This window comes from Rhinopithecus roxellana, chromosome 2 (genome assembly GCF_007565055.1).
Source record: "Rhinopithecus roxellana isolate Shanxi Qingling chromosome 2, ASM756505v1, whole genome shotgun sequence".
In the NCBI taxonomy this organism is placed as follows: Eukaryota; Metazoa; Chordata; class Mammalia; order Primates; family Cercopithecidae; genus Rhinopithecus; species Rhinopithecus roxellana.
The window spans coordinates 149356016-149427837 of NC_044550.1; the positions used below are offsets into that span (position 1 = coordinate 149356016).

General features: G+C 44.3%; 1 protein-coding gene across 4 annotated transcripts; it reads right to left on the reverse strand.

Annotated features, from left to right (window-relative positions):
• Positions 1-821: 821 nt before the first annotated feature.
• Positions 822-49433, reverse strand: REST (RE1 silencing transcription factor). Of its 4 annotated transcripts, XM_030922056.1 has the most exons (5): positions 49098-49402; positions 45777-46683; positions 38139-38222; positions 25438-27784; positions 822-1353 (listed from the first exon to the last, which is right to left on the reverse strand). In XM_030922056.1, the coding sequence occupies exons 2-4, from the start codon at positions 46672-46674 to the stop codon at positions 25476-25478; spliced, it is 3291 nt and encodes a 1096-aa protein (XP_030777916.1). In that variant the 5' UTR covers positions 46675-46683; positions 49098-49402; the 3' UTR covers positions 822-1353; positions 25438-25475. The 4 variants fall into 4 exon arrangements, with proteins under 4 accessions (XP_030777916.1, XP_030777925.1, XP_010387738.1 ...); XM_030922065.1 differs by lacking the exon at positions 822-1353 and having other exon boundaries at positions 21810-27784; positions 49098-49433; XM_010389436.2 differs by lacking the exons at positions 822-1353; positions 49098-49402 and adding an exon at positions 48271-48413 and having other exon boundaries at positions 21810-27784.
• Between the last annotated feature and the right edge of the window lie 22389 nt (positions 49434-71822).

Below are 71822 nucleotides of genomic sequence, written 5' to 3' on the forward strand. Positions count from 1 at the left end.
GACTTCTATTGGGATCTGGTATTAATTTGTTCCATATTATACCCCCAGTCCAATGCAGCCTAGGATCACTGCTAGGCTCAAGTGCGTCCTAGTAGATTTTGCTTTAAGAAAGTTCCATTACTATATTAGTCTCTGAGCCCTACTCTTTACATACACAGTAGTGCATTGCTTAGCAATAGGGATGTGTTCTAAGAAATGCATCGTTAGGCGATTTCGTCTTTGTGCAAACATCATAAAGTGTTATTTACACAAACCTAGATGGTATAGCCTACTCCACACCTAGGCTGTATGGTATAGCCTGTGGCTCGTAGGCTAGAAACCTGTACAACGTGTTGCTGTACTGAATTCTGTAGGCAGCTGTAACATAAATCATTAGGCAATAGGTATTTTCCGACTCCGTTATAATTTTACCAGACTACAGCTGTATATGTGGCCCATTGCTGACCAAGAAGTCATTATGTGATACATGACTATACTTCTTTATCCATTAATCTGAATATAAAGACATCTCTTGAATCAGCAGTCACTTACACTATGACAGGGTACAAGAATTAGTAGGCTCTTCTGGCCAGAATGGGAGGAGAAATTAATGGCAAAGTACCAACTCCTTACTTCCACAGATCAAAGAGGTGGTTAGGGGTTGCTAGAAAACAATGAAGCAAGTTTATTCTAGATTGTTTACCTGGCTCTGCAGCCTTGTAGTGTTGACCATGTCTTTTGTATTCATGACACCCAAAAGAAGTAAAATAAATTCCATCAAAGTACTTTTTGACTTTTATGTGATATTAGGTTCAAAGTTTTATTTTAAAAAGTTACACGTAATCTCTCTGCTTTTCCCCCCTCTAATTAAACTAAAATAACAGCATCTTCTTCAAAGTTACTAAGACAAAATGAAGTTGTAATATGTTTGTATCTTTAATCACCATAAATGCCAAGCTGTGCCGATCACTAAGTCTTTACTGTATAGGTCCCCAGAGTCTAGTTTATTTAACTTGAGACACTCACTTCCCATAACAACCAAGGAGAAGTGGAGTAGAGACACAGTCTTGTATGCCTGTGTCTCTAGTGTTCAGACCCTTCTTGCACAATGGACATAGGCTGGTTTCCTGCAGCTGACTAACGTGGAGGAGCTCCAGCTGTGTCAGCCATGACAGAGTTGTTATTGCTTCACTGAGTAAGCACCCAGCGCGCAAGCTGAGGCGGGCTGTTTCGTAGATGGGCTCGGATCATTTACCCTGGCTTCCCTCCCACTTGGCTGTGTGTCGTGGAGCATTAGAATCATTTCCATTCTTTCTCAGCTGTTCCATTTTCTCTTGGCCGCTTTCCTCCTCCCGGGGGATTGTTTTCTCTCAACTGTCAAAGAGTAATGCTTAAACATTAAAAACAAGATTTCAGACTCATGTGAATCAACTAGATGACACCTCTGCCTGCTCTGAATGTCTCTCTGTCATATTATCTGCCCCCATGAAGACCTTGTAGTGAGAGGGGGATGGTTCAAGATTGCTTTTCTTTTTTTTTTTTTTTTTTTTTTTTTGGTTTGAGAGGGTCTCTGTCACCCAGGCTGGAGTGTAGTGGTTTAATCACAGCTCAATGCAGCCTCGACCTCCTGGGCTCAAGCAATACTCCCGCCTCAGTCACCCGAGTAGCTGGAACTATAGGCAAGTGCCACCACACCCAGCTAATTTTTTTTATTTTTGTAGAGACAGGGTCTCACTTTGTTGCCCAGGCTGGTCTCAAACTCCTAGTTTCACCAGTCCTCCCACCTCAGCCTCCCAAAGTGCTGGGATTACAAGTGTGAGCCACCACACCAGGCCAAGATTACTATTTTAACATCATATTGCAATGATGCCTCACCTTTTCCCTTCATGTCATGGAGTTTCAGGATCTGAATACTCCTAAGTGTATCTGCATCATCCTCAAAATACCCACTGCTTGGATTCCTAGGTTCCTGTTTTCAAAAGCTTCTTTTTGCTTCGCAAATAATTCTCAGAATTTACCTCCTGTGTAATCAATCTAGTGGGAGAATTCATTTGGTCTTAATACTCTCATTGGTAGATGCTGTAATAGGTATGATGCTTAATCACAGACACCATCAGTATCTCTACCCGGCAGCTGTGGTAAATCGGAAAAAACTGAGGTCACACATACCAAAAAAAGCAGACGCATTAGAGAATACATCATCACGTGTCAGGTGATACTGGAAGTGAAATATATGGAAGTGAAAGACTGCCAGGATCCTTTCTAACCTTTCAGTAAGCCCTAGAAAATAGCAGGCATAGCTGGGGATGGTGGCTCACCCCTGCAATTCCAGCACTTTGGGCGGGTGGATCATGAGATCAGGAGTTTGAGACCAGCCTGGCCAACATCGTGAAACCCCGTCTCAACTAAAAATACAAAGGTGGCACATGCCTGTAATCCTAGCTACTCAGGAGGCTGAGGCAGGAAAATCGCTTGAACCTGGGAGGCGGAGGTTGCAGCAAGCCGAGATCGTGCCACTGCACTCCAACCCCAGGCGACAGTGTGAGACTCCGTCTAAAAAAAAAGAACAAAAGAAAAGAAAAGAGCAGACATTCAACACATGAATCAATAGAGTGAAAGGATTTTTTTGTTTGGTTGATTTTTGCCTTCCCTGGAAAATAGGGAAAGAGCAAACTTAAATTTGCTTAGTAGCATTTTCACTAACCTCTTATAGAGTTTCTTCCTTTCCTGCATAAAGCCAGTACCTCATGGTAGTTGTATTTCAGACTTCAGATTACTCATAGTTACTATAATCATATGATAGCCCATATATCTTTTTACTCCTTTATACTCATATAATAATAATAGTAGCTATCACTTATATAGTACATAAAATGAGCCAGGCACTCTTTCAAGTGCTTTACATATATTAACTGAATCCTTACAGCAACCCCATGCAGAAGATACTATTATTACCCACATTTACAAATGAGGAAACTGAGGCACAAATAACTTACCCAGGATCCAAATAATAAGTGATGAAGCTGTGATTCAAATAAACCCAGGCACTCTATCTCCACAACTCATGTGGGGCTTTGTTGTTTTCTTTTATTTGAAAAAGTTTCTCACTGTGTCACCCAGGCTGGAGTGCAGTGACACAGTCGCAGCTCACTGTGGCCCCCACCTCCCAGGCTTAAGCAATCCTCCCATTCAGCCTCCCGAGTAACTGAGACTACAGGCACGCGCCACCACACTCAACTAATTTTTTAATTTTTTTGTAGAAACAAGTTCTCACTATATTTCCCAGGCTGGTCTCAAACCCCTGTCCTCAAGCAATCTTCCTGCTTCAGTCTCCCAAAGTGCTAGGATTGCAGGTATGAGCCACCATGCGCCCAGCCTGGCTTTTTTTTATTATAAACAGACTTTGTTTTCATGTACAGTTCTATGGATTTTATCACACGTATATGTTTGTTTAATGATCACCATAATCACAATATAGAACAGTTCTGGCCAGGCACGGTGGCCTGAAATCCCAGCACTTTGGGAGGCCGAGGCAGGTAGATCACTAGGTCAGGAGTTCAAGACCAGCCTGGCCAAGATGGTGAAACCACATCTCTACTAAATATACAAAAATTAACCAGGCATAGTGGCGGGCGCCTGTAAGCCCAGCTACTCGTGGGGCTGAGGCAGGGAGAATCCCTTGAACCCAGGAGGTGGAGGTTGCAGTGAGCTGAGATCACCACACTGCACTCCAGCCTGGGCAACAGAGTAAGACTCTGTCTCAAAAAAAAAAAGAAAAAAGAAAAAGAAAAATTGAGCCAGGCACAGTGGCTTACGCCTGTAATCCCAGCACTTTGGGAGGCCAAGGCAGGCGGATCACTTGAGGTCAGCAGTTTGAGACCAGCCTGACCAACATGGTGAAACCCCATCTCTACTAAAAATACAAAAATATTAGCTGGGCGTGGTGGTGGGGGCCTGTAATCCCAGCGACTTGGGGGGCTGAGGCAGGAGAATCGCTTGAAACTGGAAGGCAGAGGTTGCAGTGAGCCGAGATTGTGCCACTGCACTCTAGTCTAGGCAATAAGAGCAAAACTCCATCTCAAAAAAAAAAAAAAAAAACAGTTCCGTCAGTATCCATGTCTTCATGTCTTCAACCACTGCACAATAATTCCTCTATATACTAAAACCCATCAGTAAATCTGAAGGTGAGAATTTTTCAACCTTAGGAAGGAAACCTACTTTGAAGACCTTCATAGATAATAGCACAGTTCTCTTGGGAATTCTGGACAACTACCACTTAATCTCCTTCTGGCTTCCCTTGAATTCCACCATATACAATTTCTCCCTGAGCTTATGTCTCAGAGCGGGGTGTGTGTGTGTGCGTGTGTGTGTGTGTGTGTGTAATGTGCTGTGCCCCTGCTGTCTTACTTCAGCACTGCTGCCCAAACCAAAACAGGTATGCCAGTGTGATTTCCATGCTCTCTCACCACCTCGGATGGCTTTAAATGGACTGTGCTTCCCTGGCTGGCTGGGAATCTTTCACATTGCTGGTGAGCTTGCCAAGTACCACGGACAGATCACAGCATGCATGGAGATCCTTACCCACAATTCTGATTAACAAAATAGTAAATTAGATATACAGGAAATTTGGAAAGCAAACATCCAAAAATTACACTAAACTATCATAGAAAAGAGACTGTAATTTTTCATCCTAGTCCTACTCATGAGATTAGAACCGGTGATCCCTGTTTACTTGCAAAACAAAAAGTCTCAAAAACCAATTTGTTAATTTGACCCTGAACTTGTTTAAATGCCCCCTGCTTTTCCTACTTGTGTAGCACTCAATCCGGTTGCCTGTTTCTTGCTACATCTTACTGACTTTCCCTAAACAGGAGTTACTGGGTTGTCCAATTAAAAGCTTTCTATTATTGCAAGTTTTTCTTGGCATTTAGCATTTGACCTAAATAGATTTATCTTTTTTTTCTCTGTCTTTGACTTTAAACTCTATGGTGAGGCTGCGCACGGCGGCTCACACCTGTAATCCCAGCACTTTGGGAGGCTGAGGCAGACAGATCACCTGAGGTTGGGAGTTTGAGACCAGCCTTACCAACATGGTAAAACCCCATCTCTACTAAAAATACAAAATTAGTCGGGCATGGTGGCGGGCACCTGTAACCCCAGCTTACTCAGGAGGCTGAGGCAGGAGAATCACTTGAACCCAGGAGGCAGAGGTTGCAGTGAGCCAAGATCGTGCCATTGCACTCCAGCCTGGGCAACAGGAGCAAATCTCTGTCTTAAAAAAAACAAAACAACAAAAAAGACTATGATGAAATACTCAACAGGAAGGCAAATTGGAGAAATGGGGCTGCTTTCCTTTAAAATACCAGATAAAAGATGTATTTTACTGAAACACTAGCTTTTTCATTAGATAAATAAAGCTTTATGTAAAGCTAATTCTGAGAAATGTGTTAAAATTTTTCAGCATGGGAACTTGGACAAGAGACTGTTCAACAAAGGAGAACAATGTGTAACTGTCCCATGTACCCACTAACTCCCCCGTTGGGCATGGAGTAAGTCACTTCTAGGTACAGTTGCTCACTTGTTCGTTGAAAATGCTTCTTTTTTATTAACTAGGTTTGAGGACATGATTAGGTTGGTATCCACATCTATTGCTGAATAACAAACCACCCTGAAACTTGGTGACTTGAACCAAGTGATTATTTGCTCCCATTCTTTAGTTTGCCAACTTAATCTAGGCTCTGCTCAGTGGTACTTCTGCTCTGTGGCAACATGCATTTGCACACAGCACACAGCCAGGCTGACCTCACGCACAGGAGTTTCAGCTGAGATGGTTGTAACAGCTGAGCAAGTGAGACATTTTCCATTGATCACTCTCTCTTCCAAGGGTCTCATCCTCAAGTAGGCTAGTTCAAGCTTGTTCACAAGGTGACAGCGTTCACAAAACGCCTGAGAGTAGAGCCTGCAAAGCCTCTGGAGGCCGAAGCTCAAAGTCACACAGTGCCACTTCTGGTGCATTTATTGATCAAAGCAAGTCACAATGGCAGCACAGATTCAAACATGTACTGGAATTTGTGGCCATTTTAATCCATCATTAGCTTTTGGTGTTGATCACCCTGAAGAAAATACAAATATAATATGCTATCTAATTGACCTATAGAAAGTGAATCCAGGCTGGGCACAGTGGCTCATGCCTTTAATCCCAGCACTTTGGGAGGCCAAGGTGGGCGGATCACGAGGTCAGGAGTCCGAGACCAGCCTGGCCAATATGGTGAAACCCCGTCTCTACTAAAAATACAAAAATTAGCTGGGTGTGGTGTCACATGCCTGTAGTCCCAGCTACTCAGGAGGCTGAGGCAGAAGAATCGCTTGAACCTGGGAGGTGGAGGTTGCAGGAGGAGCCGGGATCGCACCACTGCACCACAGCCTGGGCGACAGAGTAAGACTCCGTCTCAAAAAAAAAAAAAAAGTGAATCCAATATAAATCTATCAAGTAAGAAATACTGAGGCCAGGCATGGTGGCTCACACCTGTAATCCCAGCACTTCGGGAGGCAGAGGCAGGTGGATCACCTAAGGTCAGGAGTTCGAGACCAGCCTGGCCAACATGGTGAAATCCCATCTCTACTAAAAATATAAAAATTAGCTGGGCATGGTAGTGCATGCCTGTAATCCCAGCTACTCAGGAGGATGAGGCAGGACAATCGCTTGAACCCAGGAGGTGGAGGTTGCAGTGAGGTAAGATTATGCCATTGCACTCCAGCCTGGGCAACAAGACTGAAACTCCGTCTTAAAGAAAAAAAAAAAAAGAAAAGAAAAAAAAGAAATATTATCCTAATTTAGATTTACCTCAGAAGTCTGATACATAGAGCTGCTATATGACTGAGGAAAGAAGAGGGGAGAGATTTTGGGCTTTTGATTTCATCATAAATTCTTCAGGAATATTTTGCTTTTACTTATGTGTACATATTACTTTGGTAAATTTCAATGAAAAAAAAAAATCCATGCAGACTCGATTCTGGGCTCTCTCTCCCTCTAGCTCCAGTACTTATACTAGAAGAAAGCTATCCTAGGAAGTCCTCTACCTGGGAAGTCTCTGTAATGGGGAAGGTAATGAGAACACAGAAATAAAGGGCCTTCATGTCTCAAAATAGTATCCTACTGCTCTCCAAGAAAGAAAAATGGACAAGGGTTTGAGGCAGAGTCCAAGCTGAGGGTCCTGAGGCCATACAAGCTCCTTTCTTTTCCTGGCTCCACGACCAGGGAGAGAGGTGGGGAGGACATGTGGCTGGAAGTAATTTCAGAACCCCTTTTAGCACTGGCCATGTGCCAGCATTTCTGCATCTCTATCCCTCCCCTCCCCACACTCGCCTGTCCTGCCAGAGCACACTGGACCCATACTGAGACAGAAGGGGAGGCAGGGAGCAGGGAGAACCATAGAGGAAGTCCCTTTGTTCCTAAATCCATCTTTGACTCCATGTTTTACTAGAATCTTATATTGGGGTATCTAGAGATGTGATAGTGTTGTAACCCAAAAAGAAACTCCTTGAACTGTCCCCACCAGTTAGTGTAAAAACTATCGGCCGGGCGCGGTGGCTCAAGCCTGTAATCCCAGCACTTTGGGAGGCCGAGACGGGCGGATCATGAGGTCAGGAGATCGAGACCATCCTGGCTAACACGGTGAAACCCCGTCTCTACTAAAAAATACAAAAAACTGGCCGGGCGAGGTGGCGGGCGCCTATAGTCCCAGCTGCTCGGGAGGCTGAGGCAGGAGAATGGCGTGAACCCGGGAGGCGGAGCTTGCAGTGAGCTGAGATCCGGCCATTGCACTCCAGCCTGGGCGACAGAGCGAGACTCCGTCTCAAAAAAAAAAAAAAAACTATCAAGATGAAAAAACCATTGGGCAAAAAGGTGTAAAGTCAATTTTTTTTTTTTTTTTTTAATATGGAGTCTTAGACTCTGTCGCCCAGGCTAGAGTGCAGTGGCGCAATCTCAGCTCACTGCGACCTCCACCTCATTCAAGCAATTTTTCTGCCTCAGCCTCCCGAGTAACTGGGTTTACAGGCATGTACCACCATGCCCGGCTAATTTTTGTATTTTTAGTAGAGATGGGGTTTCAGTATGTTGGCCAGGCTTGTCTCTAACTTCTGACCTCAAGTGATCTGCCTACCTGGGACTCCCAGAGTGCTAGGATTACAGGCATAAGCCACCATGCCTGGCCCAAAGGTGATTTTTAAATGCTTTATGAATTAATTTCATCATATATTTACAAGGTTATTAAGTTTGAAGAGGCCACTTACTCTAATGAAAGTGATCAAGTATTCTGGCAGGACTTGAAATCTGGGGATCTGCATAGGTCTCAGGGAATATCTTGAGGTTTTCCAGGTTCTGCTATAAGGCACATTTCCCACATATGTATGAGTGTCAGAGGCGTGTGAACCACAGCAACTCCATCTTAAATAGGAGCTGGGTAAAATGAGGCTGCAACCTACAGTGCTGCATTCCCAGATGGTTAAGACATTTTAAGTCACGGGATGAGACAGGAGGTCAGCACAAACTACAGGTCATACAGACCTTGCTGATAAAACAGCTTGCAGTAAAGGAGCCGGCCAAAATCAACCAAAACCAAAATGGTGACAAGAGTAACCTCTGGTCGTCCTCACTGCTACACTCCCACCAGTGCCATGACAGTTTACAAATGCCACAACAACATCAGGAAGTTACCCTATATGGTCCAAAAAGGGGAGGGATAAATAATCCACCCCTTGTTTAGCATAGAAATAACCATAAAAATGGGGAACCAGCAGCTCTCGGGGCTGCTCTATGGAGTAGCCATTCTTTTATTCCTTTACTTTTTTTTTTTTTTTTTTTGAGATGGAGTCTTGCTTTGTCACCCAGGCTGGAGTGCAGTGGCACGATCTCAGCTCACTGCAACCTCCACCTCCTGAGTTCATGCAATTCTCCTGCCTCAACCTCCTGAGTAGATGGGATTACAGGCATGCACCACCATGCCAGGCTAATTTTTGTATTTTTAGTAGAGGCAGGATTTCACCATGTTGGCCAGGCTGGTCTCGAACTCCTGACCTCAAGTGATCCACCCATCTCAGCCTCCCAAAGTGCTGGGATTACAGGCATGAGCCACCATGCCCAGCTCCTTTACTTTCTTAATAAATTTGCTTTCACTTTGTATTGTGGACTCGCCCTGAATTATTTCTTGCATGAGATCCAAGAACCCTCTCTTGGGGCCTGGATCGGGACCCCCTTTCCTGAAACATATTTCTGGTGACCACAGAAGAGACTATAGTGGAGAAACCCTGACCCAACAGCTACCTTTGGGTGAGTGCTGGGGTCCGGTAACATCTTTCTGGTGACCAGGGAAGTGACTATACTGCAGAAACTCCCAACCCAAAGGCTAACATTGGGTAAGTGGTGGGGTCTAGTAACATCTATCTTGCAAACCACAAAAGGGACAATACTGAGGAGACCCCCCTCACCCAAAGGAAATAAGACTCCAGCAGTGACTGAACAACTTTGGGTAAGTGGTGGGATAAAGAATCAGATTGGGTTAGAGACCCAACTTAGGGGAGTTAGAGTCTCCTCTAAGACAGAGTAGGTTAGAGGCCCCTCTTAATAAAAGGCAAGGATGCTTGACTAACCTCGGGTTAGAGGCCTGACTTAGGAGGGTTACAGTCCCTTCTAAGATTTAGGGGGTTAGAGGCCCCTCTCAGTAAAGTCTCCCACTCGGCTAAAAAGGGGTTTGGCACTGCAGACTATGCTTTTTGTATTAATCTGCCTTGCACTCTTTGCTGATGTCTGTGGGTGACAGGATTAGGCATGTACAAGATCGTGGGACATGGGGAGCTTTTTCCTCCCTAAAAGGGGAAACTTGAGAACTGATGGGACTGCCAGAAAAGATACCTTCATGACAGCAGCCGCAGCCACCTGAACTTTTCAGTGTTGCTGCAATGGGTGGCTCTTTCTATGGCCTCCCTGAGCATTTTGCCTTCCCCGCCCCGCCATAGGCAATGCTTTTTTCTCTCTCCTTTCCCTTTTTTTTTTTTTTTTTTTAATCTTTTCTGCTACTCAGGGCAACCATATTGCCCAGAGTCCATGTGTTGAAACTCTAAATCGGAGGCTGGATTAAAGATGACAGGGTTGCCAGCCTCGGTGGCTCACACCTGTAATCCCAGCACTTTGGGAGGCCAAGGCGGGCGGATCACGAGGTCAGGCGTTCAAGATCAGCCTGACCAACATGGTAAAATCCCGTCTCTACTGAAAATACAAAAATTAGCTAGGCGTGGTGGCATGCAACTGTAATCCCAGCTACTCAAGAGGCTGAGGCAGGAGAATTGCTTGATCCCAGCAGGCGGAGGTTGCAGTGAGCTGAGATCGCGCCACGGCACTCCAGCCTGGGTGACAGAGCAAGACTCTATCTCAAAAAAAAAAAAAAAAAAAAAAAAAAAAAAAAAAAAAAGGAAGAAAGAAAAGAAAAGAAAAGAAAAAGAAAAAGAAAAAAAGATGATAGGGTCCATCTGGGGGCAAATTTAAGCCTTGCCAGTTTGATATTGGGTGCTAAACAGAGTAGCTAATGTCTATGTTTTATCACATATTTTGCTCTAGCCAGAAGAAAAAAATATTTTTCCTTTATGATGCTGCTCGGCCTCCAGGGTGATGGTGCCACAAGCTGCATCACTAGGGCCACTCATGGAAAGGGAACCCAGAAGCCTGGCATCCCGGGAAAAGGTTAAGAATTTCTTACCAGTGAGATTTCTGGCTTCTCTCTGCGCAAACAGTTGAATGAATGGTAAAATAATAATAATAATAATAATAATAATAACTGCAAAAAGAAAAAAAAGTCTTATCTGAAATTCCTTCTATGGAATAGGGTTCCATCAAAGCCAATTTAAAAAGAGCTTATGTGAAAAATAATTATTCTTGCTGCACTTTATACATATAATCAGGCCAAGTATAATAAAGCAAATCAGTCTCACAATTTCTCTTTAGTAAAAATAGGAAATTGGAGAAAAATATTATGTTTCAAGAACTATGGTACACTTGTTATTAAATTCTAGTCTCATTAGTTATTTTTAAGTTTGTTTCTGCAATTTAGGCTAACGTTGCTCATTCCTGTGAACCAAGCAGTAATCTCTGACTGCTGTTCAGAAGAAACGAGAGGATGGGTAATGTAAAATCTGGATCAGTATTCTTATTCTAGGCACATTATAATCAACTAACAACCCCATATCAGCTTAGTTCCAACAGTTGCCCAGTTCATGAAAAGCCTTCTAATTTAGTTTACTTGGAATAACTTTACTTATTTTGCTTTACTCTTGTGGAATATATTGCTGTTGTACTCCTTGTGTAGGAATACAGGACAAGTTTACTAAATGTATTCTTAAACACTAATCTTCCAGATATCACCTTTTGTCAAAACTCAAGTTTTGACAAAACTTTTGTTATGAATGGACCTCACCATACTGATGCTTTCTGACTGAGCTCCTCTCTACTCTAATTAGCCAGAGACCCTCATAGTTAGGCAGAAATATTTTTGCCCCCTATTCAGCCTGAAGGAGTTACAGAAGATAGAACTTAATCCCTCTGCAACCTTTAGGATTAAGGGTTCTCCTATAAAAGGGAGGGGGAAATGTCAGAGGCCCGTGAACCAAAGCAACTCCATCTTAAATAGGAGCTGGGTAAAATGAGGCTAAAACCTACCGTGCTGCATTCCCAGATGGTTAAGGCATTCTATGACACAGGATGAGACAGGAAGGTCAGCACAAACTACAGGTCATAAATACCTTGCTGATAAAATAGGTCGCAGTAAAGGAGCTGGCCAAAACCCACCAAAACCAAACTGGCGACAAGAGTGACCTCTGGTCGTCCTCACTGCTACACTCCAGCCAGCGCCATGACAGTTTACAAACGTCAGTAACTTACCTTATACGGTCTAAAAAGGGGAGGCATGAATAATTCACGCCTTGTTTAGCATGTCATCAAGAAATAACCACAAAAATGGGCAACCAACAGCTCTCGGGGCTGCTCTGTCTATGGAGTACCCATTTTTTTATTCCTCTACTTTTTTTTTTTTTTTTGAGTCGGCTCACTTCAAGCTCCGCCTCCCGGGTTCACGTCATTCTCCTGCCTCAGCCTCTCGAGTAGCTGGAACTACAGGTGCCCGCCACCTCGCCCGGCTAATTTTTTTGTATTTTTAGTAGAGACGGGGTTTCACCGTGTTAGCCAGGATGGTCTCCATCTCCTGACCTCGGGATCCGCCTGCCTCGGCCTCCCAAAGTGCTGGGATTACAGACATGAGCCACCACGCCCGGCCATTATTCCTCTATTCTCTTACTAAACTTGGTTTTCACTGCGGACTTGCCCTGAATTCTTTTTTGCGCGAGATCCAAGAACCCTCTCTTGGGGTCTGGATCGTGACCCCTTTCTTGTAACATGAGTACAGCCCAGAAGAGTCTGGGCTTTGCTCATACCAGAGTCTTCTGGTATCTCCAGAAGATTCCTTTCCTCTGGAGTTCATTGACTTGAGGGACCAAGGCCCTGAAATCCCTGACTTCATCTGAATGGGGTGGACTGATCTTGCGCTGTCTGCTGTAAACCATCTACCGACCAGAGACAGGACTCCAACAAGCCAAAGTGAAGAATTTAAAGGCGCGCGCTCGCGTGTGTGTGTCCTGCAGATGAGGAAAACACCCAAAAGGTGCAGAATTAAGAGAGAAAATGCAGCTGGGCGTGGTGGCTCAGGCCTGTAATCCCAGCATTTTAGGAGGCCGAGGCGGGCGGATCACCTGAGGTCGGGAGTTTGAGGGCAGCCTGGCCAACATGGAGAAACCCCCTCTCTACAAAAAAAAAAAAAATTAGCCGGGCATGGTTATGCATGCTTGTAGTCGCAGCTACTCAGGAGGCTGAGGCAGAAGAATCGCTTGAACCCAGGAGGCGGAGAGTGCAGTGAGCCAAGATTGTGCCAATGCACTCCAGCCTGGGCAACAAGAGGGAAACTCCGTCTCAAAAAAAAGAGAGAAAATTCTTATGCCTATTATTGCTATCAGTGCTATTACTGCTGTGGCTGGTCAAGGAGAAATGAAATAGGGCAGGACAGCACAAAAAGAAGCTTACATTTTTAAAAGATTTAAAATTAAGCAAAATACAACACAAGTGTCCAGTGGACACCAAGCAAGCAGATAGAAAGCCATTTGGGGGACATTTGTTGCTCTCGCGGCTTCCTGCTTTCTAGAGTCGGTTATTGGTTCTGGGACACCGAGAGACATTGGCCGACTACAAGTGTCTTCAACTCAAGTGATACTCTAATAGGTGAATCAGATGAGACCAATAGCAAGGCTGTAATACAGCAGGCTCACAGGCCCAAGAATGAAGAACTTTTTCAAACAAATCCAAAACCTTGTGACATACTCTTTTGAGATGGGGTCTTGCTTGTCGCCCAGGGTGGAGTGCAGCGGTGTGATCTCAACTCGCTGCAACGTCTGCCTCCCAGGTTGAAGCAATTCTCTCGCCTCAGCCTCCCAGGTAGCTGGGACTACAGGCGTGCATCACCATGCCCGGCTAATTTTTGTATTTTTTGGTAGAGACGCGGTTTTGCCATGTTGGCCAGGCTGGTTGCAAACTCCTGAGCTCAAGTAATCCGCCCACCTCGGTTACGGCTGTAAAGAACTGCACACACAATGAATACAGTGGCTTATCTAAAAATGCCGGCTTATGCTATCTCAGATCTCTCTGTACAAGTAGAATCAGGGCCGGGCATGGTGGCTCACACCTGTAATCATGACACTTTGGCAGGCTGAGGAGGGCAGATTGCTTGAGCCCAGGAGTTTGAGACCAGCCTGGGCAACATAGTGAGATCTTGTCTGTAGAAATAATAAAGAAAATTAGCCGGCATGGTGGCATATGCCTGTAGTCCCAGCTTCTCGGGAAGTGGAGGTGGGAGGATCACTTAAGCCGGGGGCTGTCAAGGCTGCGGTGGGCTGAGATCATGCCACTGAACTCCAGACTGGGCAACAGAGTGAGACGCTCTCAAATAAAAAAATAAAAATAAAGCAGAATCAGGGTACGACTGTTTTATACATTTACTTTTATGTCAAAAGGATGAAATTAATCTGCCAAGCGTTGGTAGATTATGGTCTTTAGTAAATTTATTTTTTTTTGAGGAGCCTCGCGCTGTCACCCAGGCTGGAGGGCAGTGGTGCAATCTCTGCTCACTGCAACCTCCACCTCCCAGGTTCAAGCAATTATCCTGCCTCAGTCTCCTGAGTAGCTGGGACTACAGGTGCTCGCTACAACACCTGGCTAATTTTTGCATTTTTAGTAGAGATGGGGTTTCACCATGTTGACCAGGCTGGTCTCGAACTCCTGACCTCAGGTGATCCACCTGCCTTGGCCTCCCAAAGTGCTGGGATTACAGACCTGAGTCACTGTGCCCAGCCAGTCTTTAGTAAATTTAAACTGGTGGTTAGATGTCATAATAGAGGGAAGCCAGTAAGATGTTACTCATTATTGTTTGTTGTTTTAATAAACACTGAATTAAACATTCCAAATACACCTTCTGTGTAAAAAGAAACTTTTAACATAATGCCTCTAAAACTTAGGTACTATTGGAAAATATGAAAGTGTTTGTTTGTTTTGAGACAGAGTCTTGCTCTATTGCCACGCTGGAGTGCAGTGGCACAATTTCAGCTCACTACAACCTCAGCCTCCTGGGTTCGAGCTATTCTCCTGCCTCAGCCTCCCAAAGTGTTGGGATTACAGGTGTGAGCCACCACACCCGGCTAAGTAGTTCTATCTTAAGAACACAAGGATAGGCTGGGTGCGGTGATGCATGCCTGTAATCCCAGCACTTTGGGAAAGGAAACAAAGGAAGGAAAGGAAGGAAAGAAGGAAGGAAGAAATTCGACTTTAGGCCGTGGCTCACACCTGTAATCCCAGCACTTTGGGAGGCCGAGGGGGGAGCGAATCACCTGAGGTTGGGAATCCAAGACCATCCTGACCAACATGGTGAAACCCCATCTCTACTAAAAATACAAAAATTAGCTGGGCATGGTGCAGGTGCCTGTAATCCTAGCTACTTGGGAGGTTGAGGCAGGAGAATCGCTTGAACCTGTGAGGCGGAGGTTGCAGTGAGCCTAGATCACGCCACTGCCCTCCAGCCTTGGCGACAGAGTGAAGACTGTGTGTCAGGAAAAGAAAAAAAAAAAAGAAATTCAACTTTATAAGATATTAAGGGACATCATGCTGATTTTGGAAATGTTAAGAAGTAGAAAACAGAATATTTAAGAGACCATAACAAATGATGATATTTATGGATATTCCTTTAGACTTACACTTACTTACTAGATTTCAAAGATATAGGGGTCCGATTTTTTTCTTTTTTCTTTTTTTCCTTGAGAAGGAGTATCACTCTGTTGCCCAGGCTGTAGTGTAGTGGAGCAATCCCAGCTCATTGCAACCTCCACCTCCTGGGTTCAAGCAATTCTCCTGCCTCAGCCTCCTAAGTAGCTGGGATTACAGGCGTGTGCCACCACACCTGGCTAATTTTGGTATTTAGTAGAGATGGGGTTTCACTGTGTTGGCTAGGCTGGTCTTGAACTCCCAACATTAAGTGATCTGCCCACGTCAGCCTCCCAAAGTGCTAGGATTACAGCGTAAGCAACCACGCCCAGTCAGATCTGATTTTGTAATAACCTATAACATTTAGGATTTAGTAATACAATAGTAGATAACTTACATCTACAAAATGAACGTGGATCAGCATGAAGTTGTGAGAGGTGTGATATTAATAAAAATAAGCGCATTAGGTTGCAAATGCTGATTCCATGTTGAGAAATCATGCATTTCAATCCGCATATACAAGTAAGTAACAAGTTAACAGTAAGCAGTTAACAGTGGTTAATTCTGGAGAAGAAACAAATTAAAGAGAGTTAGTAGGAAGAGAGCTAATCAAGATGAATTCTGAGAATGTAATTGTGTGAGCTGTGACTTAAACATTAATTAGAGCACATAAAGGAAGACATGAAAATTGTGGTATTTCAAAGTTAATAAAAGAGTTAGGATATTGTTCTCTAAGATTGCTTCTGGTAGAATCTTCAGTACTGGTAAATTTCCATTTGCAGTTTATCCCTTAAGATCTTCCATCGGCCGGGCGCGGTGGCTCAAGCCTGTAATCCCAGCACTTTGGGAGGCCGAGACGGGCGGATCACGAGGTCAGGAGATCGAGACCATCCTGGCTAACACGGTGAAACCCCGTCTCTACTAAAAATACAAAAACTAGCCGGGCGAAGTGGCGGGCGCCTGTAGTCCCAGCTACTCGGGAGGCTGAGGCAAGAGAATGGCGTAAACCCGGGAGGCGGAGCTTGCAGTGAGCTGAGATCCGGCCACTGCACTCCAGCCTGGGCGACAGAGCGAGACTCTGCCTCAAAAAAAAAAAAAAAAAAAAAAAAAAAGATCTTCCATCAAGCTTTCATAAATTTTAAATCTTATAGTACTGTTATGATTTATACAGACGTTTGATGTAGCTGAGTTTGAACGTCTTTGGTCACAAATTAGAACCCTTCAGTGTATTAACAGACTGTATAAAGTCTCATTCAAGGAGCTGAGATGAGCACCCCAGCCCCCAACAGCTGAATGGGGTAAAGTGAATGACTGTCATAGGTCACAACACATTAATCAAATTAAAAATTGAGTCTACACCAACACTGGCGTAGAAATTAGCAATGATATAAAAGAAATGAGAAGGGAAAGTTCTTCTTGACCGGAGAAATTTATCAGCTAATATATAAGGTATGATAGTAATAACTGATTCAAGCAAGAATCAACAGATGTTAAAATCAGTGGGTTTGTTGAAGAAGAGACTCAATGTATCCTCCCACAGAATTACAAGAAACCTTACAGTAGAGAAATCTGGCAGACAACACCTTAACCACCTAACACAACAAATATTGGAATAAGCTGACATCATGTGCCTTCTGATGTAATATAACAGAGTTAAGTATCCTTGCCAAAATGCGTAACCTGAACTGAAGCTGGAAGAAACAGAAAAAAATAAATTAAGGGACATTCTTTAAACATCTGGTGCACACCCTTTAAAGTGTCATTGTTAAAGACAAAGGCTAAGGAATTGTTCCAAGTTAAAGGAAACTGAAGAAATGTAACAACTGCAATGGATAATAAATGGAGGGGATTAGGTATCAAAATATTTATGTTTGAAAAGACATTTGTTGAGCATCCCAAATCCAGAAATCTGAAACTTTCTGAGCACTAACATGATGCTCAAAGAAAATGCTCATTGGACCATTTCAGATTTTTGATTTTCAGATTCGGGATGCTCAACTGGTAAGTATAATGCAAATACTCAAAAATCCAAAATCCAAAACACTGTAGTCCCAAGCTTTTTGGTTAAGGGATACTCAATCTGTAGAGACTGTGTATTAGAACATTACATTAATTTTGCTGGGTGCAGTCGCTCACACCTGTAATCTCAGCACTTTAGAAGGCCAAGGTGAGCAGATCACTTGAGGCCGGGAGTTCCAGAGTCTGGCCAACATAGTGAAACCCCGTCTCTACTAAAAACACAAAAATTAGCCAGGAGTGGTGGCATGCGCCTGTAATCCCAGCTACTCAGAAAGCTGAGGCATGAGAATGGCTTGAAACCGAACCTGGGAGGTGCAGGTTGCAGTGAGCTGAGATTGCGCTAGACGACTGTCTCAAAAAAAAATTTTTTTTAATAATACTTCAATGTCCCAAATGTATTATATTGATTGTAGAAAAAAATGCCCTTATCCTTAGGAGATACAAATGACATATTTAGAAAGGGTATATCTGCAACTGAATTTCTAGTAGTTTAGCAAATAACATAAATATATAGAAAGCAAATGTGAGTGGTGAATCCAACTGAGGAGTATGTTTTTTTTTTTTTTTTTTTTTTTTTTTGAGACGGAGTCTCGCTCTGTCGCCAGGGCTGGAGTGCAGTGGCCGGATCTCAGCTCACTGCAAGCTCCGCCTCCCGGGTTTACGCCATTCTCCTGCCTCAGCCTCCCGAGTAACTGGGACTACATGCGCCCGCCACCTCGCCCGGCTAGTTTTTTTTTGTATTTTTAGTAGAGATGGGGTTTCACCGTGTTAGCCAGGATGGTCTCAATCTCCTGACCTCGTGATCCGCCCGTCTCGGCCTCCCAAAGTGCTGGGATTACAGGCTTGAGCCACCGCGCCCGGCCCTGTTTTCTTTCCTTTTTTTTTTTTTTTTTTTTTTTTTTTTGAGACAGAGTCTCATTCTGTCACCCAGGCTGGAGTGCAATGGCACGGTCTCAGCTCACTGCAACCTCCACCTCTGGGTTCAAGCGATTCTCCTGCCTCAGCCGCCCGAGTAGCTGGCATTACAGGTGTGTGCCACCATGCCCGGCTAATTTCTGTATTTTTAGTAGAGATGGGGGATTCACCATGTCGGCCATGCTGGTCTTGAACTCCTGAGCTCAAGTGATGTGCCCGCCTTGGCCTCCCGAAGTGCTGGGATTACAGGCACGAGCCACCACACCCGTCCTAGTATACCATTCTTTCAACGTCTCTATGAGCTTGAACCTTTCTCAAAATAAAGTTGAAAAAAATATCTTTTTTGGCCAGTTGTTTAATGTCTCTGTAAGCCTGAACCTTTCTCAAAACAAAGTTGAAAAAAGTATCTTTTTTGGCCGGGTGCGGTGGCTCACCCCTGTAATCCCAGCACTTTGGGAGGCCAAAGTAGGAGGACTACTTCAGGTCAGGAGTTCGAGACCAGCCTGGCCAACAGGCGAAAGCCCATCTCTACTAAAAATACAAAACTTAGCCAGGTGTGGTGGCGCATGCCTGTAGTCCCAGCTACTTGGGAAGCTGAGGCAAGAAAATTGCAGTGAGCCGAGGTTGCAGTGAAACAAGATCACACCACTGCATTCCAGCCTGGATGACAAAGCGAGACCCTGTCTCAAAAAAAAACAATAATCTTTTTCAAAGCTTGCTATTTCTTGATACTTAGGATGACTCTCCTTTTTTTTTTTTGAGATGGAGTTTCGCTCGTTGCCCAAGTTGAAGTGCAATGGTGTGATCTCGGCTCACTGCAACCTCCGCCTCCTGGGTTCAAGCAATTCTCCTGCCTAAGCCTCCCAAGTAGCTGGGACTACAGGCATGTGCCACCATGCCCGACTAATTTTGTATTTTTTCAGTAGAGATGGCATTTCTCCATGTTGGCCAGGCTGGTCTCAAACTCCCGATCTCATGTGATCCACCCGCCTCGGTCTCCCAAAGTGCTGGGATTACAAGCGTGAGCCACCATGCCTGGCAATTCTCCTTACTTTGTTAAGGCATCCAGAAAGAAAACAGTCTGTTTACAAAGAGATTTCTACGTTATCAGAATTTTAAAATCACAGTAAAACTACCATTGTGTATTAGTTAATATCAATATACACATACTATTCTTGGCCTAGGCAATTAACTCTTTGTCCCAATAAGGGCCAGTATGTGAAAATAAAAGCATTGTGGCTCTCATGGAAATGTTAACAGATCAACACAAAGGCTTACATACTACTTATATACCAGTAAAATGCTCACTACTTTGCAAACCATGCAAAAAAGATGAGCTATACAACTTAACCAGAAATTGAGAACGCACCTTTTCTTTAATAGTTGGTTTGTTATCTAGTGAAAGAGGTCTTAATGCTAGTACTATATGCCAAGCAAATGCCACTCTATGGATAGATGTGCTACACATCCACTTTATAGATGAGGAAACAGGCTTAGTAAAGTTAAAATGATCTGCCTGATTATAGAAGAGAAGCCCCTTGTAAACCTGGCTCCCACTGCAGGGCCCACAAAGCTCTCGATACAGTGAACTTCAAATCCTTTGAAAAGAGCCACTTTCGGCTGGGCGCGGGGGTGGCTCACACCTGTAATCCCAGCACTTTGGGAGGCCGAGGCAGGCGGAACACGAGGTCAGGAGATGGAGACCATCCTGACCAACAACATGGTGAAACCCCATCCCTACTAAAAATACAAAAACTGGCTGGGCATGGTGGTGGGTGCCTGTAATTCTAGCTACTCCAGGAGGCTGAGGCTGGATAATCGTTTCAACCAGGGAGTCGGAGGTTGCAGTGAGCTGGGATCGCACCACTGTACTCCAGCCTGGGTGACAGAGCGAGACTCCGTCTCAAAAAGAAAAAAAATTAGAAAAGCCACCACTTTCTTCACACTGACCTCCCTGAGTAGCAAATGTTAGCATATGGGTCTTAGAACTTTCATCAATCTGCCTTTATGAAGCTGAGGATGAGTTTCAATAGGCTGCTCACCCTACTATACTGTTAACTCTTCCTACATTCAACCCAAGTGAGACTCTTGGGAAGAAAAAGGGATGGGGCAACAAGGCAAGTGTGAATGTGTAATATATGTAAAAACCCTTACCAGGGATAGTTGTGGGAAAGCAACAGCAAAAGACTGGAGAAAGACCTTGTACCAATTACTTCATTCATTAAACACACCAAATCAGATTATCAAAGGATTTATATATTCAAGATAAACTCCCCATATATCCCAGATGAGCTAGAAAATTTCATGCTACTCATCATCGACTCTACCATAATAAAATCAATGCTTAGAAAATTCATTTTGTGGTCGGGCATGATGGCTCACACCTGGAATCCCAGCACTTTAGGAGGCTGAGGCGGGTGGAACACGAGGTCAGGAGTTCAAGACCAGCCTGGCCAACTATAACTACAAAAATTGGCCAGGCACGGTAGCAGCCACCTGTGATTCCAGCTACTTGGGAGGCTGGGGAAGAAGAGTCACCTGAACCCAGGTAGCAGAGGTTGCAGTGAGCCAAGATCATGCCACTGCACTCTAGCCTGGGTGACAGAGACTGTTTCAAAATTCAATAATTCCAGGCCTGCTACTGAAAAGGGATATGCATATTAAAACTATTAAGGGGACTTGTGGTTGGCAAATAATTACTATTTAAAATCTTGTGTGAATTGTCCAATTTCTCCCCCACCTCCCACCAAGCAGTGTATGCTTTGGGTTACTACCCATACTGGATTGTTACCTCAAACAACATGCTGTGACTTTTCTACCTACAACTGGTCACCTGTGATAAATACGTACTTTTTTTTTTTTTTTTTTTGAGACGGAGTCTTGCTCTGTGGCCCAGGCTGGAGGACAGTGGCCGGATCTCAGCTCACTACAAGCTCCGCCTCCCGGGTTCACACCATTCTCCTGCCTCAGCCTTCCGAGTAGCTGAGACTACAGGCGCCCGCCACCTCGCCCGGCTAGTTTTTTTGTATTTTTTTAGTAGAGACGGGGTTTCACCGTGTTAGCCAGGATGGTCTTGATCTCCTGACCTCGTGATCCGCCCGTCTCGGCCTCCCAAAGTGCTGGGATTACAGGCTTGAGCCACCGCGCCCGGCCAATACATACTTTTTTAAGACGGAGTCTCGCACTGTCGCCTGGGCTGGAGTGCAACGGTGGGATCTCGCCTCACTGCAACCTCCACCTCCTGGCTTTAAGCAATTCTCTTGCCTCAGCCTCCCGAATGGCTGGGATTACAGGCGCCCGCCACCACACCCGGCTAATTTTTGTATTTTTAGTAGAGACGTGGTTTCACTATGTTGGCCAGGCTAGCCTTGAACTCCTGACCTCGTGATCCACCTGCCTCAGCCTCCCAAAGAGATGGGATTACAGGCGTAAGCCACTGTGCCCAGCCTGAGAAATAATCTTGAAAAGCCTATTAATACACTTGCAGTTCCAGCAACATAAATTTGGCTTTCCTACATTCTGGATATACCAATAATAAACAAAGGCATCATGGTTTTTAAAACTTTATTTCAACATTAACTATGCTTACAGAAATACACTCATATTGGTTAATAGAATGCAATTTAACTTATCCTACACAATTTGGACCAAAAACTTGGTACATGGTTTAAGATTTTAAAAAAGGATTTGCAATCTGGTTTATTTTTATCTATTACAAATGTATAAAAGATCTTCCATCAAATGCTGCTAAAGAAGGCAGCAAGAACCTTGAGAAATTTACCTTTGGTTTGCCTCAGAAAAGTAACACGTATTGCACTGCGTAAGTTTATAAAATTGGTGCAACAAAACATTGTTGTAATGTTTCAATGCCAGTTTAGAAAGTTCAATAACTAATGGATATGGAAGGGACTGGGAGGGAACCTATGTACACATGTGAAACTGTAAAAGCTAACTGATTTAGTTAATATTGCATGTAGATTGTAAATCTACACAAACCAAGATTTAGATAATTTCTTCAATCTGAATTAACACTATCTGTTCACTTCATCTGCCGAGGTCAACCAGGAAACTAGGAACACCAGTTGTTAAGTTTTTCTAACTTAGGTAAAAAAGAAAATTAACTTTCTTCCTCAGCTTTTCAGTCCAGAAGTGACAGTGTACTACAGGCAAGGTATTCCTTCCATTGTCAACATTCATAGGGTGACATGCAATGAGGTCTACTTGGGTGTTAATTTGTATCAGCACTCATATGCAAAACAGTCTCCAAAGTTAATTACCACATGACTTTAGAAGTGACTCTAAAAAATAAAATGGCCCTTCTTAGAAGACTAGAGCAAAAGATCCAGCCATAGTTATAAGTCTTATTAAAAAAAAAAAAAAATGCAGCCCCTTGTGAATTACACAATTTTAAAAAAAAGTAGCCCCAGAGTAAGAAGCAGCTCTGAAAAGAGGAAAAAATATAACTTAAAATATCTTGAAAACCAATGTGAATACAGGTTCAAAAGATAGTTAAGAGATTCATTTTCATAAGACTACCTAAGATTAAGGCTTATAATATATGCTAGTATTTCAAGTTTATCACTAATTACTAAACATCAATTTACAAATAACATGTTCAATTTTTGTTCTTTTATCCAAAGGGAAAATTCTAGGTTAAATTCTATCCAGTGTGGGGGAGGGGGACTAGAAAATAAAAATATTCAAACAGTTCCATGCAAATATCACATTTTTCAAATGGAAGAACTTCCACCTAGACCAGAAGTTCATACTGCTAATGTACTTTTCATTGAAACAATTTTTAGTAAGTACAAATACACGGCATTAAGGTTCAGAACCTAATATAGGCCTGACAATCAAGTCCTTATTTTCTGGAAGAAGGCCTCAAGTCCAATCAATTTCCAGTAACAATGTTTTTACAAATCAATCTAATAATAAGGGGTTTTAATTTCCTTCATGTTTTTGTTTTTAGCACTCTAGTCTTAAGACTAGATTAGAATTCCCCAAAAGACAAATGGTTTTTCTTTACAGTATGAAAGAATCCACAAAAAAACCTCTTCCCCAAACTAGTTCCTAATAACCAATCTGTGCTTAAGGTGAATCTTTTTCTATACAATGTAAACGGTAACTTAGGTAAAATGTACCCATGAACATTAAAACTAGTCGTTAGAAAGACTTAACTAGCTTTATAATTTAAGTTTTAAAACATAAATATTTGCAGCTTGATCTTCTGTTGACAATGATTGTCGGAGCCTAGAATTCAACATTTACAATGTCCATTCATGCACACAAAACACACACCATTATCACACAACTTACTCCTCATGTCTTAAGAGAAGAATCTTCTGCTTCTTTAAATCTTTGGCCTCCCAGTCAATTCCATGTTCAAACAACTTTTAACTCAAACTTCACTCTCAGATTTTTAACAAGCTTTCCACCCACACATTATTAATGCTTTTCCTAATCTTTCATGTTGTACTGCCAAAATCTGAAACCTGCCTCAAAGAGATCATCAGATTTTTTAAAAAATGATATATAAAGTGGTTATTTCAAAACAGAATATGGGAGGTCAGAATTCAAGATTCCCTAATGGGATCATATTTTACTGCAATTAATGACTGCTATCAGTAAGAAAAATCCTCTATTGGATTCCTTCATACACTTTGGCAACTGGCCAAAGAACCTACAAAAATGTTTTGAAGTACATGCCCTTTTTCATACAAAGTGCCCCCACAGGAACACTAGGATAGCTGCAATTCATTTGAGGCCTCACCTGTAGAAAGAGGCTATCACACAGACAGCCAGGACACCCACCAGTTTGTGGAGATCCCTGAGAAAGTATGATTTTTAAAAATCTGGACTGTACTTGTTTCACCAGCCTTTTTCACTGTATAGGAAAGTTGCAGCTGGTCTACCAGCACTCATACTACCTACCTCTCTTATCCTAGGTTTGCCGCGTAATAGCTATGGCTTTGGAATCTCCCAAGTGATATTCTATAAATGAAGGAATAATTATGTCTCCTAATTCCAGATTTGCAGTTTCCAAATAACACTTACAGTTCTTTATTGTAAAGTAGCCATATGGACACCAACCATCTATGAGAAAAGGTTTTCCTCAAACATTTAACACTCTACAATTAGGAATTAGCTGTACCAAAACACACGGAAAAAAAAAAAAATGATGGTTGGTATTTGAGATAAAAATTTGTTCGATATGGAACCTAGTGGTTTATTTATTGCAAAATCAAAACTGATAGCTGTGAATTTACTACATCCATTCAAAATAAATAAGTTATATGAAATACAGATTCTAGCATAGATATAAGATGTAAAAATCAAAATCAATGGATTGAACCTGCATGTTTCATTTGCTCACAAACTTGCACACACTATTATTCTGCAAAATAGACAACTGCAGCAAAGAAAAAGAAAACTGCCCTTTTGCAAACAAGGCTAAAAGCATCCCTCCAAAGACGCCAAACAAAATAAACATGCATATATATGTATAAAGTGTTACTGTTCAACACAAATGCTATTTCTAGGAAAAATTTAACTGCATAGGCAAAAAAACAAAAACAGAAACCAAAAGAAAAAAAAATGTGCAACATCTTAAGCCATTAAAGCACCAAAATAAAAAACACACCAAAATCACTGTTTTTATGATGATTAACATACACAAAAAATATTGATCAAAACTCAGGAAGTAAATACTTGGACTGACAGAAATGTCTATTGTTGGGAGAATTTTCTTCAATTTAAATGTCTTATCTCTAAAAAAAAATCTTAAAGTGCTAACTTTATATAAAGCAGGCAAATTCTTCAAGTAATTTGCTATTAAGTAAGCCAATTTTTTATAGATCTCAATAAAAAATGAATAAACTAAAGTGAAACAGGAAGATAAGACATGGAGAAAAAAATGACAAGTTGTAGCTGGACAAAGCAATAAAATGCTGTTATACCATCGTAGGCTTCTAATTTCAATTAAACACATAAGCTAACAGATTTAGGTATCTGCTGGTTTAGTACAATAACTCTATTTGCTAAAATTTACACAACAATCAATAGGTATACATAAAAAGTCCTAAGAAAAAGAATGCCACTTAAAAATCAACATCAGATACTAATTAAAGCAATCTTAAAAGGTTGTCTGCTACTATAAATGAATATAAAATGTAATATACCTTACAAACTAAGAACCGAAACCTTGTTCGAAGTTTCATTACTCCTGCCCTTGAGCTGCTTCTTCAAGATAGTACACATTAACCAAATGGCGATTGAGGTGTTTGCTGTAATCTTTTCCCTTTCTGAAAGAACGATCACAGAAGATACAAACAAAATCTTCCTTGGCCGCTTTGACTGCCAAGGCTTCCTTTGCATTTTTTCTGCTAGATTCTTGTGGAACTGGCCGAGCCCCATGCAATCCAGAATCATCACTACCCTCTGACATGTTGTCACTTAGGTCACTTCCTTCATGGCTGTGGATGCCTTCATCTTCATCAATTTCCTGAGACTCATTTACTGCCATGGTAGCAGGAGGTGATGCCAGTGCAGTTTTGGACACTGCTTCACATTCTTCTACTGCTGAAGGGGGAAGCACCGGTGAAACTGCTTCTTCAACTGTTGAACTTATACCAGGGAGATTCTCTCGTGTGTTCTGATCAGTGTCCATTTTCATTTCACAAACCATAGTGTCAGTCTGATGTTTACCATTTAAAGTTTCACCCTCTGGCGTATTCAAGTTTTGTCCAGAGGATGAAACATCGGTAGATTCGTTGATATTAGCAGCAAGACCAGGTAGGCTCTCATCTGCCTCTTCTGCTCCTACTTTCTCAAGAGGGGCTTCTTTATTTCCTTCACCTATGCTGAGTAATTTTTGGTCTCCTGATGCCTCTTCTTTTAAATTTTCCTTTGGCAGCGGTGGTGATGGTGGTGAGAGATCCTCTGTGCTTACACTTTCCTTTAGAAGCCGGCTATCTTTAACAGGCACTAAGCCAACTTCAATAAGGACTTGCTCCTTCCGTGCCCTTTCACTCTGCATGTTAGACTTTTCCTTTTTATCTTTTCGGAGAGGAGGCTTTTTGGAAACTGACTCCATGTGAAGGGGAGGCTCTCTGGGAGGAGGTGGCTCCCTCTGATCAGGCTCCTTCTGAACCACCCCCATGGGAGGAGACGCCTCCATCTGAACAGGCTCGTTCTGGATCACCTCTATGGGAGGAGACAGCTCTATCTGAACAGGTTCCTTCTGAACCACCTCCATGGGAGGAGACAGCTCTATCTGAACAGGCTCCTTCTGGACCACCTCCATGGGAGGAGACAGCTCCATCTGAACAGGCTCCTTCTGGACCACCTGCATGGGAGCAGGTTCTACCTGGGCAACCTCCATCTGAGCAGGTTCCACAGGAGCAGGCCCCATTTGGGCAACCTCCGTCTGAGCAGTCTCCATGGGAGGAGGCAGCTCCACATGAGCAGGTACCATCTGGGCACCCACCATCTGAGCAGGCTCTAGGGGAGGCAGCAGCTCCTTCTGAGTAGGCCCCTCCTGAGCCACCTCCATCTGAACATGCTCGTCATGAGCAGGCTGCATCTGGGCACCCTCTATCTGAGCAGGATCCATGGGAGGTGGCGGCTCCACCTGAACGGGTCCCTTCTGAATCGCCTCTGTGGGAGCAGGCCCCACCTGAGGAGGGTCCATCTGAGCAGATTCCTTCTCAACAGGTGCCTTCTGAGGAGGCTTACTGCTTTTCTTACTTGATTTATTTTTCAGAGTTTTCTTCTTTGTACTTTTTTTCAAGCAAGTATTTTGCTTTTTATTCTCCTCCACTTTGCTATCACCCTTTGGCACTTCCTGACTATTATTTTTGGATTTGCTTTCTACCTTCTTTCTCTTTTTTGTTGAAGATTCCTCATCATTCACAGGATCATGTAAAGAATGGGTGTCAACTTCCAGCTTCCTTTTGCTTTTCTTAGTTTTACTGAATTTTTCTGAATTGCTTCCTGTATGCACATCCATTTCTTTTGTCTCTGTTACTGATTTTCGAGTTCTGGTAGTCACCTGAATCACTGACACATTATTAGAAGGCTTTTTCTCTTTTGAGACATCTCTTTTCTCTGCTTTGATGGACTTTTCGTTTTTCTTTCCAGCCACATCCCCTTTTATTTTTGTTTGTTCTATTTCTGTTTTTTCATTGCTAATATCAGGCAAGTCCACCTCTCGTTTTTTGGTTTTCTTTAGTTTCACTTTTGAGACATCCATTGTTTTATTAGGACAAGTAGGATGCTTAGATTTGAAGTGATACTGTAGATTACACTTCTTGGAAGCTGCATAGTCACACACAGGGCAATTGAACTGCCGTGGGTTCACATGTAGCTCCACGTGTTTTTTGAAGTTGCTTCTATCTGCTGTTTTGTAATCACAGTGTGGGCAATTAAGAGGTTTAGGCCCGTTGTGAACCTGTCTTGCATGGCGGGTTACTTCGTGTTGATTAGAGGCCACGTAACTGCACTGATCACATTTAAATGGCTTCTCACCTGAAGACAAATCAAAAGTATGAGAGAAGACATAGATTAAGACAAATTCAAGATTAAAATATAAGGAACTGTGTATGTAAAGTAACAACAAAGACTATTTATTGAAAATGCCGTATCATGCACCTTACATTTACCATATTTATTTGTATAACATTTCTCTTATCCTTTGACATTGATTCTCAAAAGAGAGGAATAAATCTCAGTCAACCACAAGCTTCAAAAAAGTTCAAGTTGGAGTCCTCAAGCACTATTAAAGAACAGAGATTCTTTAAGACACACACAACTATTGGCAAAGTTCAATTGGGCTCTGGATGTTAATTTGGGGGAAAATTATCAATTTTAATTTTTTTGTGTGTTTAGTTAAAACAAATGCCTAATGAAGTAGAAAATAAAATTCTGGCCAGGTGCAGTGGCTCACAACTATAATCTCAGCTCTATGGGAGGCCATGGCAGAAGGACTGCTTGAGCCCAGAAGTTATAGAACAACCTGAGCAAAATAAATAAAAACAAAAATTAACTTCGAGAGGTCAAGATGGGCGGATACCTTGAGGCCAGGAGTTTGAGACCAGCCTGGCCAACATGGTGAAACCCCATCTCTACTAAAAAATACAAAAAAAATTAGCTAGACGTGGTGCTGCACACCAGTAATCCCACCTAATCGGGAGGCTGAGACACGAGAATTGCTTAACTCAGGAGGCGGAGGTTGCAGTGAGCTGAGATCGCACCACTTCACTCCAGCCTGGGCGACAGTAAGACTCTGTCTAAAAAAAAAGAAATTAGCCAGGCATGGTGGAGTGCACCTGTAGAAGTCCCAGCTACTTGGGAGACAAAGGCAGGAGGACCGCTTAAGCCCAGGAATTTGAAGTAGCAGTGAGTTGTGAATGTGCTACTGTACTCCAACCTGGGCAACAGAGCAAGGCCCTGACTCAAAAATAAATCTGTAAATAAAATTCCCGGCCAGGCGTGGTGGCTCACACCTGTAAACCTAGCACTTTGGGAGACCAAAGCAGTGGATCACCTGAGGTCAGGAGTTCAAGACCAGCCTGGCCAACACGGTGAAACCCTGTTTCTACTAAAAATACAAAAAATTAGCCAGGTGTGGTGGCAGACGCCTGTAATCCCAGCTACTCGGGAGGCTGAAGCAGGAGAATTGCTTGAGCCCAGAAAGTGAGGTTACAGTGACCCAAGATCGCGCCACTGCACTATAGCCTGGGCAACCAGAGCGAAATTTCGTCTCAAAAATAAATAAAAATAAAATAAAATTCCCGTACTCCCTTCACCCTAATTTTCTTATGGAAAATCTTGAGAAAAATATCTTTCACTCTGGGCTATACTCCCAGATCCTAGGTGCAAAAGTTTTGAAATTCTGCTTTAGCGTGAGCAAAGGCTTTTTCTTGAAATTTAATCCTTCTGTCCATAATGGCAAGAGCTGAGTAAATTTTCACTTAGCAAACTTCCTGTGCTAGCATTGCTATTTTAAAGCAAAAATACAGGCCAAGGTAATTATTCAGAAAACTTTCCTGATTCCCGCCCCCCACCTTTCTATAAAATAGATAAAGGAACTAGGTAATGAGAAGTGGCACACAAATAGATATGGTATGTAAAATAAGCAAAGTCACAATCACTGATACATACAAAACCAGAACCACCCCCACCCCCAAATTAAAGGCATAAGAGTAATACATTCTACCTGAATACATACCCATCTAGATCACACTCTAGTAAATATTACCAAATGGTATCCATACCCCACTGGTCCAATGGAATGCATAGTAGAAAAACGGAAATTGACATTTATGAAAATTCATCTCAAACATTCTCAAATTCATATCAAATCTTACTAAAATTTTTCACAAAACAAAACTCAGACATTAGGTAAAACCATGTAGATGTTAAGTTTTACATGATTAGAAAATGCCTGGTGATAAAATAATCACCTTAACCAGGTAGTCAAATTGGATATTCAGCTGACTGGACAATTCTCCATGTTGGTCTACTAACAGATTTATAAATATGCAAGTTTCTACAACATGCTACATTACTCTAAACCTGGTTCTATACTGTCCTCTCCAGTGAATGATTTAAATGAAGACAAACATTTTCTTAAAATATAGTGGACATAGAACATAGAAAGATAGGTAGCATAAGGCCTAAGAACTTCTTCTAGATAGAGCTAGACTGGGAGATAAAACAATGAGCTCTGCAAGTTGCTTACTCTGAGACTTTGAGCAAAGTCCTGAAACCTCTCTCGAGTTCAATTTCTTTTTTTCTTTTTTTTGAGACGGAGTTTCGCTCTTGTTGCCCATGCTGGAGTGCAATGGCGCGATCTCGGCTCACCACAACCTCCGCCTCCCAGGTTCAAACGATTATCTTGCCTCACCCTCCCTAGTAGCTGGGATTACAGGCACGTGCCACTAAGCCTGGCTAATTTTGTATTTTTAGTAGAGACGCGGTTTCTCCATGTTGATCAGGCTGGTCTTGAATTCCTGACCTCAGGTGATCCGCCCTCCTCGGCTTCCCAAAGTGCTGGGATTACAGGCATGAGCCACCATGCCCAGTCTCAATTTCATCTATAAAATACTCTCTAAGTGTTGTCAGCTATAAATAATCTTATCTATGTAAAGTCCTTAACGTGGAGCAGAGAGCAAGAACTCAAAATGAATTATCTATAATTGTTCACTTTTGGAACCAACTGGTAACTCTGAGTATGGATAAATAAAAGGGGGACTCGGCCGGGCACAGTGGGTCACACCTGTAATCCCAGAACTCTGGGAGGCATTTTTGCAAAAATATAAAATTTTGGGAGGCATTTTGTAAAAATAAAAAAAAATTAGGTAGGCATGGTGACGTGCATCTATAGTCCCAGCTACTTGGGAGGTTGAGGCAAGAGAATCCCTTGAACCTGGGAGGCAGAGGGTGCAGTGAGCCGAGATCACACCACTGCACTCCAGTCTTGGCAACAGAGCGAGACTCCATCTCAAAAAATAAAAAAATAAAAAAGGCTGAGTGCAGTGGCTCATGCCTGTAATCCCAGCACTTTGGAAGACCGAGGCAGGTGAATCAACAGGTCAAGAGTTGGAGACCAGGAGTTCGAGACCAGTCTAGCCAACATGGTGAAACTCCATCTCTACTAAAGATACCAAAAATTAGCTGGGCATGGTGGCACGTGCCTGTAATCCCAGCTACTCGGGAGGCTGAGGCAGGAGAATCGCTTGAATCCAGGAGGCAGAGGTTGCAGTGAGCTGAGATTGCGCCACTGCACTCCAGCCTGGACAACAGGGTGAGACTCCATCTCAATCAATCAATCAATCAATGAGAAGACTCTTACGTATCCTGTCTTTCCTACATTATGACTAAATAGATAAGCAGAATTTATCTCTCCTCTTCAAATTTACACTAATAATAAAATAATTATAATTAAAATAGCACCATTTTATAACTTTAATGAATAAGGAGATCTATACAGCAAGCAAGCATCAATCAAGGTACAAGGGTCTACCTAAGGAATGGCGAACGGAAATGGAGGATGTAGAAATTTTCTGTTTAAAATTTGATGGCATAATTCATTTGCTCCATTGTTTCTCTCCCATAATTTTTACTTTATTGCCATTAAATCTTGCTTGTATTATGTTCATCAAGATTTTCCAATTAGTACCTACCTGAATATTAATCTTTTTGCCCTATACAATTTTAAATTCTTTTTCCCAATTTTAGTAACAGCTTCTCTTCTTTATAAATCTGCCAGTCGTCTGTTTTATGCCTCCGAAATGAATTTATAGGTGTAAGCCAAGACAAAAAGGGAAAGCGTTCTGCAAGATTTATACATATGTAACAAAAATATTTTTAGAAGAATGGCCAGGCATAGTGGTTCACACCTGTAATCCTAGCACTTTTGGGAGGATGAGGTGAGGAAGATTGCTTGAGCTAAGGAGTTTGAGACCAGCCTGGGCAACCTAGTGAGACCCTGTCTACAAAAAAATTTAAAACTTAGACAAATGTTGTAGCACAAGCCTACAGCGCCACCTACTCCAGAGGCGGAGGTGGGAGTACCGTTTGAGCCTAGGAGGTCAAAGCTGCAGTGAAAAATACACAAATACAAGCCTCTCAATTTTTTTTAAATTTTTGAATTAATTCTATTAAAAATAAAAACAAAACAAAACAAAAATCTAGAGAGAATGGCAAATAAATTTTTCTCTATTTATTTTTTTTTGAGACTCAGTCTCTCTCAGCTGCCCAGGCAGGAGTGCAATGGTGTGATCTCGGCTCACTGCAACCACTATCTCCCAGGTTCAAGCGATTCTCCCGTCTCAGCCTCCCGAGCAGCTGGGATTACAGACACCTGCCATCATGCCAGGCTGATTTTTGTATTTTAGGAGTGATGGGGTACCACCATGTTGGCCAGCCTGGTCTTGAACTCCTGACCTCAGGTGATCTGCCCACCTTGGCTTCCCAAAGCGCTAGGATTACAGGTGTGAACCACCGTGCACAGCTGGCAAAGAAAATTTTTAAGTAAAAAGTAATGGGGGCATACAATACATTACCAGCAATAAAATGAAGTCCAATAATGCAACATGGATTAATCTCAAGAACACTTTATAAAAGAATGTTCTAAAACTAGGCACAGTGGCCCATGCCTGTATTCCTAGTACTTTGGAAGGCTGAGGCAGGTGAATTGCTTGAGCCCAGGAGTTCAAAACCAGCCTAGGCAACATAGTAAGACTCCATCTCTACAAAAACAAAAAACAAAAAAACAGGCATGGTAGCGCACACCTGTGGTCCCAGCTACTTGGAAAGTTAAAGTGGGAGGACTACCTGAGCTCAAGAGGTTTAGGCAGCTGTAACTGCACCCACTGCACTCCAGCCTAGGTGACAGTAAGATCCCATCTCAAACAAACAAACAAAAAAATGCTATAATGTTCTTTGGTAGGAGACAAAATATCATCCAGGGGAAAGACTGAGTGGAAAGGGCAAGGTGTTTCCGAGCAGAAATATTCCATCACTTGTTCTTGAGTGATAAGCAAATAGGTGAAAGCATAGTCACTGCGCTGTACACTTAAGATCTGTGCATTTTTAAATTTATAAATTATACCTCAATAAAATATTGTTTTTAAAATTTATTCTACAAAGGCTCTCAAACCATTAAAATATCTTTCAAACAATCCCAGTTATTTAAAAGAGTCCCTTGGAACCAATGTTATCAATAGAAAAAATAAAAAATATGTATGTCTGGGCACAGTGATTCATACCTGTAAGAGAAAAGAGAATTGCTTGAGGCCAGGAGTTAGAGGCCAGCCGGGGCAACACAGAAAGACCCAGTCTCCATAAAAAGAAATTGGATATTGGCTGCACGCAGTGGCTCCCCCCTGTAATCCCAGCACTTTGGGAGGCTGAGGTGGGCAAATCACCAGGTCAGGAGATTGAGACCATCCTGGCTAACATGGTGAAACCCTGTCTCTATTAAAAATACAAAATATTAGCCTGGCATGGTGGCACGAGCCTGTAGTCCCAACTACTCAGTAGGCTGAGGCAGGAGAATCGCTTGAACCCAGGAGGCAGAGGTTGCAGTGAGCCGAGGTCGCGCCATTGCACTCCAGCCTGGGCGACAGTGAGACTCGGTCTCAATAAATGAATAGCATTTTTTTTTTTTTTTTTTTGAGACGGAGTCTCGCTCTGTCGCCCAGGTTGGAGTGCAGTGGCCGGATCTCAGCTCACTGCAAGCTCCGCCTCCCGGGTTTATGCCATTCTCCTGCCTCAGCCTCCCGCGCAGCTGGAACTACAAGCGCCCGCCACCTCACCTGGCTAGTTTTTTGTATTTTTTAGTAGAGACGGGGTTTCACCATGTTAGCCAGGATGGTCTCGATCTCCTGACCTCGTGATCCGCCCGTCTCGGCCTCCCAAAGTGCTGGGATTACAGGCTTGAGCCACCGCGCCCGGCCACGAATAGTATATTTAAATAAAAATAATAGTCCCGGCCAAGCACGGTGACTCATGCCTGTAATCCCAGCACTTTGGCAGACTGAGGTGGGTGGATCACCTGAGTTCAGGAGTTCAAAACCAGCCTAGTCAACACCTCCACTAAAAATACAAAAATTTGGCCGGGCATGGTGGCTCACGTCTGTAATCCCAGCACTTTGGGAGGCCAAAGCAGGCGGATCATGAGGTCAGGAGATCAAGATCATCCTGGCTAAAACAGTGAAACCCTATCTCTACTAAAAATACGAAAAAATTAACTGGGCCTGGCGGCGGGCGCCTATAGTCCCAGCTACCCGGGAGGCTGAGGCAGGAGAATGGTGTGAACCCGGGAGGTGGAGCTTGCAGTGAGCAGAGATCACACCACTGCACTCCAGCCTGGGCGACAGAGCAAGACCCTGTCTCCAAAAAAAAAAAAAATTAGCCAGGCATGGTGGTGGGCACCTGTAATTTCAGCTACACAGGAGGCTGAGGAAGATTCTATAGCTTGAACCCGGGAGGCAGAAGTCGCACTGAGTCGAGATCGCGCCATTGTACTCCAGCTGGGTGACAAGAGCGAAACTGTCTTGAAAATAATAACAATAATAGTCCCCAATTAGCTGAAGTGGTGGCATGTGCCAGTAGACCTAGCTACTCAGGAGACTGAGGCAAGAGGATCGCTTGAGCCCAGGCATTTGAAGTTGCAGTAAGGCATGATCACACCACTGCATTCCAGCCTGCGCAACAGAGTCCCCAACTCCAAAAACAACAACAAAATCACTTATTTGTGAGCTTGTATCCTATAATATGTAATCTGAAACTCAGTATTTTCTTAGTACTAAGATTGGAGACAGCAAATACTTGTTTTTAGTACCCAGCATACATACAATAGCTAGTGGCTACTACTAGTTTTTAAGATACCATTAAAATACTTGCTATACTGTAACAACAAATACTAAAAATCATTTTTAAAATATAGCAGGTTGGCCGGGCGCGGTGGCTCAAGCCTGTAATCCCAGCGCTTTGGGAGGCCGAGACGGGCGGATCACGAGGTCAGAAGATCGAGACCATCCTGGCTAACACGGTGAAACCCCGTCTCTACTAAAAAATACAAAAAACTAGCCGGGTGAGGTGGCGGGCGCCTGTAGTCCCAGCTACTCGGGAGGCTGAGGCAGGAGAATGGCGTAAACCCGGGAGGCGGAGCTTGCAGTGAGCTGAGATCCGGCCACTGCACTCCAGCCCGGGCGACAGAGCGAGACTCCGTCTCAAAAAAAAAAAAAAAAAAAAAAAAAAAAAAAAAAAAAAAAAAAAAAAAATATAGCAGGCAAAACGCAAAACATTTTGCAAACTCAAATACAACGGTTTCAGGCAAAGATTATCAACTGGTATAAAACACCATAAACATTTAAACAGTGACAAGACAAAGTATTACTAATTGAACAAAAGGATAAAAGTATGTAGTCATTCTAAATACAGTGACCTAACATTATATTAATGGATCAACCACATGTGACTTTAAATGAGGCTTATCATTTGTGAGAAAGATTATCAAGCATTTAAATTTAATTTACAATAATTAAATTTAGTTTACAATATAAGGATCAGAAGAAAAGCTAAATGACACCATGAGAAAACAAGTGGACATATCCAGAAGAAAGGACATTCTACAGGAAAAAAGGTCTGTAAAATGGGGATAATAGAACTCATGCAACATATAACAGTTATGAAGACTAAAACTACTTAACTAATATAAAGCTCTTGGCCAGGAGCAGTGGCTCACACCTGTAATCCCAGCATGTTGGGAGGCTGAGGCAGGCGGATCACCTGACATCAGGAGTTCCAGACCACGCTGGCCAACATGGTAAAACCCCATCTCTACTAAAAATACAAATTAGCCAGGTGTGGTGGTGCATGCCTGTAATCCCAGCTACTTGGGAGGCTGAGGCAGGAGAATCGCTTGATCCCAGGAGACAGAGGTTGCAGTGAGTTGTGATCACACCATTGTACTCCAGCCTGGGCAACAAGAGCGAAACTCCATCTCAGAAAAAAAAAAGTAATACTACTACTACTACAAAACTCTTAAATATTTCACTAAAAAGCTAGAGTACAACTATCAACAGGACATGATGCCTACCTCCAAAGTCTGAGATTGCATCCATGTTACCAACACAGAATGAAACCAAAAATACACCCAAAAATAATAAAACCAGGTTTCTGGTTAAGTGGCACCACTCAATGGCTTAGAGGTTTAGGAAAAAAAAAAACACTCGAAGTACATTAGCGTTGACAACCATGTAGGGTCAAGAAAGGCTAGCAAGCATACTACAGGACACCTTCATAGCTGTTCAAATAAATCAGAATCTGCAATATAATCAAGTCTGATTATCAAGTCTTGTTACTAATGGCCGCAATGTCCAGTAGAAACATAATGCATATCACACATGTAATCTTAAATTTTCTAGCAGTCATACCACAAACGTAAAAAGGAAACAGGTAAAATTAATTTTATTACTTTTTAAAGCCAATGTATATAACAGTTTCGCCATATGATCAACTTGAAAAATAAATATTTAACATTATTTTTTCTCTAACCTGCTTCAGAGAAAGATAGTCTTTTCTTCATACTGTTTGAAATCTGTGGCCGGGTGCAGTGGCTCACACCTACAATCCCAGCACTTTGGGAGGCCAGGATGGGCAGATCACTTTAGGCCAGGAGTTCAAGACAAATTACAAAAATTAGCTGGTCATGGTGGCACCTGCCTGTAATCCCAGCTACTGGGGAGGCTGAGGCATGAGAATTGCTTGAACCCAGAAGGCAGAGGTTGCAGTGAGCTGAAATCCATGCCACTGCACTCCAGCCTGGGGGACAGAGTAAGACTCTGTCTCAACAACAACAAAAAATCTGGTAAGTACATATTTTATAAGTATCAATTTAAACTACTACTGTTTCGAAAGCTTAACGTGGCTAGTGGCTACTCAACTGAATAGCACAGATCTAAGGTAACATAATTACTAACTTAAGGGGGACAGGCCTACATAGGCTTTTGTAACAGCAAGATTTAAGATACTTTTCCCACAGGGATATACTTTCTAAATCTGTATTCTAATTAGAAGTGGTAGTTCGGCCAGGCGTGGTGGCTCATGCCTGTAATCTCAGTACTTTGGGAGGCCAAGGTGGGCAGATCATGAGGTCAGGAGTTCGAGACCAGCCTGACCAACATGGTGAAACCCCATCTCTACTAAAAATACAAGAATTAATCGGGTGTGGTGATGTGTGCCTGTAATCCCAGCTACTCAGGAGGCTGAGGCAGGAGAATCGCTTGAACCCGGAGGCAGAGGTTGTGGTGAGCTGAGATCACATTGCACTCCAGCCTAGGCAACAGAGAAGGACTGTCTCCAAAAAAATAAAAAATAAAAAGTAAAAGTGGTAGTTGACCAAGAGTCACTCAGGGATACCCATTCAAGCAAGATCACCGATGCTAACATTACTTTTTAACTTGGCCACTTACATACTTTAACAGGGACTTCTTTATGGAGATGGAGTTTTGCTCTTAATGGCATAATCTTGGCTCACCGCAACCTCTGCCTCCCAAGGTTCAAGCAATTCTCCTGCCTCAGCCTCCTGAGTAGCTGGGATTACAGGCACACGCCACCATGCCTGGCTAATTTTGTATTTTTAGTAGAGATGGGATTTCTCCATGTTGGTCAGGGTGGTCTCGAACTTCCAGCCTCAGGTGATCTGCCCACCTTGGCCTCCCAAAGTGCTGGGATTACAGACTTGAGCCACAGTGCTGGCCAATGGGGACTAACTCTGAGTGGTGATGGTGACTGTTTCAGTCCCTGCAGTGGACGAATCTCTCATGTCACGGTCCTACACTCTTACTATAGCTTAATAAATTGGCATCCTAGATTGTCATTTTCTTTTTCAAGCTAAGCTTTTGCAGTCAGTCCTCAAAAGCTCTACCAAACCTTGAAACAGAACACACCTCAATTTCAGGACCTGAGAAGCTAAGAAGGAATCCCTGACACTTGTCAACCACACGTTATGAGTCTCAGCTTTATACTGTTAGGAGAAATGTGAGAAGCAGGGGTTAAAGGATCAATCAGCCTTGGTGTACATTAGTTCAACTTTTGTTGGAGTCACGGAACACTTCAAAGATTTGATGAGAATTAAGGCCCCTCCTCCCAGAAAAAGTGTACACAAAAATTTCATTTTCAGGAGGTCCACCTTTGGATTCCATGTTAGAAATCCCCAGATTGACAGAACATTGATTTTCAAATTCTGACTTCTAAATTATATTAAAAATAAATAATAAATAAATGACTCAGTTACAAGTCCTTAAAAGAACTTCCCTAAAATGGTTGTTGACTGAAAATGATAGGAAAGTTCTCATTTCTTACCAACCTGAATGAGTACGCATATGTCTAGTTAGATGAGTCTTCTGAGAACTTGAGTAAGGACAAAGTTCACATTTATATGGGCGTTCTCCTGCAAATTTCAATAATGAAGAGTGTTTAAATGTCACAAAATGAGCCAAATACAATTCTTACTAACAATGCAACAATATTCAGTGCTCAGCACATTTTAACAAGAATTTTTTTTTTCCTATTTCTGGCAAAAAGATCAATTTATTATGTATTTAAAATGTAAGTTATTTATTTCAGAAACTATGACTACATTATTTTGGCTTTGCTGACAAAAAAAAACATTGACTTTCTGAATTCTCAAAGCCCTTTTAATTTTCACAGTGATACTGCATGTTAATACATTAAGTAGTGAGAAGTGAAAAACTATCTTGATAAGGTACAAAGCATATTTTTGTTATATAAGATTCACCTTTTAAAAAAGTCTACCCCGTCTGATGCTATTGACAGTTTTTTTTTAACTTGTAAATGACAAATCTACTACCATTTGAAAGTGTTAGCTTAAAACAACAATACTTTTGAGTGAGAATGTAATTGCTTTATGCTAAAAATTTTCAAGTGGTAGAGTTCCAGACCAGCCTGGGCAATACAGCAGTACTGCATTTCTAAAAATTTATTTTAAAAAACTAGCCTGGGGCTGGGCACGGTGGCTCATGCCTGAAATCCCAGCACTTTGGGAGGCCGAGGCTGACAGATCACGAGGTCAGGAGTTCAAGACCAGCCTGGCCAACATAATTAAACCCCACCTCTACTAAAAATACAAAAAAAAAAAAAAAAAAAAAAAAATTAGCCGGGCACGGTGGCATGTGCCTGTTGTCCCAGCTACTCAGGAGGCTGAGTGAGGCAGGAGAATCACTTGACCCCGGGAGGTGGAGGTTGCAGTGAGTGAGACCTCATTTAAAAAAAAAAAAAAAAAAAAAAAGCCTGGGCTGAGCATGGGGATTGTGGCCCCCAATTGTAACCCTAACACTTTGGGAGGCCAAAACAGGTCGATCACTTGAGCCCAGGAGTTCAAGACTAGCCTGGGCAACATAGCAAGACCTCCTCTCTACAAAAAACAGAAAAATTAGCCAGGTGTGGTGGCACATGCCTGTGGTCCCAGCTACTTGGGAGAATGAGATGGGAGGATTGCTTGAGCCCAGGAAGGACGAGGCTGGTGTGAGTCATGATTGTACCACTGTGCTCCAGCCTAGGTAAAAGTGAGACCCTATAGTCTCACTTGGGAGGCTGAGGCAGGATGATCACTTGAGCCCAGAGTTTGAGGTTGCAGTGAGCTATGATGGCACCACTATACTCCAGCCTGCAGTATAGAGAGAGATCCTGTCTCTAAAAATAAAAATAAATAGAAAACAGTAAGTTAAAAAGAAAAATGAAAGAAGAAGATCAATTTTCTTTTTATTGTTTTTTATGAGACAGGGTCTCGCCCTGTCGCCCAGACTGGAGTGCAGTGGCGTGAATATAGCTCCTGCAGCCTGGACCTCCCGGGCTCAACAGATCCTCCCGCTTCAGCCTCCTAAGTAGCTGGGACCATAGGTGTCCTGGCAACCAAGCCCAGATAATTTTTTTTTTTTTGGTAGAGACCAGGTTTTGCCATGTTGCCCAGACTGGTCTCTAACCCCTGGGCTTAAGCAATCCACCTGTCTTGGCCTCCCAAAGTGCTGGGATTACAGGCATAAGCCACCATGCCCAACCAGTTACCAATTTTTAAAACAAATTACAAAAGTCACAGGGACTGAAGACTAGAAGCCAGTGATTTAATACTGAATAATTTTAAGACTCAAAGGTAGGACATGTATATTCTTTTTAGACACGGCTATCAACAACAAAACAAGGTTTTTTTTTTTTTTTTTTTGAGACGGAGTCTCGCTCTGTTGTCCATGCTAGAGTGCAGTGGTGAGATCTCGGCTCACTGCAAGCTCCGCCTCCTGGGTTCACACCATTCTCCTGCCTCAGCCTCCCGAGCAGCTGGGACTACAGGCGCCCGCCACCATGCCCAGCTAATTTTTTTTGTATTTTTAGCAGAGACGGGGTTTCACCTTGTTGGCCAGGATGGGGTCGACCTCCTGACCTCATGATCCACCCACCTCGGCCTCCCAAAGTGCAGGAATTACAGGCGTGAGCCACCACACCCGGCAAAACAAGCTTTTAAAAAAAGGTGTACAATTTGTTTTAATATAGTCTCCAGACATAAGATAATTATGACCTTGGTAAAGTTACTAAAACACTCCGTTTCCCCATCTGCAAAAGTAACAGAATCTTCATTCCCTGTAATTGCAAAAGTTTAAATAATACATGCAGAGCATTTAACACTGTGTCTGGCACATAGTAAAGCCCTCAATAAATGTCAGCTATCAATTTTGTCTAAGACAGAAACAAATATGTCTAATAAAATAAGGAAAAGGTGGTACCCAGAAAACAAGAATAGGCCAGGCATGGTGGCTCATGCCTGTAATCCCAGCACTTTGGGAGGCAGGCAGATCATTTGAGCCCAGAAGGTCGAGGCTTCAGTGAGCCGTTATCATGCCACTGCACTCCACACAGGGCAACAGAGTGAGACCCTGTCTCAAAACAAAAAACAAACAACAACAACAAAAAGAATGGTGATAGGTGGGAAATGTGTTCCTAGTAACTATTCTGCTGTAATTCACTGGTAGCTATGTATTAGCTGTAAAGAGCTGGTAGCAACAGAATGCCTACCTTATGACCTGGAACAATCAAGATAGTTTTATATTAATGGAATTCTGTAAAAAAGGGATATACAAATAGCCAATAAACACATGAAAAGATGAACATTATCATTAGCTGTGAGGGAAACACAAATCAAAACCACATGAGATGAAGACTTCATACCCACTAGGATAGCTGTAATCACAAAGACAGATGTTAACAGTATTATTGCTGAGGATGTGCTGAAAGTGGAACCCCTCACACATTGCTGGTGGGACTGTAAAATGGCATGGCTAATTTGGAAAATAGTTTGGCAGTTACCCAAAGTGTTGCTACTATACTGCCCCACAATCTCATTCTTAGGTATATATCCAAAAGAAAAACATATGTCCACACAACACTTAAACATGAATATTCATAGCACGATTATTCAGATTGCATACTATATGATTCCACTTATATGAAATATTCAAAATAGGCCAATCTATAGTGAACTGTATATGTAAACTGTATCTCAATGAAGTTGGAAAAAATTAAATACCATTGCAGATAAACTTGAAGAATCAAAAATGATTTACTTTTAAATTCTTTTATTATTATAATTTTTTGAGACAGAGTCTCGCTCTGTCGCCCAGGCTGGAGTGCAGTGGCATGATCTTGGCTCACTGCAACCTCTGCCTCTCGGGTTCAAGCGATTCTCCTGCCTCAATCTCCCTAGAAGCTGGGACTTCTTGTATTTTTAGTAGAGACAGGGTTTCACCATGCCAACCAGGATAGTCTGGAATTCCCAACCTCAGGTGATCTGCCTGCCTCCCAAGGCGCTGGGATTATAGGCATGAGCCACCTCATCCAGCCTGCTTTTAAATTCTTTACAACAGATGACTTTATCTGTGTAATTCCACAAACTAGGCATAACTCTCCTCTAGAAAGTTTAGTTACCTACAGATTTTTCAGTTACACATACAGGCAAAAAGGTTTTCTTTAAAAGTAGATTTTGTGGGCCGGGCGCGGTGGCTCAAGCCTGTAATCCCAGCACTTTGGGAGGCCGAGGCGGGCGGATCACGAGGTCAGGAGATCGAGACCATCCTGGCTAACACGGTGAAACCCCGTCTCTACTAAAAAAATACAAAAAACTAGCCGGGCGAGGTGGCGGGCGCCTGTAGTCCCAGCTACTCGGGAGGCTGAGGCAGGAGAATGGCGTAAACCCGGGAGGCGGAGTTTGCAGTGAGCTGAGATCTGGCCACTGCACTCCAGCCTGGGTGACAGAGCGAGACTCCTTCTCAAAAAAAAAAAAAAAAAAGGAAAAAGTAGATTTTGTGAAGTAGTTAAATAACAAAACCATTAAACTAAAGAGGTCAACCTGAATGAAAGTAATCCCCAGCTCCCAACCTCCCCCGGTTTTGGTGGAGGCTGCAGTGAGTGGAGATTGCTGAACTTTAAATGCTACTTTTGTTTTTGGTTTTTTTTGAGACAGAGTCTCACTCTGTCGCCCAGGCTGGAGTGCAGATGCGCAATCTCGACTCACTGCAACCTCCACCTCCCAGGTTTAAGCGATTCTCCTGCCTTAGCCTCCCAAAGTGCTAGGATTACAGACGTGAGCCATCGTGGAAGGCTTTAAATGTGATACTTGTATATCACCTTGGGAACATCACTTCAGGCTTTTAAATCTGAAGTTTTCCCCTCTGCAAACATGAACTATCATCACAGATGCTATTTTCCTCAATGGATTGTTCTGAAGATTAGCACAGAAAAGAAGACAGCACCTAACACTGGGCACAAGAAACACAATTAAGCCCATTAGGTCAATCAGAAAACTGGGCTACTTACAAGTGGAAATGAGAAGTAATTCCTGAACACTATCAATTTAAGTGATTCCTGTCTTTTCTCTCTCTACTCTTCCGCACCAGATGAATTTATTTTCCATAATTGTCAGAACTATACATTTAATAGGAGATACTTTCAGAATTTACATAATCAAAATATTTACCTTCAATCTATACATCACCCAATTGTTTTAAAATGTAAAAAAAGGCCAGGTTCGGTGGCTCACACTTGTAATTCCAGCACCCTGAGAGACCGAGGCGGGCTGATCACAAGGTCAGGAGTTTGAGACCAGTCTGGCCAACACAGTGAAATCTTGTCTCTACTAAAAAATTTTTTAAAAATTAGCTGGGCGTGACGGCGCGCGCCTGTAATCCCAGCTACTCGGGAGGCTGAGGCAAGAGAATTACTTGAGCCTGGGAGGCGGAGGCTGCAGTGAGCCGAGATCGCGCCATTGCACTCCAGCCCGAGCAACAGAGCAAGACTCCGTCTAAAAAAAAAAAAAAAAAAAAAAAAAAAAAATATATATATATATATATATATATATATATACACACACACTCACACATACATACATAAAAAACTGGCTGGGCATGGTGGCTCATGCCTGTAATCTCTGCGAGGCCGCGGCGGGCATATCACTTGAGGCCGGGAGTTTTGAGACCAGTCTGACCAACATGGAGAAACCTCATCTCTACTAAAAATACAAAACTAGTCAGGTGTGGTGGCACATGCCTGGAATCCCAGCTACTCAGGAGGCTGAGGCAGGAGAATTGCTTGTACCTGGGAGGCGGAGGTTGCAGTGAACCAAGATTGCGCCACTGCACTCCAGCCTGGGCAACAAGAGTAAAACTCTGTTTCAAAAAAAAAAAATCAGAATGAAGGTAATGCCGGGGAACAATAAGCATTAAGACCAAATAAACCAGGCATGGTGGCTCATGCCTGCAATCCCAGCACTTCAGAAGGCTGAGGTGGGCAGATTACCTGAGGTCAGGAATTCAAGACTAGCCTGGCCAACATGGGAAACCACATCTCTACTGAAAATACAAAAATTAGCCGGGCATGATGGAAGGCACCTGTAATTCCAGCTAAATGAATATGATGTACTTATTTATGAGTTTATTATATATGATGGCTGGGATTTAAGATATTGTAGGTGGGGCTGGTTTAGTCTAACAGTTTGTCTAATTCAAACTGTCAAGTGATTAATGGGGTTGTATCCCCAAGTAACTTTCATTTCCTACTCTACATATTTTTGTAATGCTTGACCTTTACTTCTGAAATCAAATGGTTTCAAAGCATGGAGACAATCACAGGTTATGACGAATTCCAAAGGAACTACAAATTCTTTTACTGGACTAAATTTTAAAGCATTCAACACACGAGCCATCCATGTGCTGGGGCCTAGCAATCTTGTAACAGAGGTCACTCTTGTAATGGAATCTCACCTGCAAGTTTTATTGTTTAAGCCTACCACTTAATAGTTTCAAATCTTTGGGATGTAAAAAATAACTAAATAAAATAAATTTTTAAAAATTAAGTCGGCTGGATATGGTGGCTCACACCCATAAACCCAGCACTTTGGGAGACTGAGGGCAGATTACTTGAGTTCAGGAGTTAGAGACCAACCTGGGCAACATGGCAGAAACCCTGTAGCTACAAAAATTACAAATATTAGCCAGGTGTGGTGGCATGCATCTGTGGTCCCAGCTACTTGAGGGACTGAGGCAAGAGGGTCACTTGAGTCCAGGAGGTCGAGGCTGCAGTGAGCAGTGATCACGCCACTGCACTCCAGGATGGGTGACGAAGTAAAGCTATCTCAAAAAAAAAAAAATTGGCCAGGTGTGGTGGCTCACACCTGTCATCCCAGCACTTTGGGAGGCTGCGGTGGGTAGATCACAAGGTCAGGAGTTCCAGATCAGCCTGATCAACATGGTGAAACCCTGTCTCTACTAAAAACACAAAAAATTAGCAAGGCATGGTGGTGGGCGCCTACAATCCCAGCTACTCGGGAGGCTGAGGCATGAGAACTGCTTAAACCTGGGAGACAGAGGTTGCAGTGAGCCAAGACCATGCCATTGCACTCCAGCCTGGGCAACAGAATGACACTCCGTGTCAAAAAAAAAAAAAAAAAAAAAAAAAAAAAATTAGCCAGACACAGTGGTGGGCGCCTGTAATCCCAGCTACTCGGGAGGCTGAGCCAGGGAGGTGGAGGCAGGAAAATCACTTGAACCCTGAGGCAGAGGTTACACTGAGCCGAGATCGTGCCACTGCATTTCAGCCTGGGTGACAGAGCCAGACTCCTTCTCAAAAAAAAAAAAAAAGTTTCAACTTTTTTTATACAGTTGCGCTTAGTATGAGTTCAAACACGCTAAACACAATTGTCTGAAAAATACATTTTCTACATGTGTTTGCTTTCATAGGAAAATAGTTTCAATTGGTGATAATCCCACCCATGTTTTAAAAACTATCTTCTCACATTTCTCTTTTGCGGACAAAGACAAGTTGTTCCATTTAGGAACTCAATGCTATAAGTCAAATGTTTCTAAGTTTGAGGCTTTTGTTAAGTGGAGATATACAAGGTTAATCACTCAGTTTTCCTTTTTATATAAGCCCTCAATTCCTTTCAGAAACTATACTGCATCTTAAATGTGCTCACTGTCACAGAAATAAATATACAAACTTTTTTTTTCTGTTTTCTTTTTGAGACAGGGGTCTTTCCATATTTCCCAGACTGGTCTAGAACTTCTGGGCTCAGGCAGTCCTTCTGCCTCGGCCTCCTGAAGTGATGGAATTACAGGCATGAGCCACCATGCACGGCCAGTCTAACTTGCTGAAAGTAAATCCCAAGTTAGGTTATGTACTTTAGGAAGAGCATCGTAAGATCTCTTGGCTGTTCCTCCCAGGTAACATTCTGTGCTTTACATGTAACTTCACATAATCCTCCCATCCTAGATATTGTTACTCCATGGAGAAATTTCTGAACTCTAAACAACTTGTGCAAGGTCACAAAGATAGCAAAAATGGAACCTGGATTTGAACCAGAGTCCTTTTTCTCAAGCACTACTTAACCACTCAAGTAACAATCAGAAAAGAGAACTGAACTTATGGACTAGAAAGCTTCTCTTACCTGTATGAGTTCTAACATGCTGAACATAATTGTTTTTTCTGTCTGAAAAATAGTTGCATTTTCCACATGTGTATACTTTCCTTGGAAAATGGTTTCTTAAATGTTTCCTCCAGTGATACTCGCTCACTGTTGTGTATGTACAAATGATGCACTTGTAGACTCGCTCATTATCCCCAGCTCTGGTGTGGTGTTTCAGGTGTGCAGTATAGTGATCATATCGATTGGTATTATAGCCGCAGCGGTCACAGCGAATGGGGCCCTTGGAGAAATCTCCTTCTTCTGCAGTGGAAGAGCCAGATTCCCTGGCTTTTGCCTGCTTCTCCGCACTCTCTTCCACAAAAAATTTCTTAGCACTGTGAACTCTGATGTGATGCACAAACTGTTCTTCAGATTCTGCTTCATACTGGCATGGCTTACAGCGAAAGGGTTTGGTCTTCGAGCTCTTGCCTTTGTCCTCTGCTCCAGGTGTTTCAGGAGAAAGATCTTTATTTGAGCTGTAAATCTCTGGAGCACCTGATGCCTCAAATACAGGCTGAGGTTCTACAACGCTGAGTTCCAAACTTCTCAGTTCCATGTTTTCCAGTCCATGAGGTTCACCTTTTATTTCAGCAGACTCTTCAAGTCCTTCTCCTTCTTCACTATCTGAAAAGTTGTTATCCCCAACAGGCATCAATTCTGCCATCTGTCTTTCTTCACCGACCAGGTAATCACAGCAGCTGCCATTTACTTCCCCAGTTAAGGCTACATTTGCCAGCATAATAAGCTGAGGGGCGGCCAGTTCAGCTTTGGAAAGGTCATGCAAGTCATACATGTCGTTAGGCAAGGCCATTCCAATGTTGCCACTGTTGGTAAACAGCCCTCCTCCTCCAGAAGACTGCCCCATTACCTGGGTGGCCATAACTGTATTCTGAATTAAAAACAAAACAAAACAAGAGCACCAGTTTAAACACTGCTGTTACTGGCTTAAAACCACATCACTGTAAATCTTCATAACTTAAAAATTTTCCAATATGATCTTTATAACTCAGTAAACTTCATCACCTATTAAAAACAAATCTTTAAAAGAGCAATTAATTCCTAATAGTCTTTGGCAATCACCAAAAAAAAATGTTTACTATCCCTAGAAAACAATTCTACCAATTGTTTGATGTAACTCATTCACCATCCAGTCACTGGCATGTGGTCCCTCAAGCACTTTTAATTGTTCTGGTGGGGATAAAAAGTAACCTTCATTTTTACTGTTAAAATTACTCCAAAAATTCAAAACATGAGTAGTAAATTATTGTCCTCCCAACTTTTCCCCCTTCAACAGTTCAATGGTCTGAATCAGAAAGCCCAGAAATCCACAAGCCATTCAGCGCATTTAAGTACACAAACACATCTGGAAAGTAGAAGCCTGTAATAACTGTTCAACTTAATTGGATTTCGCATGAACTCAACTAACTCCAAAAGAATAAACTACTGTGAAAAACTACCACTACCAGTCAGTCCCTTAATTTTTCGACAACTCCACAGGCTTAAAAGGAAAAACATTATGGACCCCTTTTCTTGTGAAAAAGGAAGTTTGATTTATTCAAAACTTCACAAATAAAAATTAATAAGCTTATTTTTCTGCAGCCTGAAGTTCCACAACACTGAATTCCAAACTTTTCAATACGAATAAAATCATCGTGCAACTCAACTCGACAATCAGCAACTTTCTTGCATTGTGCTTGACTTGGCCTACTTGCCTAGTGGAAGCCATTACAAGATCACCTTCTTGAAAACAAGTTGGGCTTTCTAAATGTTACGTTACTTCTCAATCTAAAAGGTGCCATTCTCAAACGAAGTGTTCACTTGCAAATTAAAAAAAGTAACAAGTTCTAAGAAAATAAAGTTAAACCGAAAATACAAAAAGTAATCCGCCTCATCCAAGTGTATAAACACAAACCGGTTTAGTTCTACGTACCAACAAAAGTTGGAAGCAAATGCCATCACAGAAAACAGGGCGAAGGCTGTCCTGGGGCTGAACAGCCCAAGCTACTCGGCAATTTGGCCCAACATCGACTTTTCTAATCGCTCCCTAACCCCTAACTGCCACCCCAAATGGAATTTTAACGATTGTTAGGAAGACCGTCCAAGCACAGCCCGAAAGCCCAACATGCCGCACGAATTCCTCCGTGCTGCTGCCACCAGCGCCTGCCTCGGCGGCGGCATTCCTAACTGAAATAGGCATTCGGCCATTTTCTCAAAATACCAAACACAAAGCAGCTCTTTGCAAACTCGGGCGCTCTCGCTTCCTCTCGCCTCGGCCCGCTCACTGCACATATTTACACACCAACTCGCGGGAGTCGCCCCGACACTCGTCCCGAGCCTTTTCCTGCGCTCTCCAACACTAAAACGGGGGAGGGGAGCAAGCTCGGGACGCTGTTTCGCCGGACCGAGTCCTCCCGGAGTCCAGGCAGCCCCCTCCCCAGCCCTAGGGCCCCCGTCCCGAGAGAGGACGGAAAGTTACCGCGCAGCCGGCGTCCGGGCTTCTCCGACCTCCCCCGGGCCCCTCCGACCGCCCCGGGACTCGCCCAACGCCCAGGGCCGGGGAGGCTCCGCGGGCGCCCTCGCGAGGCGTCGGGCTCCGAGCACCGGAGAGGGCCCCCACGCGGGCCAGCCGCCGCCCCCGCGCCCCGGAAGTTTGCGAACTTCACTCCCCCACGGCGCCCGGCAGGACGCGCGCCCCAGCCCCGCCAGCTCCAGCGGTCGGGTAGCCGGACGCGGGGGCCAGCGGCGCCGGGCGGCCGAAGCGCAGAAATCGCTGTCCAGCCCCGCTGGCGGAACCGCCCGGGCCCCGGGGCTGACTCAACCCGCCCGGCCGCACTCAACGGCGCCTTCCGGCGACAGGGAGAAGCCCTGGGGGAGGGGGCCAGGAGGGCCGCGGGCCGGCGCGGGGCTGCGGTGGGACCCGGGAGCAGGAGGAGGAAGCAGAGGAAGTTTCAGGACTAGGGGCCCGAGCAGCTCCGCTCCTTGGTCTCAGAGGACCTGACTCGGAGGAGCGTCCGGGTCAGCGCGGAGGCGGCGTCCCGGCCTCCAGTGGGGAGGGGGTCCAGGCGACGCGCCGCTCCCAACAAACGCCCCCAGCCCCCGGGCGGCGGCTGTGTAACCCGATCCTGCTCGGCCGCCAGCCCCCGCCCGGCGCCGCCGCCGCCGCCGGAGCCACAGTATCTGCAAATCAGCCCTGGACAGCGCCTGGCTCCTCGTCCTTCCGCGCCCTCCCCCTCCCGCCACCGCCGCCGCCCGGCCGGCCCTCCCCCAACCCTCACCTAGCCCCCAGCCCCGCGCCGCACTTACCGGCCTTCCTCGGGGAGGAGAGGCGGGCGACCCCAAGTCGCCGCTCCTTCTCCTACTACTTTTCTTTGTTGCTGGAGTTTCGGGGGAGGGGTGGGGGAGGGTGGAAAAGTTGGGCGCTGGGGCCGTCGAAGACCAAGAAGGCCAAAGAGTGGGGCTACAGAGGGTGCTCAGACCTCCGGGCCTCGCCCTGCCGTCTCGGCTGCCGCCGCCGCCGCCGCCGCCGGGGTCTGGGGCCCCGGGCCTCGGCGGCGCTCGCTCCGCTGCTGCGCCGCGAGCTCGCGGGAGCCGCACATTCCAACACAGGACGCTGCGCCGCGCACCCAGTCCGCGTCGCCGCCGCCACCGCCGCCGCCGCCGCCCGCGGGACACGCCCCCTCCGGCGCCCGCGCGCGCCCGCGAGACACGCCCCCTCCGACGTCCGCGCGCGTGGCCGCTAGGCGCGCCCCGCCCCCCGACCAAGCAAGGAGTGCCCCAGTCTCCAGCCCGCCTGGGGGCGCGTCTAGGGGGAGCCGACCGTAATCCTCGCGGCCCCTCACTCCTGCCCTTAGGTCAGAAAAGAGGCGGGCCCCACTCCCTTTCTCGATTTCTTTTACAAACAAACAACAAAAGTTCCCCCCCAGCCCTGGCGTGCATGCATGAGAATAGAGCTGTTAAAAGAAGAATCCGCAGGCTTTGACCGGTCTCTTTAGAGCTATTGTCACCGGCCTCTCAAGTATAAAGCGCTCCAAGATACCCTTCAGATCTTTTCAAGTCTCCACCCATAGCTATCCTTGACTAATTAAGCTTCGTTTTAAGCATCTGCGGTAAAAAAAAAAAAAAAAAAAAAAAAAAAAAAAAAAGCCTTCCAAATTTCAAACTTCCGGAGAGGGAATGCAGTCAGTTTGGAAGACAAGAGAAGACGTTTCGGGAAGGAGGTTATGGACTCAGAAAGTGAGCGTGAGGACTGAGGGGACAGATCCCTAGACGTAGCGGGTTGCAAGTCATTGCTGAGCCCGGAAAGCACGACTACAGGGGAGGAATTACCCTCAGATGACAGAAGAAAAGGTGCTGAGGACGGGGAGGGTGCCTGGAACCACGTTGTGTCGGAGTAACCGGGCTCACGTCTATGAAGCGGGATAACCAAGCGGAATGCCTGGCCCATAGTCATGTGCTGACAAAAACAAAAACAACAGGAACAGAGGGAGAAAGAGTAATTCCACCCACTTTCTCACCTGAAATAGCTTCTCCAGTCTGCCTTGAAACACCTTCCTAAACGTCGGTCATAAGTCACACCTGTCCTCAGAAGCACAATGGCTCCCCATGACTACAAACTTAAAAAGCTTAAACCTCTTAATGTGGCGTTCAACCCCCTACTTAACTTGACCTAAATAAATCTATTGCTGGTATTACAACATAAGTAGCAAGTGCTATGGGGGTTTGCCAGTAGGGAGATGGATCCCAAGAGGTTCTAGAAACTCTTCACAGTAGACGCATTCTGTGTGAACTTGGAGAATGAAGAAAACTTCAACAGGTGGAAAGTAGGGCAATGAACACTCTACACAGTGAAAAGGGCAAACTCAAAATCTCAAAGCAGTTGTTAAGACATCCCAGCTTCTCCTCAGTGTACCTCACTTCCTTCTCTTTGAAGTTCCTTTATTTGTTTCTCTTGGGGCAGGGCTTCCAGACTCTTCATTTCCTGGTATACCCACATAGGACCTCTGTTTCCCTCTATCTGGACAATATATTACTAATTAATGCAGTCTCCGATGCAAGATGAAATGAAGACCCTAAGGTGCTCGGCCACCAAAAGTTTCAGTGAGGCGATTTCAAATGTAAGACCTCTCCATGAATCAAACCTGAAAAGTACTCATTTTCATTGAACCAAAGAGACAGGAAGGAAGGGAGGGAGGGAGGAAAGGAAGATCAACATTTTTAGGACTGGTACAAACTTTTCTATATATATTTTATTTGTTTAACTAAAATCGAATTTGAGGTCACATGGCTTTTTTGGATACTGTAGCCCAGGGTACAGTTCAGGTCTCTACCAAGGTTGTCAAAGACATAAACTTGTTTTCTTTCCCTTTTTTATGTCCAAAAAGGCAAAAATGAAATATCTCTTGTTAAACTTGCTAAACGTCCTTCATTTCCTCAATCTGCTTACTGGAAATGTTTTATTAATTGCAAATTTATTCCCACATATTGTGATGCAAATAGAAGAATGGCAAACGGGCAGCTGCATTCATTTAAAATTAGCAGAGGCCCTTGTTCAAGGGATGGCATATTGAGAGTGACCCAAATTATCATGACATGAAGGCCACAGGTCAAATTCAAGGCCAAATTACAAATCAATAGAAAATTTCCTTGGGGCAAGCTGTTACTATGAACTTGAATTCCTAATTGTTTTTCAAAAGTCTGTATTTTACTTTGCTGTATCCAAACTTTAGGATCTTCTGCAAGATAAAAACTTTGAGAATGAGTTCTGCTTTTCTTATATGGTTTTTGTCCTGCACATTTAACTTGTCGATTTTTTTATTTTAATTATCATATGTTCTTAATAATATTTTCTCTAGAGATTTATTTCTTTTTTTTTTTTCCAAGACAGAGTTTCGCTCTTGTTGCCCAGGCTGGAGTGCAATAGTATGATCTCAGCTCACCACAACCTCCGCCTCCCAGTTTCAAGCAATTCTCCTGCCTCAGCCTCCCGAGTAGCTGGGATTATAGGCATGCGCCACCACGCCAAGCTAATTTTGTAGTTTTAGTTAGAAACAGGGGTTTCTCCATGTTGGTCAGGCTGGTCTCGAACGCCTGGCCTTAGGTGATCTGCCTGCCTCGGCTTCCCCAAGTGCTGGAATTACAGGCGTCAGCCACAGCACAGGGCCAATTATATATATTTTGTTTGTTTGTTTGTTTGTTTGTTTTTCTAAGACAGAGTCTTGCTCTGTCGCCCCGGCTGGAATGCAAAGGTGCGATCTCGGTTCACTGCAACCTCCACCTCCCGGGTTCAAGCGATTCTCCTGCCTCAGCCTCCCGAGTAGCTGGGATTACAGGCACGTGCCACCTCGCCTGGCTAATTTTTGTATTTTCAGTAGAGATGGGGTTTCACGTTGGCCAGGCTGGTCTTGAACTCCTGACCTCAGATGATCCACCTGCCTGGGCCTCAGAAAGTGCTAGGATTACAGGTGTGAGCCACCATGCCCAGCCAGCCAATTGTATATTTTTTAAAGTTCGGTGTACCTGGTCTGCCTAATTTCTTCTCTATATCTCTCCTTTGCCTTCTATAGAGACGCACCAACAGGCCCTGAGCTACACTGGCTTCAAGACTGATGGTATCTGAAGACAGACAGATTAAAGGCCTGGTCTAGTCCTGTTTGATTGTTTGATACAGCATCATCTACTCTTTTTTTTTTTTTTTTTTTTTTTTTGATGGGGAGTCTCGCTCTGTTGCCCAGGCTAGAATGCAGTGGCGAGAGCTTGGCTCACTGGAACCTCTGCCTCCTGGGTTCAAGCAATTCTCCTGCCTCAGCCTCCCAAGCAGCTGAGATTACAGGCACCTGCCAGGACGCCCAGCTAATTTTTGTATTTTAGTAGAGATGGGATTTCACCATGTTAGTCAGGCTAGTCTCGAACTCCTGACCTCAAGTGATCCACCCGCCTCGGCCTCCCAAAGTGCTGAGATTACCTGTGTAAGCCACCGAGTCCAGCCAGCATCATCTACTCTTGCTGCCGGTTGGACTCTGACCTCTTGTTCTGGTTCTGATAACTGGAATAGTGTCTTATTCATTCTAGGCATCAACAGCTTCAGCCAGGGAGGTGTTCCCTACATGCTGAAAAGGGAAAGAGGTGAACAAGGGAACTTGAGACTTGAGCTGGGCTCCTTCCTGCCTTCTTTTGAAGCCTAGATCACATTTGGAACTACTCTCTCCCTTGTTCTCTTCCCTTCAGCCACTCTGGCCTCCTTGAACCCTGGCTAGTCTTCTAACTCAGATCCATTGCTTTGCTTGCTGTTCCTCTTTTGAAAGACTATCCAGGGGCTGGGCACGGTGGCTCATGCCTGTAATCCCAGGGCTTTGGGTAGGCCGAGGCAGGCAGATCATGAGGTCAGGGGTTCGAGACCAGCCAGGCCAACATGGTGAAGCTCCATCTCTACTAAAGATACAAAAAATTAGTGGGGAGTGGTGGTGCATGCCTGTAATCCCAGCTACTTAGAAAGCTGAGGCAGGAGAATCACTTGAACCTGGGAGGCAGAGCGTGCAGTGAGCCAAGATCCTGCGATTGTACTCCAGCCTGGGCGAAAGAGCAAGACTCTGTCAAAAAGAAAGAAAGAAAGAAAGGAAGGAAGGGAGGGGAGGGGAGGGGGGAGGGGAGGGGGGAGGGGAGGGGGGAGGGGGGAGGGGAGGGGGGAGGGGGGAGGGGGAGGGGGGAGGGGGGAGGTGGAGGGGGAGGGGAGGGGGGAGGTGGAGGGGGAGGGGAGGGGGGAGGGGAGGGGGGAGGGGAGGGGGAGGGGAGGGGGGAGGGGAGGGGGGAGGGGAGGGGGAGGGGAAGGGGAGGGGAGGGGAGGGGGAGGGGAAGGGGAGGGGAGGGGAGGGGGGAGGTGGAGGGGGAGGGGAGGGGGGAGGTGGAGGGGGAGGGGAGGGGGGAGGTGGAGGGGGAGGGGAGGGGGAGGGGAAGGGAGGGGAGGGGAGGGGGAGGGGAAGGGAGGGGAGGGGGAGGGGAAGGGAGGGGGAGGGGGAGGGGAGGGGGAGGGGAGGGGAGGGGGAGGGGAGGGGGAGGGGAGGGGAGGGGAGGGGAGGGGGAGGGGAGGGGAGGGGAGGGGAGGGGAGGGGGAGGGGACTACCCAGGCAGTGGCTTACACCTGTAATCCCAGCACTTTGGGAGGCCGAGGCGGGCAGATCACAAGGTCAGGAGATGGAGACCATCCTGGCTAACACGGTGAAACCCCGTCTCTACTAAAAATACAAAAAACTAGCTGGGTGAGGTGGCGGGCGCCTGTAGTCCCAGCTACTTGGGAGGCTGAGGCAGGAGAATGGCGTAAACCCGGGAGGCGGAGCTTGCAGTGAGCTGAGATCCGGCCACTGCACTCCAGCCCGGGCGACAGAGCAAGACTCCATCTCAAAAAAAAAAAAAAAAAAATACAAAAAATGTTAGCCAGGCGTGGTGGCAGGCACTTGTAGTCCCAGCTACTCAGGAGGTTGAGGCAGGAGAATGGCATGAACCTGGGAGGCGAAGCTTGCAGTGAGCCAACATCGCACCACTGTACTCCAGCCAGGGCAACAGAGTGAGACTCCATCTCAACAAAAAAAAAAAAAAAAGAAAGACTATCCAGGACCTCTCCATCACCGCTGCTCATCCCTTCCCCTCCTTGACGCAAATGTCATTTTCTCAGCGGCCATACTATTCAAATTTATAACCCTCTCCCATTTTCATCCAATCCTGATGCCCTTCCCTGCTGTTTCTGTCTCTAGCATTTATTACTAACTTGCTAGGTATTTTTATTTATTTACCCTACTTATTGTTTCTCTTCCTTCACTGGAACTTAAGCTCCAGAAAGATAGAGACATTTCTTTATTCCCAGCACCTATAACTTGGCAGTTCCTCAACAAATATTAGTTAGATGAATGGTTACAAAATCCTAGCTTGGTATCACAATCTCTCAAAGTGGGAACCATCCTTACCCATGTTGGTACCCACCATTCAGTACCCATCACAGTCTTCCGTCATGCTAAGCGTGAGCCTGCCTCCTTGAATCTCATAATAACTACTGTTAAATAAATAAATGCTCCTGGATCTCTGGTCTCGGGGTTCTACCCTCCTGGTGAAAATCTCCCTGCCTGCTCTTCTTCATATTGTATTCCTAGCACATTCCTGGTTTCACACATCAGCCTCTGGTTGGATTTTCCTTGGTGATCATTAACAATCTGTTTTGGCCAGGTGCGGTGGCTCACGCCTGTAATCCCAGCACTTTGGGAGGCCGAAGCAGGCAGATCACCTGAAGTCAGGAGTTCTAGACCAGCCTGACCAACATAGAGAAACCCTGTCTCTACTAAAAACACAAAAAGAGCCGGGGCATGGTGGCACATACATGTAATCGCAGTTACTCAGGAGACTAAGGCAGGAGAATGGCTTGAACGTGGGAGGCGGAGGTTGCGTGAGCCGAGATCGCGCCAGTGCACTCCAGCCTAGGCAACAAGAATGAAACTCCATCTCAAAAAAAAAAATCTGCTTCAACCTTAGGTGTCGCTCCATTTGATGGGTTTAAATACAAATTGCATAGTCCATCATCTGCATTTCTCTGCCCCTCTCTTCTCTGGCCCTCACCATTGTCCTTTTTTTCCAGAATTCTCCCTCCACATGGTATGTAGACCACAAAATGTCACAAATGCGAGAGATATTAGAGGTGCAGGCTCTTGTTTTATGCATAAAAGGAGACAGGCCTACGAGCTTTTGGCTTGTCCAGGTTTACACAACTAGTTAGGGCACAAATGGAAGTAGGACCCGTGACTCGATTTCCAGTCAGTCCAGTGCTCTTTCCATGTCTCTCAGACACTTTGTCCAGTCTTCTTTCTGCTCTTACCTGGCCCCATTCCCAAAAACATCTTTTAATCTTTGGGACCTGATGGGTGACTATGTACAATGGCTTTAGAGATGTATATATTTGAGATAGGGGGACTTTTCGGATCCCCAATTCCATAACTCTGAAGCCTACTTTTTATATTAAGATTAATTACCTTCTGGGTCGGGCCCAGTGGCTCTCACCTATAATCCCAGCACTTTGGGAGGCCGAAGTGGGAAGATCACTTGAGCCCAAGAGTTCAAGACCAGCCTGGGCAACATAGTGAGACCTCATCTCTAGTAAAAATCGTTTTTTAAAAAATAGCTGTTGTGACCAGACGCGGTGGCTCGTGCCTGTAATCCCAGCACTTTGGGAGGCCAAGGCGGGTGGATCAAGAGGTCAGGAGATCGAGACCATCCTGGCTAACACGGTGAAACCCCGTTTCTACTAAAAATACAAAAAATTAGCCAGGTGTGGTGGCAGGCACCATGTAGTCCCAGCTACTCTAAAGGCTGAGGCAGGAGAATCACTTGAACCTGGGAGGCAGAGGTTCCAGTGAACCGAGATCGCACCACTGCCCTCCAGCCTGGCGATAGAGTGAGACTCCGTCTCAAAAAAAAAAAAAAAAAAAATAGCTGGTGTGGTGGGGTGTGCCTGTAGCCCCAGCTACTTGGGAGGCTGAGGTGGGAGGATTGCTTGAGTCTAGGAGACTTAGGCTGAGCCAGGATTACACCACTGCGCTCCAGCTGGGTGACACAGCAAGACCATGTCTCAAAAAATAAATAAATAAAAGATTTATTACCTTCTGGCTTGGGAAGCAGAAGCCCTTATTGTCTCCCATGGCATTTAAAACACTCAAGAGCCAACATTGACATGTTAATTTACAAAGCTAATCATCAATTTAGAGGAATATGGACTTGACTCAGAAGACAACTTCTGGCAACCTTTCCCTTCTTCCCAAGGAGAGGTTAAAACCTTCCCACATGAGCTCCTAAAGTGCCATAAGTATACTCTTGTACCTGTATTCTTTCCCATGTCTTTCTCATCTGTCTGAGAGGGTCTAGAGACAAGAAATCGTATTGTGTGTTCTCAACATGCTGATATTTCTGACACAGTAAATAAAATCAAACTCCTGGCAAAGTGTATCAACCCAGACAAAGCTAAAGCTAGGCACTGGTTTTATGCATAAATGTTTCCTAGATTAATGAACCTGTACATTTTCCTTGTTTGTCTAAAAATTATCACTAAACCTACTAGAATGGCTAAAAGTTTAAAAAGCTAAGTATAAAATGCAACAAGGACTGGGTGCAGTTCTCATGTGGGGCTAGGAGGTGGGTAAAGAAGTATAAAATGGGTTTTGACTTTCACCAGCTCATTATCTAGTTGAGGAAATAAAATATATCCTGCTTTAGTAAAAGCACAGTCAGTAAGAGCTTTTCGAGTTTGAAGAATTTGCTTCCAGCTAGTAGACTTAAGCAAGCTTCAAGGAGGAGGTGGGGTTTGTTTTGCCAGAAACGATGCAGCCCATGGCACAGTTTACATGGGGAGAGTCCAAAGTACAGAGATCAGTTACCTTAAGGTCATTCCTAATGCGTCACTCCATGAAAGGCAGGGAAACTGGTCCTCACGAAAGATGAAAAGGCAGAAGAAGCAATGCAGGAAAAACAGCTAAACCAAGATGGCTCACCAGCTGGAGTTGGAGCAAAAGAAGACTGAAGATGAAGTGCACAGGATCAATGGGGTACAGAAACCCTTTTACATATAGGTGTGGCCTGCTCCAAAGAGGTATTTAAAAAGTAGGGATCCGACCAGGCACAGTGGCTCACACCTGTAATCTCACTGAGATCACGCCACTACATGACAGCCTGGTGACAGAGCGAGAGACTTGGTCTCAAAAAAAACAAAAAACAAACAACAACAACTACAACAAAAAATGGCTGGTTGTGGTGGCTCACACCTGTAATCCCAGCACTTTGGGAGGCCGAGGCGGGCGGATCACAAAGTTGGAGTTCAAGACCAGCCTGTCCAGCATGGTGAAACCCCGTCTCTACTAAAAATACGAAAATTAGCCAGGCATGGTGGAGGGCGCCTATAGTCCCAGCTACTGAGGAGGCCGAGGTAGGAAAATTGCTTGACCCTGGGAGATGGAGGTTGCAGTGAGCCCAGATCACGCCACTGCACTCCAGCCTGGGCAACAGAGTGAGACTCTGTCTCAAAAAAAAACAAAACAAAAAACTCCCTACTCATCAAGTAACTTAATGGTTAATAACATGCCCTTCCCAGTATTTTGATTTCTAGCCACAATTAAGTCATTTATCAACTGGTATTCTAAATTACGCATGTCTTCCTTCTATTCCCTTACATCTCCTGCCATATCACTTCCTTTTCTCACACTCACTAAACTCCAGCCACACATGCCAGCCTTTGCAGATGCAATCATTATTATTATTGTTGTTTTTTTTTTTTTTTTTTTTTTTAGGCGGAGTCTCGCTCTGTCGCCCAGACTGGAGTGCAGTGGCGCAATCTCGGCTCACTGCAAGCTCTGCCTCCTGGGTTCACGCCATTCTCCTGCCTCAGCCTCCTGAGTAGCTGGGACTACAGGCGCCCGCCACCTCGCCCGGCTAGTTTTTTGTATTTTTTTTTAGTAGAGACGGGGTTTCACCATGTTAGCCAGGATGGTCTCGATCTCCTGACCTCGTGATCCGCCCGTCTCGGCCTCCCAAAGTGCTGGGATTACAGGCTTGAGCCACCGCGCCCGGCCTATTGTTGTTAATTTTGAGACAAGGTATCACTCTGTCACCCAGGCTGGAGTACAGTGGTGGGATCTCAACTCACTGCAACCTCTGCCTCCCAGGCTCATATGATCCTCCTGCCTCTAAACACGTGACACTGCCTGGCACAGTGGCTCATGCCTATAATCCCAGCACTTTGGGAGGCCTAGGTGGGCGGATCACCTGAAGTCAGGAGGCCAACACAACATGGTGAAACCCCATCTCTACTAAAAATACAAAAACTGTCCGGGTGTGGTGGTATGCGCCTGTAATCCCAGCTACTCCAGAGGCTGAGGCAGAAGAATCACTTGAACCCAGGAGGTGGAGGGTGCAGTGAGCCGAGATCGTGCCACTGCACTCCAGCCTGGGTGACAGAATGAGATGCTGTCTCAAGAAAATAAATAAATAAATAAATAATAAACACATAAGACCCTGCCCAGCTAATTAAAATATGTATATATATATTTGTAGAGACAAGCTATATTGCCCAAGCTGATCTTAAACCCCTGGGTTCAAGCAATCCTCCCAACCTTAGCCTCCCAAAGTGCTGGGATTACAGGTGTGAGCCACTAAGACTGGCCATATTATCATTATTTTAGAGACAGGGTCTTGCTATGTTGCCCAGGTTGAACTTGAACTCTGGGCTCAAGGGATCCCTCCACCTTGGCCTCCCAAAGTGTTGGGATTATAGATGTGAGCCACCATACTTGGCCAAGTTGTTAATTTTGATAAACGATTTTATTTATTTATTTATTTGAGATGGAGTCTCACTCTGTCACCCAGGCTGGAGTGCAGTGACGTGAATTCAGCTCACTGCAACCTCCGCTGTATTCGGTTCAAGCAATTCTCCTGTCTCAGCCTTCCAAGTAGCTGGGATTATAGGTATATGCCACCATGCCTGGTTAAGTTTTGTATTTTTAGTAGAGACAGGGTTTTGTCATGTTGGCCAGGCTGGTCTCAAACTCCTTAGCTCAAGTGATCTGCCTGCTTTGGCCTCCCAAAATGCTGGGATTGCAGGCGTAAGCCACCATATCTGGCCCTAAACTAGCTGTTTTAGTTGGTTCATAGTGACATCTTCCATCAGCAAAAATTTCATAGAACAAATAGTTAAATTATTTTTGCTTTACCCGAGAATTGTTTAGCACAGGAAAAGGAAGATGTTTGTTCAGAGAATATAGCACAGAGATAAGAAAGTTAGTTTCAGTTCTCAAGGCAAACAATTTTAAAATACACATTAAGGGATTAGATTAACAATTGATTGGAGGGACATGGTGGCTCATGCCTGTAATCCCAGCACTTTAGGAAGCCTAGGCAGGTGGATTACTTGAGTCCAGGAGTTCAAGACCAGCCTGAGCAACATGGTAAAACTCAGCCTCTACCAAATATACAAAAAGTAGCCTCTACAAAATATACAAAAAGTAGCCAGGTATGTGCCTGTAGTCCCAGTTACTAGGGAGGCTGAGGTGGAAGGATCTTGAGCATAGAAGGTTGAGGCTCCAATGAGCCATGGTTGCCTCACTGTACTTCAGCGTGAGCCTGGGTGACTGAGCAAAACCTTGTCTCAAAAAAAACCCCAGAAACCAAAAAAGCAAAAAAACCCATGGTACATCAACAAGAAAAAAATATTATCAGCCATTAATTAGGAAAATTATTTAAAATACTCAAAAATATGTTTGTCTTTATAATGTTAAATGATCAAAACAGAAGACAAAATACTAACTTATGTGGCTGTGATAATGTCAAAACATGTGAGCATGTAGAAGAAAGTATGCTAAGAAAATAATGCTAGGATGGTGACGTGATTAGCATGTCAGTCAGGGTTCTATTAGGAAACAGAATTCTTTCAAAGTACTTAAAACAAGGAATTTGAGGCAATTAATATTTTATGGAGGTGATATGGTTTGGCTGTGTCCCCACCCAAATCTCATTTTGAGTTGTAGCTCCCATAATCCCCAAATGTTGTGAGAAGGACCCAGTGGGAGGTAATTGAATCTTGGGGACAGGTTTTTCCATGCTGTTCTGGTGATAGTGAATAATTCTCAAAAGATCTGATGGTTTTGGCCGGGCGTGGTGGCTCAAGCCTGTAATCCCAGCACTTTGGGAGGCCGAGACGGGCGGATCACGAGGTCAGGAGATCGAGACCATCCTGGCTAATACGGTGAAACCCCGTCTCTACTAAAAAATACAAAAAAAAAATAGCCGGGCGACGAGGCGGGAGCTTGTAGTCCCAGCTACTCGGGAGGCTGAGGCAGGAGAATGGCGTAAACCCGGGAGGCGGAGCTTGCAGTGAGCTGAGATCCGGCTACTGCACTCCAGCCTGGGCGGCAGAGCAAGACTCCGTCTCAAAAAAAAAAAAAAAAAAGATCTGATGGTTTTATAGAGGGCAGTTCCCCTAAACACACTCTCTTGCCTGCCACCATGTAAGATGTACCTTTGCTTCTCATTGGCCTTCTGCCATGATTGTGAAGCCTCCCCAGCTATGTGGAGCTGTGAGTCCATTAAACCTCTTCGCTTCACAAATTACCCAGTCTTGGGTATGTCTTTATTAGTATCATGAGAATGGACTAATGCAAGAGGTGATTGAAGTGTTGAGTATACAAGCAGGACAGTCAAGGAGATGGGGACACCAACAGAAGCTGGAACCACTCCAGGCCTGTTTACCAGGAGGGGAAGTCATGGAAGAGCTGGAGCAAACGAGTAAGTAACTGCTCTTGCTATAAGACACTGCCCAGGACAATCTCTTGCCAGTGCTTCCCACTGACCAAACCCAGCCTGATGCCAACTTACATGAAGCCTGGGAAATAAAGGCAGCAAAGACCAGCACCACTGAGATTCAGAGGAGTGCAGAGACCAGATCTGAGGCCACATTGACAGCTTTTCATTTGCTTTAAAAAATACTTATTTAGGCCAGGCATGGTGGCTCATGCCTGTAAACCCACCACTTTGGGAGGCCAAGGCGGATGGATCACCTGAGGTCAGGAGTTTGAGACCAGCCTGACCAACATAGGCTCTATTAAAACTATAAAATTAGCTGGGTATGGTGGCATTTAGAATAGTTAGCTCTTCTTGTTGAACTGATTCCTTTTCCATTACGTAATGGCCTTCTTTGTCTCTTTTGATCTTTGTTGGTTTGAAGTCTGTTTTATCAGAGACTAGGATTGCAACCCCTGCTTTTTTTTTGCTTTCCATTTACTTGGTAGATCTTCTTCCACCCTTTTATTTTGAGGCCATGTGTGTCCCTGCACTTGAGATGAGTCTCCTGAATACAGCACACTGATGGGTCTTGACTCTTTATCCAATTTGCCAGTCTGTGTCTTTTAATTGGGGCATTTAGACCATTTACATTTAAGGTTAATATTGTTATGTATGATTCTGATCCTGTCATTATGATGTTACCTCGTTATTTTGCCTGTTAGTTGATACAGTTTCTTCCTAGCATTGATGGTCTTTACAATTTGGCATGTTTTTGCAGTGGCTGGTAATGGTTTTCCTTTCCATGTTTAGCGCTTCTTTCAGGAACTGTTGTAGGGCAGGCCTGGTGGTGACAAAATCTCTCAGCATTTGCTTGTCTGTAAAGGATTTTATTTCTCCTTCATTTATGAAGCTTACTTTGGCTGAATATGAAATTCTGGGTTGAAAATTCTTTTGTTTCCTTTTTTTTTTTTTTTTTTTTAAGATGGAGTCTCACTCTGTCACCCAGGCTGGAGTGCAGTGGCCGGATCTCAGCTCACTGCAAGCTCCGCCTCCCGGGTTCACGCCATTCTCCTGCCTCAGCCTCCTGAGTAGCTGGGACTACAGGCGCCGCCACCACGCCCGGCTAGTTTTTGTATTTTTTTTTTTAGAGACGGGGTTTCACCATGTTAGCCAGGATGGTCTCGATCTCCTGACCTCGTGATCCACCCGTCTTGGCCTCTCAAAGTGCTGGGATTATAGGCTTGAGCCACCGCGCCCGGTGAAAATTCTTTTCTTTAAGGAGGTTGAATATTGGCCCCCACTCTCTTCTGACTTGTAGAGTTTCTGCTGAGAGATCCGCTGTTAGTGTGATGGGCTTTCCTTTGTGGGTAACCCGACCTTTCTCTCTGGCTGTCCTTAACAGTTTTTCCTTCATTGCAACCATGGTGAATCTGACAATTATGTGTCTTGGGGTTGCTCTTCTCGAGGAATATCTTTGTGATGTTCTCTGTATTTCCTGAATTTGAATGTTGGCCTGCCTTGCTAGGTTGGGGAAGTTCTCCTGGATAATATCCTGAAGAGTGTTTTCCAATTTTATTCCATTCTCCCCCTCACTTTCAGGTACACCAATCAATCGTAGATTTGGTCTTTTCACATAGTCCCATATTTCTTGGAGGCTTTGTTTGTTTCTTTTTACTCTTTTTTCTCTAACCTTGACTTCTAGCTGTATTTCATTAATTTGATCTTCAAACACTGATACCCTTTCTTCCACTTGATCAAATCAGCTATTGAAGCTTGTGCATGCGTCATGAAGTTCTCATGCCATGGTTTTCAGATCCATCAGGTCATTTATGGTCTTCTCTACACTGTTTATTCTAGTCAGCCATTCGTCTAACCTTTTTTCAAGGCTTTTAGCTTCTTTGCAATGGGTTAGAATATGCTCCTTTAGCTTGGAGAACTTTATTACTGACCTTCTGAAGTCTACTTCTGTCAACTTGTCGAAGTCATTCTCTGTCCAGCGTTGTTCCATTGCTGGCGAGGAGCTGCAATCCTTTGGAGGAGAAGAGGTGCTTGGTTTTTAGATTTTTCAGCTTTTCTGCTCTGTTTTTTCCCCATCTTTGTGGTTTTATCTACCTTTGGTGTTTGATGTTGGTGACATACAGATGGGGTTTTGGTGTGGATGTCCTTTTTGTTGATGTTGATGCTATTCCTTTCTGTTTGTTAGTTTTCCTTCTAACAGGTCCCTCAGCTGCAAGTCTGTTGGAGTTTGCTGGAGGTCCATCCACTCCAGACCCTGTTTGCCTGGTTATCACCAGCGGAGGCTGCAGAACAGCAAATATTGCTGCCTGATCCTTCCTCTGGAAGCTTCATCTCAGAGGGGCACCCGCCCATATGAGGTGTCTGTCGGCCCCTACTGGGAGGTGTCTCCCACTTAGGCTACACGGGGGTCAGGGACCCACTTCAGGAGGCAGTCTGTCCATTCTCAGAGCTCAAACGCCATGCTGGGAGAATGACTGCTCTCTTCAGAACTGTGAGACAGGGATGTTTAAGTCTGCAGAAGTGGTTTGCTGCTTTTTGTTCAGCTATGCCCTGCCCACAGAGGTGGAGTCTATAGAGATAGTAGGCCTTGCTGAGCTGTGGTTGGCTCTGCCCAGTTCAAGCTTCTCAGCCACTTTGTTTACCTACTCAAGCCTCAGCAATGGCAGAAACACCCCTCCTCCAGCCAGGCTGCCACCTTGCAGTTCGATCTCAGACTGCTGTGCTAGCAGTGAGCAAGGCTCCGTGGGTGTGGGGAATCTCCTTGATTGCAGGTTGCTAAGACCTTGGGAAAAGAGCAATATTTGGGTGAGAGTGTCCCATTTTTCCAGGTACAGTCTGTCATGACTTCCCTTGGCTAGGAAAGGGAAATCCCCCAACCCCTTGCACTTCCCAGGTGAGGCAATGCCCCACCCTGCTTCGGCTCACCCTGCATGGGCTGTACCCACTGTCCAACCAGTCCCAATGAGATGAACCAGGTACCTCAGTTGGAAATGCAGAAATCACCTGTCTTCTGCATTGATCATGCTGGGAGCTGCAGACCGGAGGTGTTCCTATTCGGCCATCTTGGAACCCACTAGACTTCTACTTTCAAATAATACTTTTCTTACTGTCTGAACCTTTTATTTTGGACACAGAGTCTCACTCTTTCACGCAGACTGGAGACTGTCTGAACTTTTTATTTATGATAAGTCTATTATTTTATTTATTTTTTATTTGGCTAAATTTTTTTTTTTTTTTTTTTTTTTGAGAGAGTCTCTTGCTCTGTCACCCAAGCTCAGTGCAGTGGCACAATCGTGGCTCACTGCAGCCTGGAACACCTAGACTCAATCAATCCTTCTTCTGCCTCCCTAGTAGCTAGGAATATAGGAATGAGCCACCCCATCATGCTCAGCAAATTTTTTTGTTTTTGTTTGAGACAGAGTCTTGCTCTGCCACCCAGGATGGAGTGCAGTGGCATGATCTTGCCTCACTGCAACCTCCACCTCTTGGGTTTAAGTGATTCTCCTGCCTCAGCCTCCTGAGTGGCTGGGATTACAGGCACATGCCACCACACCCAGCTAATGCCCGGTTGAGCTAATTTTTAAATTTTTTGTAGAGAGGGGAGTCTCTGTTTATTTCCCAGGCTGGTCTGGAACTCCTGGCCTCAAGTAATCCTCCCACTTTGGCCTTCCAATGTGCTGTGATTACATATGTGAGAAGTTGAGGCTGGCCGGCTAAGATCATAACATCTTTTTGTTTTTTTTGAGATAGGGTCTCACTCTGTCACCATGCTGGACAGGCTGGAGTGCTGTGGTGTGGATATGGCTCACTGATGTCTCGATCTATTTTTTGTTTTTTTTCCTGTAGTATGTGTAACCAACCTATGTCACTGCTAAAGCATTCTGTGAGAGACCTGTTTAGGCCTCCTAGGCCCTCAGCTGTCTTAATTTTGAAGATCCTACCAATCATTTTCAAATGCACTCACCCACATAAAATATATATACATACACACACATAGCATACAAATATATTTATTTATTTGAAATAATGTAACATTCTTTTCTATTAAAAATACTTGGCTATTAGTAACTTATTTAATTTACCAGCAATGATTTCTGAATAATTGTTCTTCCCTTTTAGGATATCTTGGAAGTAGGAAAATGTAACTTCTTTTTCTGAAATATAATGACATTTTTATAAATGCTAAATCTATGACTAAGTAAGCTGACATAATGTATTTCATAGACATTTTATTAAATCTTTACTAATTTCTGTCTTATAGTTTACCTTTCAAATTTTGGAGCCACCAAAATGAATAACTTTCAGGTTCTAACATTTTCATAAATTCTTGTAATCTGGTAGACATGTTTGATTCGCTTAGAAATGATTGTAGCAGGCTGGGTGTGGTCGCACATGTGTGTGATCTCAGCACTTTGAGAGGCTGAGGCTGGAGGATCACTTGAGCCCAAGAGTTCCAGATCAGCCTAGGCAACATAATGAGACTTCCTCTCAAAAAAAAAGGCCAGGCAAGGTCAACATCATGAAACCCTGTCTCTACTAAAAATACAAAAAATTAGCGGGGTGTGGTGGTAGATGCCTGTAATCCCAGCTACTTAGAGGCTGCAGCGGGAGAATTGCTTGAGCCTGGGAGGCGGAGGTTGCAGTGAGCTGAGATCGCACCATTGCACTGCAGCCTGGGAGACAAAAGCCAGACTCTGTCTCAAAAAAAAAAAAAGGCCGGGCGCGGTGGCTCAAGCCTGTAATCCCAGCACTTTGGGAGGCCAAGATGGGCAGATCACGAGGTCAGGAGATCGAGACCATCCTGGCTAACACGGTGAAACCCCGTCTCTACTAAAAAATACAAAAAACTAGCCGGGCGAGGTGGCGGGCGCCTGTAGTCTCAGCTACTCGGGAGGCTGAGGCAGGAGAAAAAACTATGTAAATTGAGAATAAACAATTTAAAAAAAAAAAAGAAAAAAGAAATTATAGAGCTCACATTTGCTTATTCATTGCTTCATTTGCTCAACAACTTTTTTTCTTTTTTTGAGACAGAGTCTTGCTCTATGGCCTAGGCTGGAGTGCAGTGGCGCGATCTCTGCTCACTGCAAGCTCCGCCTCCCAGGTTCACACCATTCTGCCTCAGCCTCCCCAGTAACTGGGACTACAGGCACCTGCCACCACACCCTGATAATTTATTTTTGAATTTTTAGTAGAGATGGGTTTTCACAGTGTTAGCCAGGAAGGTCTCAATCTCCTGACCTCGTGATCCACCCGCCTCGGCCTCCCAAAGTGCTGGGATTACAGGTGTGAGCCACTGTGCCCAGGCTCAACAACTATTATGTAGTTGTAACATGCCAGATTTGCCCCTTGAATCTGCCCTCACCAGTTTAAGACCGGAATAAAAAGGACGTGTGTTAATGGAGAGGAAATGAAGAGGTGACTAGTCAAATGTCTTCTGTATACCAGAGTGTCTATGTGGAGTAGAAACATTGGGAAGAGGATAAAATTGAAGGTGTTATTTGAAGAGCTCCTTGAGCACATTCTCTAAAGAAGGCCAACCAGCCACTTGAAAATAAGCTGATTAATTTTTATTTATTTACTTATTTTGAGATGGAGTCTCTCTCTGTCGCCTACGCAGGAGTGCAGTGGCAGGACCTTGGCTCACTGCAAGCTCCGCCTCCTGGGTTCATGCCATTCTCCTGCCTCAGCCTCCTGAGTAGCTGGGAATACAGGCGCCCACCACCATGCCCGGCTAATTTTTTTATATTTTCAGTAGAGACGGGATTTCACCGTGTTAGCCGGGATGGTCTTGATCTCCTGACCTCGTGATCCACGCCTTGGCCTCCCAATGTGCCTGAGCCACCATGCTGGGCCTAAAGCTGATTAATTTTTTTAACTGTCCACCACCAGCCTCCAAGACCCAGAGACTTCAGATCAAAAGCAAATCTCCACCTTCCACATCATTGTTTTAGCAACGTAAATGTTACCTTTGCTTTCTATATTGTGAGGGCTTAAGATGAATAACAATCCCCGAATTAAATAAAAAATAAAAATAAAAACACAGACTGTCTTTAAGGTTAACATGTAATGTAAATCATGTGTAGACAACTATGCCAGCCTGGCCAACATGGTGAACCCCTGTCTCTACTGAAAATACAAAAATAGCTGGGTGTGGTGGCAGGCGCCTGTAATCCCAGCTACTTGGGAGGCTGAAGCATGAGAATCACTTGAATCCAGGAGGTGGAGGTTGCAGTGAGCCAAGATCATGCCACTGCACTCCAGTCTGAGTGACAAGAGAGAGACTTTGTCTCAAAAAAAAAAAAAAGAAAAGAAAAGAAAAAAAGGCCAGCAAGGTGGCTCACACCTGTAATCCCAGCACTTTTCGAGGCCAAAGTGGGCAGATCACCTGAAGTGCGGAGTTCGAGACTAGCCTGATCAACACGGAGAAACCCCATCTCTACTAAAAGTACAAAATTAGCTGGGCATGGTGGCACATGTCTGTAATCCCAGCTACTCAGGAGGCTGAGGCAGGAGAATCCCTTGAACCCGGAAGGTGGAGGTTCTGGTGAGCCGAGATCGCGCCATTGCACTCCAGTCTGGGCAAAAAGTATGAAACTTCGTCTCAAAAAAAAAAAGAAAAAAACAAAAAACCCCACAACTATGTGGTCACTCTTGGTGGTTTATGCAGACAGCTGTGGTGACATTATCCAATTTCAAGGAAAGTTTTTTGTAAAATAACATTCATTTGATAGGGAATGAGGGGCAGACAGGAACTTGTAAATACTCACTTCAGTCTCACAGCATTCTTTGTGTCATAGGCATGGACTTCTATTTTACAGAAGATCCAAAGAGAGGTTCTGTGTCTTGCCCAAGGCAAGTGTCATGGAGTCCAGCAGTCTAGCATTGTGTATGACTGTGGTAATAGGTACAAACACAGCCAAGCTCAGTCAGGCTGTGGATTAGTGAGTGCCATGTAAGGATGTGAGTGCCAAGAAGCCCTGGACCTCTTCCCTTTCCCAGACTGTTTGAAAGGCCTTGAGTTAGCACCTATGCCACAACAGTTTTAAAATGTTGCTTCTTATAAACCTGATTACTATTGACATTTTCAAACATATCAACGTAGAGAGAATAGTGTAGTGAACTTCATATATCCATCGCTTGGTAAAGCACGGCTTTTAATTCAAAAGCTAGCTGAGTCACTTGGGAAGGTCCATGAAAAAAGAGGAAAAGACACGAAGTGCACGACTGGTTTGTCATCCTAACTGTGCCGTGAATGAACTGGAATGCACTGAGTTATTTATGGTTCCACTCTGGGACTCAGTTTCCTAGTTAACTGAGATGGGATTTCTGGGGACTTTCCAGGCCTTGCATCCTACACTTTGGCTCTCATTCACTCCACATATACTCATGAAGCCACCATTCTCTCTTGCCTTAACTAATCTCCCTTTGCCGATTCCTGCTTCTCTACATTCCATTCTTCTTCTAGCAGCCTAAGAAATGTCAACTTTCAGAAATCCAAATCTCATCATCTGATCACATCATCATTCTCTGCTAAAATCTCCTCAGTGCCTTCACATTTCTTTTTTTTTTTTTTTTTTTTTTTTTTTAAGGCAGAGTTTTGCTCTTGTTGCCCAAGCTGGAGTGGTGCAATGGCACGACGTCGGCTCACTGCAACCTCCGCCTCCTGGGTTTAAGCGATTCTCCTGCCTCAGCCTCCTGAGTAGCTGGGATTACAGGTGCATACCACCACCATGCCTGGCTAATTTTTTGTATTTTTAGTAGAAATTGGTTTTCACCATGTTAGCCAGACTGGTCTTGAACTCCTGACCTCAGGCGATCCACCCACCTCGGCCTCCCAAAGTGCTGGGATTGCAGGCATGAGCCACCATGCCCGGTCCACATATCTTTTCTTTTCTTTTTTTTTTTTTTTATTTTTTGAGATGGCATCTGGCTCTGTTGCCCAGGCTAGAATGCAATGTCACAGTCTTGGCTCACTGCAACATCTGCCTCCCAGGTTCAAGTGATTTTCCAGCCTCAGCTTCCCAAGTAGCTGGGACTACAGGTGTGTGCTACCACACCCACCTAATTTTTGTATTTTTAGTAAAGATGGGGGTTTCACTATGTTGGCCAGGCTGGTCTTGAACTCCTGACCTCGTGATCTGCCCACCTTGACTCCCCACAGTGCTGGGATTACAGGCGTGAGCCACTGCACCTAGCCGGCCCACATTTCTTTTAATGTTTGAACTGCTTAACAAGGTCTGTGAGGAACTGCCTGATCTTGACCTCTCTTCTCAGCAGCTCAGCCACACTGACCACTTCCAGCTTCAGCCTCCTTCTGTGTGCTCTTCCAACTACTTGAAGGGTTCTTCTCGGTCTCAGCACCCCACCTATCCCCATTTCAACACAGACACACTTTGCTTGGTCAACTTGCTCTCATTTTTCAGAAATCAGCTTAAATGTCATATCCTCCAGGAAGCATTCATCTGAACTCAAGCAACCAAGTCCTGCTAAAGCTACATATGCTCTGTTAGCCCCCAGTACTTGGATTAAGTGGCCCTAAACACCATCTTAATTAATTAGTTACTTGTGTTATCTTTTTAATGACTGATTCCCCCAACAAACTGTAAAATCCCAACAGTATTTACTGTTTTGGTCACCATTGCAACTCCAGCACCTAGCACAGTGCCTGGCACAGAATAGACATTCAAGTAAATATTTGTGGACGCATGACTAATTCCCTGCTAGGCCTTAGGGATAAAAAGAATCTCACAATTTAGTGGAGAGTACAGACGGATAAGTCAGTGGGAAGATGAAAACGCATTTCTAGAAGTGCTAGCTGGGGAAAGAATGCATAACATCTGAGGAGACCCATGAAAGGGGCGCTTAATTCAGGCTGGGTCAGAATAGGCCTACGGGAGAGGCAACGGTGACTTTGTGGAGGAAATCCATCCATAAGCCTCAAACGCAGAGGGGAGGGGTAGGGTGACCCTTTAAGAATGTTTAGAGATTCCTATTTGATATTCTCCCTGACTTATTTGGCCTGTAGTCAGACACCATCCATTAGAGAATAATCACTGAAAATTTGTCTGCTAGCAAGTTTAAGGTCATCTTGAACTGAAAGTCGAAATAAAATGGACTTAAATGAAATAAGCCAGTCACAGAAAAGTAAATACCCTATGTTCTCACTCATATATGGAAGCTAAAAAAGTTGATCTCGGGCTGGGCACGGTGGCTTATGCCTGTAATCCCAGCACTTTGGGAGGCTGAGGCAGGTGGATCATGAGGTCAGGAGTTCGAGACCAGCCTGGCCAAAATGGTGAAACCCCATCTCTACCAAAAATACAAAAAATAGCTGGGCATGGTGGTGGCATGCACCTGAAGTCCCAGCTACTCAGGAGGCTGAGGCAGGAGAATCGCTTAAACCCAGGAGGCGGAGGTTGCAGTGAACCGAGATCATGCCACTGCACTCCAGCCTGGGCGACAGAGCAAGACTCTGTCTCGAGGGGGAAAAAATGTTGATCTCATAGAAGTAGGGCGTAGAGGCCAGGTGTGATGACTCATGCCTGTGATCCCAGCACTTTGGGAGGTCAAGGGGGAGTTGAAGCCAGGAGTTCTAGACCAGCTTGGCAAACATGGTGAAACCCCATCTCTCCTAAAAATACAAAAAATTAGCCAGGCATAGTGGTATGTGCCTGTAGTCCCAGCCACTTGAAAGGCTGAGACTTGAGAATCACTTGAGCCTGGGAAGCGGAGGTTGCAGTGAGCTTACATTGTGCCACTACACTGCAGCCTGGGCGATAGAGGGAGACTCTGTCTCAAACAACAATAACAAAAACAAAAAAAAAGTAGGGAGTAGAATAGTAGTTATTACACCTGGGGAAGGGGCATAGGAAGGGAGGAATAGACAAAGGTTGGTTAATGGAGGCAAAAGCACAGCTAGATAGGAGGAATAAGTTACAGTATTCTATAGCACTATAGGGGGACTGTAATTAACAACAATTTATTGCATATTTTCAAATAGTGAGGCCAACCACAGTGGCTCACACCTGTAATCCCAGCACTTTGAGAGGCCGAGGCAGGCAGATCACCTGAGGTCAAGAGTTCAAGACCAGCTTGACTAGCATGGAGAAACCCTGTCTCTACCAAAAATACAAAATTAGCCGGGCGTGGTGGAGCATGCCTGTAATCCCAGCTACTCGGGAGGCTGAGGCAGGAGAATCGCTTGAACCTGGAAGGCGGAGCTTGTGATGAGCCGAGATTGCGTGCCATTGTACTCCAGACTGGGCAACAAGAGCGAAACTCCAATTCAAAACAAAACAAAACAAAAAAAACCAAATAGCGAGAAGAGCAGATATTAAGTGTCCTAACACGAAAAAATGATAAATGTTTGTTTGGATAGGTATGGATATGTTAATTTCCTGGATTTGATCATTACACACTGTATACATGTATTGCCACATCACACTATACCCCATAAATACAATTATTATATGTCAATGAAAAACAATAAAAGCAGGCAAAAAAATGGATCCTTCACATCCAGAAATAAATTTTAATCCAATCATTGGCCATCATTTTATGATAGTCTCTTTTTTTTTTCTGAGACGGAGTCTTGTGGAGTGCAGTGGCGTGATCTCGGCTCCTGGGCTCCATTGAACCCCCTACCTCAGCCTCCTAAAGTGTTACATAACAGGCATGAGTCACCATGTCCAGTCCAAAATAAATTTATTTATT

What these genes read in the sequence shown, in the direction of transcription:
- REST (XM_030922056.1), bottom strand. Translation starts at nt 46,674, where the DNA reads ATGGCCACCCAGGTAATGGGGCAGTCTTCTGGAGGAGGAGGGCTGTTT. An exon ending in GCATGTTAGAACTCATACAG is followed by an intron (nt 38,223 to 45,776) that starts GTAAGAGAAGCT and finishes TGAAATTTGCAG; the next exon opens with GAGAACGCCCATATAAATGT. An exon ending in ACATATGCGTACTCATTCAG is followed by an intron (nt 27,785 to 38,138) that starts GTTGGTAAGAAA and finishes ATTTGTCTTCAG; the next exon opens with GTGAGAAGCCATTTAAATGT.